The sequence below is a fragment of the Tenrec ecaudatus genome, chromosome 3 (assembly GCF_050624435.1).
Source record: "Tenrec ecaudatus isolate mTenEca1 chromosome 3, mTenEca1.hap1, whole genome shotgun sequence".
NCBI lineage: Eukaryota > Metazoa > Chordata > Mammalia > Afrosoricida > Tenrecidae > Tenrec > Tenrec ecaudatus.
Window position 1 is genome coordinate 89,840,322 of NC_134532.1, and position 72,089 is coordinate 89,912,410.

At 41.0% G+C, this 72,089-nt stretch overlaps 1 protein-coding gene and 2 pseudogenes across 1 annotated transcript; all 3 read left to right on the forward strand.

Annotated features, from left to right (window-relative positions):
• Positions 1–9,930: 9,930 nt before the first annotated feature.
• LOC142443465 (thymosin beta-4-like) lies at positions 9,931–10,198 on the forward strand. The gene has a single exon (XM_075544821.1). It carries the CDS (start codon positions 9,931–9,933, stop codon positions 10,060–10,062), a length of 132 nt encoding a protein of 43 aa, XP_075400936.1. The 3' UTR covers positions 10,063–10,198.
• A 6,127-nt stretch (positions 10,199–16,325) lies between these two features.
• On the forward strand, positions 16,326–37,862 carry LOC142442302 (small ribosomal subunit protein eS1-like; annotated as a pseudogene).
• A 10,718-nt stretch (positions 37,863–48,580) lies between these two features.
• On the forward strand, positions 48,581–55,128 carry LOC142442303 (60 kDa heat shock protein, mitochondrial-like; annotated as a pseudogene).
• Positions 55,129–72,089: the final 16,961 nt, after the last annotated feature.

Here is a 72,089-nt window from a genome sequence, read left to right on the forward strand (position 1 = left end):
TGAAGCTGATAATCAAATTATCCAGTTTTGCAGGTCAGTGGCAGGCTCAGAGGGGTTATCAGTACATTGCCCATGGTCACACAGATGGGAAGAGTTGAAACCATGGACTTTTCCTCCCCCCTCACGTCCATGGACTTTAGTCATAAAAGAAATGTCTGCCCACATTAACTGTGGTTAAAGAGCTCCCAAATGTATTAAAGCTGCCAGACTTACACATTTAACAAGTGAAGATGCTATAATACTCTGTAGCCAAATGTCTAAAATATGCAAAATATACACGAGAGGCTTTGGGATGTTAAATGAGGGAGGGAGGATGGTGGCCTATGGGCTCTGAGGACGTTTTCCTGGAGTATGTGGGGTTTTTACTGAGCCTTGGGGGAGAGGGGTCAGGGCCAGTCAGAGACAAGTGATAAGAAGTAGCTCGGGAGGGACAAGTAGCAAATGCAGAGATGTAGACTGTGAACTGTGTTTAGAGAAGAATGAGGAGATGGGTCTGACTAAGGACGAGTTTGATGTTGGAAATGGAGAACATTAGACACAAAGATAAGGACAGGTTACAGAAGAGCCTTGTTAAACTGTCTAAAACACTGAGACACATTTCTAAGGGGCAGCATGGAATGGTGAATTCTTGAAAGGGAGAGTGCACTGTGAAGCTCAGGGAAGGCTGGGGCGAGAGCCTGCCTGAGGCACTCAGGGGCCTCTGTGACCCACCTGATCACAGGGGGAGAGACGAAAGAGCCAGAGCAGAGACTTGATGAGCACAGTATCAGTGGGGCTCAGTGAAGGCTTAACAGAGATGCAGGGGAGTCTGCCACGTCAGATCGGTGCCAATCTCATTCAATGCAGTCTCCCTCTACCTGGCACTCTTACTGACTAGCTGACCAAGATGCTGGAAACATGTTTGTTAAATGAATGAATGAGTCAACGCAATTCCAGCCCAGGACCTTCATTTCATATGTGAGGAAACAGATCCTGAAAAGCTCTGTGAATGAACCAAACTTATGCAAGAGTGAGCAGCCAAATTTAAACAAAGTCACCCAATCCCAACAATTACTCCCAAATTCAACCTGAGGAACTATATAATGTTGGTGATATCAATAACAGCAATTGAAATTTGGAGAGGGATTACTGGGTTTCTTGTTTAATACAACATTCCTTTTAGTAAACACCGGTGTGATGGCAGAACTTCTAGTTAGAAATTGTCCTGTCATTGGGCCTCCACTCAAGTAACCCCTCAATGAAAGAACACTTTGTTCTATTAAACTGGGATTCCATGGTGCTCATCTTCCTGACACAATCACTGAAGACAAAGTGGGTGCATAAGCAAATGTGGTGAAGAAAGTTGATGGAGCCCAGCTATCAAAAGATATAGTGTCTAGGGTCTTAAAACTTGAAGGTAAACAAGCGGCCATCTAGTTTAGAAGCAACAAAACCCAGATGGAAGAAGCACACCAGCCTGTGCGATCACAAGATGTCGAAGGGATCAGGTATCAGGCATGGAAGAACAAAAAAAAAAAAATCATATAATTGTGAATGAGGGGGAGTGAGGAGTGGGGACCTGAATCCCATCTGTAGGTAACTGGACATCCCCTTGCGGAAGGGTCTCAGGGAGGAGACAAGCCAGTCAGGGTGCGATATAGCAATTCTGAAACATACAATTTTCCTCTAGTTCCTAAATGCTTCCTCCCCTCACCACCTCACCACCCCCTGTCCACCAGTATCATGATCTTAATTCTACCCTACAAATCTGGATAGACCAGAGGATGTACACTGGTACAGATAGGAAGTGGAAACACAGGGAATCCAGAGTGAATGATCCCTTCAGGACCAGTTGAGAGTGGTGAGACTGGGAGGGCGGAGGGAGGGTGGGTTGGAAAGAGGGAACCAATTACAGGGATCTACATATCACCTCCTCCCAGGGGGACGGACAACAGAAAAGTGTGTGAAGAGAGACGTTGGCCAGTGTATTATATGAAAAAATAATAATTTATAAATTATCAAGGGTCCATGGGGGAGCGGGGAGGGAGGGGAAAATGAGGAGCTGATGCCAGGGCTTAAGTGGGGAGCAAATGTTTTAAGAGTGATGTGGACAATGAATGTACAAATGTGCTTTACACAATTGATGTATGTAAGGATTGTGATAAGAGTTGTATGAGCCCCCAATAAAATGATTTTTTAAAAAGAAATCGTCCTGTAAGAGTTTTGAGACTGGAGAGGAAATTAATAACTAGAGATGGATAGATGTGAGAATCATTTGCATAGAGCTATTAATTGAAGGTATGAGAGAGATTTTTGTAATACTATGAACAGAAAGATTTTTAGTTTCCTGTGGCTTTAGTGAAGATATTTTTAAATCTACTGAAGCATTGTTGAATGAGCAATGCAGTGGCCTGCAATCAGAGTGTTACTATCACTGGAATCACTTTATTTGTCTCGGTCACTCTTTATCACACAGGCTAGCTGGGGGGCACTCTGCATGGGCCAGGCTATCTAGGTACACTCTGAAAGCATTACCAAAGACTCCAGGGCATGTTTGTGGATCCTGTTACCATCTTTTCTGAAATGATAGTTAGCTTTTGCCCAACTATCATTTCCAAGAACAAAGCAAGGATTTCAACACTGGCATATGACTATACCATAAATAAAGTAGTAGCCTTGGATAATTGAAGTCATGGTGTTTTCCCCCTTTGGCTTCCTCAATGCAAAAACATCAACTCAAACTAGTAAGTTAAGCTTACCTCTACTAAGTAAAAAACAAACAAACAAAACAAAACCCACTTGGGATGAACAGGGCAGAGTGGAACTGCTTAGTAGGGATGCCAAGGCTATCAAACTTTATGGATTGTTTCATTTCTCTTCCCCAGAGGTGCTATTGGGTTTGAACTTCTGACCTTGCAGTTAGCAGACAAATGCTTAACCCACTGTGCCACTAGGATTCCTCATCGATGACGTTAGACAATGACAAATTAACTAGCTGAAGAAGAAGAAGAACAGAATTTGAGGGGGAGAAAACAGTTGCCTTTCGGTCAATTTGATTCAAACTCAGGGGACTACGGCATGTCACAGCATGTCACAGCAGAAGAGTGCACCACGGGACTTTTAATACCTGAACTTTCAGAAACTGATTGCTGGGCCTTTCTTGCAAAACCCCTCTTTGGGTATTCAAACCTGAAACCTTACAACTAATAGTCATTGTAAATGCTTACAACTAATAGTCAAATAGTTCACAATTTCCTAGGACTCCAATGCCAAATTCCTGCCATTTAAGACACCTGTTTTCTTAGCAAATCGACCTGACGGTGTAATAGTCTGCTCACTGAGCTGCCAACAGTGAGGTCAGTCGGTAGAACCTGCCTGTTTCTCCTCAGGAGAAAGGTAAGGGTACATGCTGCTGTAAAGATTTATAAAGTCTCGGCAATCAAAGAGGCAGTATTAGCCTGTCCTATAAGGTCTCTATGAGTCAGAAACAACTCAATGGCACTGAGTTGGGTTTGGCGTTTTTGGATTTTCTTAGCATAAAATGGAGATTATTCTCACATCAAACCAAAACATAATTACTGAGCCCTCCGTGACTTGCCTATTAAAAGTAAGGATGATTTGAAGCACTTGCTGATGAAGATTAAGGATTGCAGCCTTTAGTATAGATTACAACTCAATGTAAAGAAAACCAAAATCCTCATGACTACACCAGTACGCAGTATCGTGCTAAGTGGAGAAACGACTTCCATTGTAAAGGATTTTGCCTTGTTTGAATCCAATTCTGCTCATGGAAGCAGAGTTGAGAAATCAAATGACACATTGCATTGGGTAAATCTGCTGCATGCGACTTCTTTCGAGCATTGAAGAGGAGGCTGTCACTCTGAGGACTAAGGTGCCCCTGGCCCAGGCCATGGTATTTCTTTTTGTTTGTTTGTTTGTTTGTTTGTTTGTGCCATGGTATTTCAATTGCCTCATATGCATGTTGACCACTTGTCTCTCAGTTTGCTGTCCTAGAAGCTATGTCTCTTGTATTTACAGGATCACTCAAAGTGAACGGGTTTCATTACAGCCAAGAACAAACTATAAGGAAGCAATGGGCTGTCCACTTCAGATGAATTAGTCACTGAAACGCTATGGATGTCATTGAAACAAGGTCAGTTATTGGAAACCTTATGAATAGAAACAGAACATTGTCAGAGATAGTGCCAGAAGATAAGCCCCTCGGGTAACTCAAAATATGACTGAGGAAGCGATGTCGTCTCAGAGTAGTTGATCATAATGACGTGGATGTGGGCAGAAAGGCTTTGGGACCTTCATTTGCTGATGGGCATGACTCAAATAAGAAGAAACAGCTTCAAATATCAATTAAGAACTGAATGTGGACTATACACAGTATTACTCTAGGAAAATTGGAAAACATTAAAAACAAAGTAGAAGGCATAGAGATCAATACTTGAGATGTGAGCTGAAATGGACTGGTTTGGGCCATTTTGAATCAGAAAAAAATTATATAGTTTTCTATACCAGAGGGACATATTCAAAATGAATGGTGTTGCATATATCACCAAAAAGGACATTTCAAGATCTACCTTGAAATAAAATACTGTCTTTGATAGGATATCTATCCACGTGCAAGGAAATCCAATCAATTCAACAATTAGTCAAATATATTAAAAAAACAAAAACTAAAGTTAGTGATGCAGAAATGGAAGAATTCTATGAACATCTTTCTGAAATTGATTAAACATGCAATCAAGATGCACTGATAATTCTTGGCAATTGGAATACAGACGTTGGAAACAATGAGGAAAGAACAGTAGTTGGAAAGCATGGTCTTGGTGGTGGAAGTGAAGATGGAGATCACATGATAAAATTCTGCAAGATTAACATAGCAAAGACTTTTTTTCAGCAACACAAAAGGTGACTATGCACGTGGACTTCTCCAGATGGAATCCACAAAAATCAAATAGACTACATCTGCGGAAAGAGATGATATTGATGTTGTTAAGTGCCATTGAGTCGGTTCCAACCAATGCAGCCCTCTGCACAACAGAAACACTCCTGGCATCCTGTGCCATCACGACAACTATTCCTGTGCTGGAGCCCAATGTTGCAGCCACTGTGTCAACTCATCTCCTTGGGAGCCTTCCTCTTGTTCACCACCCCTCGACTTTACCAAGCATGATGATCTTCACAGGGACCAGTCTCCTGACAACATGTCCAAAATATGTAAGCCCTAGTCTTGCCATCGTTGCTTCTAAGGAACACTCTGGCCATACTTCTTCCAAGACAGACCAGTTCGTCCCTTTAGCAGTCCATGGTACTTCTCCAGCACCACAATTCAAATATAGTGATTCCACTTTCACGCGCATAGAAGGCCATTGAAATTACCATGGCTAGGTCAGGCACATTTTAGTCCTCAAATTAACATCTTTGTGTTTCTATCCATTAAGAGTTTAATCAATTAAGCGATTTTGTGCATCAGACTTACCTAATTGATCTATTGACTGCTGCTTCCATGGGCATTGATTGTGAATGCCATCATGATTAAAACCTTGATCATTTGAAGCTTTTCTCCATTAATCACGATGTCCACTGTGAGGATTTTGGTCTTCTTTACATGAGTTGTAATCCACATTGAAGGCTGTAATCCTTGATCTTCATTAGCAAAGTGCAAGTCCTCTTCACTTTAAGCAAGCAAAGTTGTGTTGTCTTCATATCACAGGTAAAGCCTTTTTCCAATCATGATGCCACATTCTTCTTCATATAATCCAGCTTCTCTGAAGAGACAATGATGAATCTCAATATCAGAAGCTAAAACCAGGCCAGGGAACAACTGTGGAACAGACTGTCGATTCCTTATATGCAAATTCACGTTGAAGAAAATCAAATCGAGGAATGCCAAAATACAAACTTGAGTCTACAGCAACCAAATTTTTAGAACATCTCAAGAACAGATGTGATGCATTAAATATTAATGACAGAAGATTTGAGCTGTGGGATTACATTAAGAACACTAAAAAATAAATCAAAAGGCACCAGCCCCCAAGCTCAGTGTAAACAGAACTCTGTCAATTAAGAAATCAATCTGTACAAAGCAAGTTGGATTGCAGATTGCAGTTGGAGTACACAAGAATAAACTTCTTATATCAACTATATCTTAAATTCTATGACGTATCAATTATTGACATTATAAGTGTAATTGTCTTACACCACATGGGGATAACAATGTTTTTCTCTTTTGTTTCTTTGGGGTATTTTTTTTGTTTTGTTTTTCTGCCTTTTGTTTGTTTGATTGATTTTGGTTGGATGGGTGGAGAGGTTGTTCTTGTTCGTGTTTGCTTTTATCATAATATGGCCGCCAAAGTAAACCAAAGTCATTCAGAACCTGTGGACAAGTAGATGGATTTGGGGTTCCCACATAATTCTATGCCCAATCCAAGAACAGTCAGTTCTTACAGCATGGCCCTGCTCAATACCAGCCCTTATGAAGAGATCACTGAAGATAAGGGTGCTACAGAAAAGTACTGTGAAGAAAGCAGGTGGTGCCAGCTATCAATTGGAATCGTGTCTGGGTCTTAACAGCTACTTAAGTGAGGTGTCAACTAAGTCCACATTAAAGAAGCACAGTAGCCTGTGTGATCCAAGCATGATGGAAACAAAATCCAAATAGGATGAAGATAAAAATATCAGAGCTTAAATTGTGAACACACAATTTGTAGAAACCAAAAAATCTATCTGTAGAGTGTATAGTCAGATTCAGGTTCTGGCAGAATCTCTCTAGACACAGGTGAGGAAGTCGAACAGCTTTACCATAAGACAGAGATCATTATAAACCTGATTATGGTGGATCGAATCATGTATAATATGATATTTGGTCATTTGACCTCCCTCTTGACTCAACCTGAAATTTCTCTAGGGTCAAATAGATCTTGCTTGTTCTACGACAGAAATTTCTAGCTTTTAAATATTGTTGGTGGTCTTTTCTTTCTTCCTCAATTTTTATTTTTATCCTTATATTGTTATTATTACTATTTTCTTCTTTCTGTTTCATTTAGTTTTTCGTTGCTTCTGTTGGGTTTCCCAGTTTGTGAAGCACAGAAGGAGCGGATGGATAGAGACAATAACTGATGCAATGGTTTATCGGGAACCTCGTGGAGAGAGGAGACAAGGGAGGGGCAGGGAGTTTGGGGAGCAAATAATGAATGTGAGAGGGGAAGGAATCATAAAAACCGATTGCTACAATGTATATACAACCCTTTTTTAAAGCGATTTAGCTATGGAAATGTATGACATATGAATACTATATCAAGAAAACTACTTAAAAAAAGAAAGAAAGAAACCAAACTTGACCAATAGTTGCCGTGTGTGTTAGGCCTGTTAACTAGAGAAACAAATCCAGGGACACTCATATATGTGTAAGAAAGAGCTTTATATCAAGAAGTAATTATATACAGAGAAAACATCTCACCCCAATCCAATTCAAGTCCGTAAATCCGATACTAGCTTATAAGTCCCTCTTCAGACTCTTGCAGGCACATGCAATGATGCATAACGCAGGAATACCACGGCCAGGGGGTGCAAAGTCATGTGGATCCAATGGCGGTGACTCAGACAGCAGGAAGGTGAAGCCAGAGAGAGGGGGGGGACGTTCCCAGAACCGTCCTTAAGAGAAAGCCACACCCACAAGAGGCACCATCAGTCTGTGACCTGATTGACAGGTTGAATACCAACCCTAAACTTTTATACATCTTCAAGTTGACATGAAATTATGTAACTACCACATGATGGATAAAGGAGAAAGAGTTTATGCTTAGGGGGCACATTATGTTCATGATAGTGGGAAAATTGGAAAAGGATATCAATAATGGTTGTACAGCACAAAGAATATAATCAATGGCACTGAACTATACATGTAGAACTTGTTGAATTGGAGAATGTTTTGTTTTGTATATTTTGAGCACAATAAAAATCATTACACAAACAACGAGTACAAGCAAGAAAAAAATGTTCTAAAATTGATTGTGGTAATGATTTACACACTTCTTGATATGATTGAACTATTGGACTGTATAATCTGTGGATGAAGTTCTAATAAAACTGTTAATGAAAGAAATCAAAAGATCATTTAAAAGATAGGAGAGAAAGAAACGATCAAAGTGAATGTCAGAAGAGACTCTGAAACTTGCTCTTAATCATAGAGTAGTTGAGGCACATGGAACAAATGAAGTAAAAGAGCTGAAAAAATATTCAAAAGGGCACCTTAAGAAGAAAAAGTGACAGGAGAGGAGAGGAGAGGGGAGGGGAGGGGAGGGGAGGGGAGGGGAGGGGAGGGGAGGGGAAGGGAGGGGAAGGGAGGGGAAGGGAGGGGAAGGGAGGGGAAGGGAGGGGAAGGGAGGGGAAGGGAGGGGAAGGGAGGGGAAGGGAGGGGAAGGGAGGGGAAGGGAGGGGAAGGGAGGGGAAGGGAGGGGAAGGGAGGGGAAGGGAGGGGAAGGGAGGGGAAGGGAGGGGAAGGGAGGGGAAGGGAGGGGAAGGGAGGGGAAGGGAGGGGAAGGGAGGGGAAGGGAGGGGAAGGGAGGGGAAGGGAGGGGAAGGGAGGGGAAGGGAGGGGAAGGGAGGCAAGGAAAGGAAAGGGAAAAAAAGAAAAGTAAAATATAATGAAATGTGCAAAAACCTAGGGATAGAAACCCAGAAAGAAAGAACACGTTCAACATATCTTAAACTGAAAGAACTGATGAATTGCAATATTGAAGATTCTGTTGGCAAAATATTGAATGATGCAGGGAGCACCCAAAAAAGATGGAAAGAACACACAGTACATCAAATAGAACTAGTTGAAATTCAACCATTTCAAGAGGTAGACTCTGAGCAAGACCCAATGATACTGCAGGAAGGAGTCCAAGCTGCATCGGAAACATTAGCCAAAAACAAGGCTCCGAAAATTGATGGAATACCAATTGAAATGTTCCAGGAAGCTGATGAAATGCTAAAAATACTTATTCCTTTATACTAAGAAATTGGGAAGACAGCTAGTTGACCACGTGACTGAAAAAGATCCATAATTGTAACCATCCCAAAGAAAGGCGAGCCAAAAGTATGTGTAAATTATAGAACAATGTCAATGATATCACAGGCAAGTAAAATTTTGCTGGAGATCACTTAACAACAGTCACCATAGCACGTTAACAGGGAGCCACAGAGGCTCAAGCTAGATTCAGAAGAGGATGTGAAATAAGGTATATTCATGCTGACAACAGATGGATTTGGGAAGAAAGCAGAGAAGGCAAGAGATATTCACTTGTGTTTCACTGATTGTGTGGAGGCATCTGTCTGTGTGAATCACAGCAGTTCACTAGGATGGCCTTAAGGAGAATGTGAATTCTAGAACAGTCCGTGCTCATGCAGAACCTGTGCATTAATCGAGAGGCAGTAGGGGAACAGGACAAGGGAATATGGCACAGTTTCAAAACAGGAAGTGTGTGCATCCGGGTTGCATCCTCTCACCATACTTATTCAATCTGTATGCTGAGCAGATCCTCAGAGAAGTTGGAGTATATAAAAAAGAGTGTGCTATCAGGATTGAAGTAAGGCTTATTAACAACCTTCCATATGCAGATGGCGCAGCCTTGCTTGCTGAAAGTGAGGGCTTGATGCACCAGCTGATGAAGATCAGGGATTGCAGTCTCCAGTATGGATTACAACTCAATGTATGGAAGACTAAAATCCTCATAAGTGGGCCAATAGATAACAACATGATAAATAGAGAAAAGGTTAAAATTATTTTCTCACTTGGATCCACAATCAATGTTCATGGAAGCAGCAGTGAGGAGTTCAAAGAAAGCATTTTATCAGATAAATCTGGTGCACAGTGCCCCTTTAGAGTTGACTGGCCAGCAGCCCTAGAGCACGCAGACTTCACTCTCTCGGACCTCTCTTGCTTCCTCCGCGGCCATGTCTGGCAAACCCGATATGGCCGAGATTCAGAAATTCGATAAGTTGAAATTGAAGAAGACAGAAACGCAAGAGAAAAATCCACTGCCTTCAAAAGAAACAATCGAACAGAAGCAAACAGGTAAATCGTAATGAGGCGCCGCCGCCAATATGCACGGTACATTCCACAAGCATTGCTTTCTTATTTTCCTTCTTTTAGCTGTTTAACTTTGTAAGATGCAAAGAGGTCGGATCAAGTTTAAATGACCCTGATGCCCCTTTTCACATTAAAAAAAAAAAAAACTACTGACAACAAAGGCAGCGCGCCTGCTGCTCCTGTGGGCCTGGCTGGCTGGCAGGGACGGAAAAGAACTTGCATGTTGGTGAAGGAAGGAGCTGGGTGGGGCGACAGTGAATAAATATCTAGAATAAAAGCAAAGCTGTTTGTCTGTCTGTCTGTTTGCTTGTTTGGTTTGTCTATTGTCTTTTCCAAAGCAGATCCTCAGGCCTTTCTTCGCACAGAGCCACTGGGTGGGTTTGATCCACCAACCCTTATGTTAGCCAATCAAAAGGGTCCTTACAAGCCACAGGAAACTAATACAGGGTTCATTCAATGAAAGATTTTCATTTCTTTTGGTCACATTAGTACAAAGATCTCAATCTTCAAAATTCAACCTTTCAAAAATTCTACTCTTCCCTCTCAACAGAAAAGGAATTACCTTTAGGGTAGGAGTAAATGAGTTTCTAGTGCAACAGATAACAAATAGATGCTATCTGCATTTTCATATTTATTTTTCTTCCTTGGAAAAGTACAAGATGTTCAGATTATCCCATAGACAGCATGAACCTATTTCTTCTCTTAACTGCCTCATTATTGGCAAATAAAAGGCCTATTATCACCCAATAATAAGCTTGGTTACATTTCTAGAGTTGTCTCAGTCAACAACTTATTGGGATAAATTTGAGATACTGAAACTAAAATCATCACCTGAATGTGGTCATTAAGAGCTAGAGTACCTTATATGCCAATATTCTTTCTGTTCTTATATATAAACACCATGTAAGCCTCTTCTTTGACCGGGACCCCAGTGACTTCCCTCCCCTTTCCAACTCAAGTTAATAGCCAAACCCCAAAGCTTATTTTCATTGTCAATCACCCCTTCCCAAGTTTGTCCCTCTTGAGGGAGAAAAAATGGCCCACATTTCCTCTCACAGAGAAAAATGGTTGCTATTGATTATGAGTTCTTTCCAATTTTTATCCCCAATTCCACCACACTAACTATAATCAACCTACTATATAGCTCAATTAAGAGCAATCTTTTGCTCAACTAGACTACAAAAATTAGATTACTTCTTTTTCTCTGCTCCCAATAAATTACCCCTCCTTCTCTATCTCTCCCCTACCTTCTCTCTCTCTCCCTCCTAAGTATTTTAACTGTTTTCTTTGAAACCTTCATCAATGTTTCAGTTCAATTCCTAGACCATTGCCTCTCAACCATTTTCTTTCTAACTTTAGCATCATTTTTTTCCAAATCCATTCTCCCTGTGGCAACCAGAGGAATTGTTCTAAACTGCAAATCATTTTATCATTTAAATTCCTCATTAACTTCCCAAGCCTAACTACAGCACTGTAGGCTCTCGTTCATCTATGCCAGGACATTTGGAAGAGAGCTACTTGCCAATCGAAAAGAAGAGATTCCTATGTATACTGATTCCAAAGAAAGGTGACCCAACAGAATATGCAACTTATAAAGCAATAGCATTCGGTATCCCATTTAAGTAAAATTTTCTGAATATTGTTCAACACAACTGTTGCATCAGAACATTGACAGGAAGTGCCGGACATTCAGGTCAGATTCAAAAGAACAAGTGCTGTTGCAGATGGATCTTGGAAGAATACCAGAAAGAATACCAGAAAGCAACTGTGTTTTTTTGATTATGTGAAGGTATTCAACTGTGCAGATCATAATGATCGCTCTGAAGAGAACGTGCTCATTGTGCTCACGTAGAACCTGTACACGGATCAAGAGGCAGTTGGCAAACAGAACACGGGACTGCTGCATGGTTTCAGATCAGGAATGGTGTGTGTCAGGGTTGTATCCTCTCACCATACGTATTCAGTCTTTAAGCTGAGCAAATAATCTGAGAAACTGGGCTGTATGAAGAAGAATGCAGCATCAGGATTAAAGGGAGGCTTATTAACAGCCTGCTATATGAAGATGATACAACCTTGCCGGCTGAAAGTAAGGAGGATTTGAAGCATTTGCTGATAAAGATCAAAGATTGCAGCCTTTGGTATGGATTACAACTCAATTTAAGAAAACAAAAATGCAAACAGTTGGAGTCATAAGTAACATCATGATCAACAGAGAAAAGATTTAATTTGTCAAGGATGTCGTCTTGCTTAGATCCACGATCACTGCTCATGCTTAGATCCACAATCAGTGCAGGCCACAGGGCAAGTGCTCTTGTAGTCAATGTCTCTAACTCCCAACAACTAACCTTCCCATGCTTGGGTCTGGTGAGAAGGTCAGGAAAGATACTGATAGGATTCATTTGTGAGTGATTGTGGACAGGATTCCCTGGAATACCATCCTGCTGTGTGTGAAATGAGCCCTCTGAGAAGCAGGACGTGGGATCTCATTACCAGCAGAGCCAGGCCTGGACTGCATCCTCTGGACCCAAGATCCCTGCGCAGTGAACCTGCTGGATCTAGAAGACAGCGATGGCACCAGAGGAGCACAGCAGAACCAGAAACCAGAGCATGGAACAGAGTGATGGACTTCCCACACCCTGAAGCAAGTAAGGCTGCATGCTTTTGGGAAAGAGACTGGTTTGTGGTATCAGGGGCCTTTGGGTACTTGATTGGGGACCCATGGAAATGAAGCTGAGTATCTTCAGGTTGAGGCTGACAGGGGAGTGGTATACCCCTTTGGACATTTATTAGCAGACCTGAAAGAACTATGTAATGTATTCTGTTTAAAAACACAGTATTGAACATTTCTTACTTGCATTACAAACATTTAGCTTCTTTAATTAACGCTTTCATCATGAATTTTGTCTGTGAGTTCTGTGTAGCCATTTCAATGGGCACTAGAATCCACAGAGGTAAAATACAGAACATTATTTAAGATGACACACAGAAATCAAATGACGCAATGCAGTGGGTAAATCTGCTGCACAAAACTTCAATACCAAAAGTATTGAAAAGCAAGAATGTTACATTGAGGATTGAGTTGTACCTAGAAAGCTAAAGTCTCGGAAACCCACGGGATCTGTTCTACCCTGTCCTATAGGGTCACTAAGAGTCAAAAATGACATGATGGCAGTGAGTTAGGTTTGGGCTGACCCCAAGCCCTGGTATTTTCAATAGCTTCATTTGCTTGTGAAAGTTGGACCTTAATTAAGGAAGACGGAGGAAGAATGAATGCATTTGGTGTTGGCGATGGTGAAAGGAACCGAAAGTGCCACATGAACTACTCAAAGAACAAACCAAATCTGTCTGGGTAGAAGGACAAGAGTACTTACTCCTTAGCAGCAAGGGTGGCGAGACTTTGTCCCACATCATTGGACGTGTTATCAGAAGACTGCGGTCCCTGGAGAAGCACATCATGCTTGGTAACCTAGAAGGACAGCAATAAAAGAAGAGGACCACCTGAAACAAAATGGATTGATGCAGTAACTGCAGCAATGGGCTCAAACATAACAAGGATTGTGAGGGTGGTGAGGGACTGATTGGCTCTATTAATTCCACCTGAAGCTTAATTCTCCTTTGCCTGATAACCTAATATAGTCACAGGCTTCAAGGATTTGAAAGCGGAAACTTTGAAAGACTCTTTTTCTATAATGCATAGGAAGCCTCTGTCCAGATCTTAAACCATCAATACCAATACGAGAGCATTATCAACCCATTGTTGTTGAGGCACTGCCAGCTCATGACTCCCCAGGTGTGGCAAAGCAGAGGTGTGCTCCATAGAGTTCTCATTGACCGCTTTTTCTCAAGTAGATCATGCAGTCTTCCTTCTAAGGTGCCTCTGGGTAGACTTGACCCTCCTAATTTTCCATTAGCCACCAAAGAGATTCACCATTGGCACCACCCAAGGACTCCAATGAAAGCATACTTTCTGTCACCAAGTTGAATCTTATATCGGGTTAACCCTAGATAGGGTTCTCAAGGCCATCAGTCTCTACAGGAGCAGATCACTGCTACTGACTCAATTCTGACTCTCAGTGAGCCTATCGGGCAGGGTGGCACTGCCCCTCTGAGCTTTTGAGACTGTAACATTTTACCAGAATAGAAAGGCTTATCTTTCTCTGTTGGAGAGAATGGTGGATTTGAACTGCTGACCTTGCAGTTAGTTACCCAATGCATAACAGTATTAGGCAGGGTTCTCTAGAGAAACAAAACCACGACAATTATGATTTTCTATATATATGATTTTATATATATATTATATATATATTATATAATATATATATATGGACAGACTTACACAGACAGAAGGAATATAACAGCTAAAAATAGTCCACACAGCAGTACAGAGGATTCAGTTCAACTCACCTCCATGGAACAGTTAATATACTGGCAGTCCTTCAACTCAAGTGGGCTGCCAGGTCCAAGGTCAAGGAAGCAGGCAGCAGAGTCCTCCCTGAGGCAAGGCAAGCAGAGTCTGCCTACAGGCAGCAAGCAGCAGGGCGGGTCACCAACTTGGGATATCGAACACAATCAAAGCAAGGCCACGGAATCCACCAGCCTCAAGCTCAGGTGATGCAATGTGCCAAAGCAGGTCTTAAAGGAGCCTCAAGCTCTAGTCACGTGATCCACAGATTGGCCTCAGGTAGTGTAGCTCACAGGTTGAGGCAGAAAACTAGCTACAGCCGCACCACACATGCTCCAGCACACTCTGATCACCAGAGAAAAAGAGAAAGGGGGATGGGCCTTGCAGAGCCACTTATCTCTTTGTCCTCTAATCAAAGTGTGACCTGATTAATCCCACATGTTCCTATTGACCAGGTTGGCAGAATGAACCTACCTATCACAATAACCCACTCTACCACTAGGGCTCCCCAGGAGCAGATAACCTTATCTTTCTCCCTTGGGAGGGCTAGTGAGTTTGAACTACCAACCTTGAGGTTAGCAGTGCGATGCTTACCCAACAGCACTGCCTATGCTCCTAAGGAAAGTATGCTATTGGGTGCCCTCACATCGGTTCCAATTCATCGTGACCATATGTGCAACAGAACTAAGTATTGTTTCTAAATGGCGTGTTTACTCTTGTGGCCATCCATGATACTTTTTTTTTAATTTGCCTTTATAAATACAAAATAAAAATGTTTTCTCAATAGCAGATTATAGATTGCATATTTCAGTTACACACACCTACACAGATAACAAGACCCCGGAGAATTCTTCCCTGTGTATGGTGCAAGTCCTTCGAAATGGGCCAGTTATGGGATGGGAGCCTACGTGCATCATATTTTTATATGCACAATATTTTGAATGATTTTAATTTATTAAATGAGATTTGAGTTTCTATGAATCTGGTAGGGGAAGGGCGTAGTCATTCCCAAGACACTAACAGGACTCTGTGACCCATTTGCTTTTGCATAACACTAGTTAATAATGACGATACCGTGAATCTTTCTAGCACTCAAAGAGCTTCATGAAATGTATTCTTTTATCTTTCAAAAAGATCCCTCTGAGGTTACCAGCTGCCTTGTTATTATTTGAGATTGAAATAAGAAAGAATTTCCCAACATCAGTGAAAGGCACAGGAAATTTGTAAATAGAGTGATCTGACTGAAAAAATAGTCACTCTGTTTGTTTTCATATGTGAGAATTGGGAATTTCAAAATGCTTTTGTGAAACTTTCTAAAGTTGACTGTTGTATGTTTAAAGTACAGATGGCTACTTGCAAATTCATTCACTCTTCCCACCGGGTACTTTTCTAGGTACAGGAATTCAGTAAAACTGAACTGAAGGCACAGCCTTAAGGAGCTCACTATTAGAAGAAGATAGTAAATTACCTTTTGGGTAGTGATACGTATCCTGAAGAAACAGCACAGGGTTTGGTTGCTTGGGTTTGCTTCTTTTACGTTGGGGTGGGGAAGATAGTGAAGAAATGTTATTTTATTTAGGGTGGACAGGAAAGGCCTGCGCAGGTAGGTGAATTTGAAGCGAGCCACACAAAGAAAAGGAGGAGCTTATTGATTCGCTTCAATAGAACAAACACTAACTGTGCGTCTATGATGTACCAGGCCCGGTCTCTGATTAACTGCTTGCTACTAACCAAAAGTCTGGCCATTTGGATCCACCCCAAGACCTCAGGAGAAAGGGCTGTCCATCAGCTTTTGAAGGGTCACCATGAGTCAGAGGCAACTCAAGGGCTGTTGGTTTGGTTCTGGTTTTAGGCCAGATGAACTTCCCGGGTGGCACAAAAGGTCCACACTCCGCGCTGCTCACCAAAAGGCTGCACTTAGTGAGCACACTACTAACTAAAAAAGTTGCAAGTTCCAATCCACCAGCGGGGCCTCAGGGGGTAAAAGAGAAAAAAACCAGCTCCTGAAGACCCTGCGGGGCACAGTTCTACCTGAATTACATGGAGTTGCCCGAAGTCAGAATCAGCCTGACAGTCACTGGTTTGAGGCTCGGGTTCGAATGTGCCTGGCATTGTTTGGGGTGCTAGGGAGAGAGCAAGTGCAAAGACTGGCCCTGGCTGAGGCAGGACAAGCTTCCTGAGATCAGGAAACATTGACTAATGACTAGCATCAATAAATGTTTTTCAAAACACACTTAATGGTAATTATTTGGCAAATGAAACAATTATCAAAAGCACAAACTCTGGATCAGCAGCAATTGTGTTGTTCGCACCACTCGAGAACTTTGGGGGACGTCATATGCTTCCCCCTGAAAGGCCTATTATTTTTCCCTCAATAGCCCCCTACTACCATTTTGTGTCGCTGTTTATTTCTCAGTTTGGATTATTGTACCATGGTTGTCATGTCGGATGTGAACACGAGAGGAAGCTGCGGAGTTCTCAGTACTATTTCTGTGAGTCTTCTGTCAGTCTAAAAGTACTTCAAGCTAAAAAGGGAGAGGAAGAAAGAAACCCCATCATCGTCACCGCCACTTTCAGGTCCGGAGACTCCCCTCTGAAGTCACTCCCCTTAATCAGGCCTCGCTGATTTGTGCCTCTATAGAAGAAACCTTCAGAAACAAGGGAGCGCCTTTGTGATTAGCTTATTCTGGTTTTAAGTCTTCGCAATACCAGGGAATTCTTTCTTACGGTTGTTTAAAATCGTCATACTCCGAGATAAGCCTGTTTTTACAAGATTTGCCAACTAGAGAGAATTAAACTGTCTTCTGCAAGGTAGCACATTGTGAGATATTTACAGACCACCTAAATTTGATCAGTTTTCTTTGCTATAAGGTAAATAATAGCAGTCCTTCATTTGTCCCCTCCATAGGTCTTTGTCCCCTGCACTTGAATCCTTCATGAAACCTTTAAATTCTATATGACCACGTTAAATGAGAATATCCCTAGCTTATTCCAGAATTTAATAAATAATATAATTAAACACAGTCCAGCCAGTACTGAGTACCTTGGGTGAGAGATAGATATTTCACTCAAGCTTTACCAGTATTCCTACTTGGATATGATGGCCATAACAACCTCTCGGCATTACCATCTTTTAATTTCTTCTTACACATTTTTTCCTCCACATTGTTCATGACAGTCGTGCAGCCAAGTGCCCTAGGCATTTGCTCTTAACCAGTGAGCAGCTAGATTGAAAACTTCGAGTCTTCCAGCATGTCAGAAACCGCCAAAAACACTCTCCTACCCAGAGACATCTTCCCTTCGCTCTATAAAGAAGCCATGTGTTCTGTTGTTGCTTCACCTGCAATCACCAAGCAATGCAGAAAGGGACAGAGGCTGTGACCCTGGCTTGTGACAAACCTTCCCCTGCTTTCATTTGCAGCCTGGCTAAAAGAGGATAAGAGCATTTACCAGCTTGGCAGGGGTGTGGCAAGAGCTGCATAATGCTAAGGCCCCTGGGTGGGGAAAGGCTGGGGGGCTGTGCCAACCAAGCCATCACAGCCTGTGAAAGGCCCAGTTCCCTGGAGGCTCAGCACCAAGAGGAGGCGCCTTGCGGGGTAACTGGTGTGTGACCGACTGTACTTCTCGACAGGCATGCGGAGCGCCAGCCAGGCTAGCACCCAAAGCTGAAAGGCAGTTTTCCCCGGGCTGCAGGCGCATGTGCAAGGCACGAAAATAGCACCAGAAATACTATCCCCATATTGCTTTATCCTAGACATCTGACACTTGTAAAGCTGATGCCAAATTTCTTGTCACATATGTGTCTGGGAGCCTTCATGCTGAGAGGCATTTCTTATCTGCTGACATTTCAGAGAGCTGCATGGAGCGAGAACAGCAGAGGCCCTTTCAAAAAGGCACGAGGCAGAAGCGAGCGTGCGCGCCTCGCAGGTGACCTCCGCGCTGGGGGAGATCCAAGACGCTCGTGGGCGCATCTGTGATCCTCAGGATGTTTCAAATGTTTGCGTGTGCATCTTCCGGCTCGGAACAGCTGTCTCGCCCTGCCTCGCCAAGGTCATCTTGGAACTCTGTGTCCATCAGCCAAATGAGGAAATACTCCTACACTCCCGGAGAAGATCAGACTTCCTCCGGGGCAACAGACCACCCTTCTCTAAGAATACGGCTTCAGAGTGCCTCTCATGACTCCTGCGACTGACTCCCCGTCACACAAACAAAACGAAGATGCTTTTTAACGTGACACATAGTGGCTAACATTAAGTGATTCCCTTCCCTTCTAACCTCGCCTGGCAATTTAGGTACCATAGAGACCCGTGTCACAGAGGAGCTAATCCGAGAGCGCCCTACAGCAATATGTTTCAGAACTAACTTGGCTTTACATGCAAATACCTGGGCCCTACTTCCCACTTTCCCTCTGGAAAATGAGACCCAGGAATTCACATGTTAAACAAATTCCCCAAATGAGCTTTTGAACTTTTTTATTTTCCCAGTTCGTTGGTCATACTGTGGTGGCTTGCATGTTGCTGTGGGGCCAGAAGGTGTATTTCCAGTATTTGAAATTCCACCTGGGAGACAGGCGAGGAAGAAAAGCCTATGTCCTTTTTTTTTTTCCCATTAGCCAATGCAAATCCTATGACTCCCAAGAGAAGCTTGTCCAACATAACACTGGAAGATGAGTCCCTTAGCCTGGAAGACACTCAATGAATGCAGCAATGACAGTGGAGATGAGGCAGGACAAGGCAACGCCTCATTTTTACCATGAGTCAGAACTGACTCAGCAGTAACAAACAACAACAAGCTTTTGGACAACCTGATGGAATCTTCCTGTAAATTAATAGCCAAGCAAACTTCCGCTTGTTGGGAGAATCCCTGGCCAGGGGCCTATACTTAGTGGACATCAAGTCATCTACTCTAAACTTACCCCCAAGGTCACTGCCACTGTGCTCAAGCAGAAGGAATACGTTTCATGCTTTGAGGCTCTGATTCTTCTTTCTCTGAGCCTCACTGTTTACGCCTCTCTTCCGGAGTCAGCACTGACAGAGGATGCTGCTGGCATCAGTGACCTTCTATCACTGAACTTCTGTATAAGTTTCTGATGTACTACAGGCACATCTGGAAGTGATTGTGGATTCAGGCCCACAGGCGCTGCAAACAAGTGAGTGTAGCAATGAAGCGAGTCACTGGAATCTGTTGGTTTCTCAGGACGATTGAAAGTTATGTTTGCACTAGGCTGTAATCTGTAAAGCAGGCCTGGTAGAGCTGTTACATCAGTGGTTCCAACCCTGTGGGTTGCGACCCCTTTCGCAGGGGTTGCCCAATTCTTAACAGTAGCAAAATTATAGTTATGAAATAGCAACAAAAACAAATTTATGGTTGGGGTCACCACAACATGAGGAACTGTATGAAAGTGCCACAGCATTAGGAAAGTTGAGAACCACTGTGTTAGATAAATATTGGACTGCTAGCCACACAGTTGGTGGCTCAAATCCACTAGTCATTCCTTAGGACAATGTTGAGGCTGCCTATTTTCACAAGGATTTTCAGCCTACGAAACCCTATATGAAATCACTATGGGTCAGAATCAACTCAATGGCAGTGGGTGAGTAGTCTATTAATTGTGCAATAACATTATTTTAAAATTTGAAATTTTGTGAGAATTGCCAAAATGTACCATGGAGACACAAAGTGGGGCCAAAATTCCACTTCCAAGTGAAAAATCGCACTATTGAACTTGCTTGAAACAGCTACTAGGGCTCCTGTAATGCAGATATAGTTGGATGAAATTCAAGCATCTTGTCATTTGTCTTCTCTTTTGACCCATTTTTAACTTGTTCTAGCTTTATTACTTTCGGCTTTCTTTTGGATTGAGGCTTTCTGTATTTTATCTTGTTATTGTTGTTGGAGGGGATAGTTTATATGATTTTTTATAATGAAACCCAAGATGAGTAAATTTCTAGCGACAATAGCTACAATAACAGTTTCTTAAGACAATAACGGATAGGGTTGCAGGGGAATGGGAAACTATTAACTGTGAATACAAAAATGAACAAGATGCTCTAACATTGATTGTGGTCATGATTACACGACACTTTTTAAATATATTCAAATGATTGAACTGTATTATACATATCAACAAAAGTGGTTTTTACATGACTTATAATAAAGGTTCACTTGAAAACTTCATTCCTTGATGTGAAATGTAAGTCTTACGTGCTTTTGTTGGACCTGCTCAGAAAGAAGAAAAGAAAACATGTACAATAGAGAGGAGCATTCTGGCTTACCATGAGCAGTCTGCACGTGTCTCTCAGATGGGTAATGTTCGTCTGCAGGAACTGACCTCTCCTGAAAAACATTACACTCTGTACTTTAGGAGGGCAAGCGTCAGCAAGGCTCCTCCTTTCTGAAGCCTCTAAGAGAGAATTCCTTGCCTGCCTTTCCAGCTTCTAGAAGAATTCCTTACCTTGTCTTTCCTCATTCCTTGACTTGTGACATTCTTCTTCGGTGCTCAAAGTCAACAATGTTTCATCTCTCTGACTTTTCCTCACAACTCCTTCTGCCTCTCATTTCCAGCTTCCTTTCCCTTCAAAACCCCTTTGAGATTACACTGAGACCACCTGGATAATCCAGAATCATCTCCTGATGCAAGGTTCTTAATATGTGGCTACATTTGCAAAGCCACCTTTGCCACATAAGGTAACATAGTCATAGGCTCGGGGGTTTAATACATGGACAGCTTTGAAGCGCCATCATTCCAACTAGCGTACTTTTCATCTACAATACAAAGCACGTCTTCGTTTGGGTTCCCCAAAAGCAGATTCTGAGAATAAAATTTGAGTACTACTCCCAAGAAGTCAGGTAGGAAGGAAAGAAAGCAAGTAACAAATAGGTAATGAGCAGGTTACGACTACAGGCAGCTAATTGGATTCCTTCAAGGGTCCTCTAAGAAACTATATAGTACACACCTCAGAATAGTCCCACATATACCCAGCAGTGCCACCAAGGCTCCTTAAGAATCAAAGGAAAGAGTATTGATCTACCATTTCCCATAATTCATTTTCAAGAGTCGAATTCATTCCCCACTACTCCCAGGCTCCCTCTTTGCAGGAAAGGCAAGCTCCACAGCAAGAACATGTCCGTGAACAGAAACACACAGAAGCCATGATATGCTTGTTGCATCTGAGGGGGCCCCTGGGTGGGCCTACAGGATACAGACAGGGCATTAGCTGCATCCTACAGCAACCCTATCAAGGGGAGTATGGACTTTTGAGGGAAGTGTGGTCCTGTGATCAAAAGCTTGCATGCATACAGCCTTTGACTGAGCAATTCCATTGCTAAGAAATCTTTATGTCTGTTGTAAGGAGATAATTGGGCACACATACAATGATGGCTTATAATAAAGAACTAGAGATAATTTTCATTCTATTAATAAGAGAATTGTTAAGTAAATTACAGTGGTACAATTGAATGTTGTTATTAGTTGCCACAGTCAGTTCTTACTCCTGGCTCTCAGATGTACAACACAGCAAAGCATTACCTGGTCCTCAGCCCTCTTGAACGTTTGAGTCCATCATTGTGGACACTGTATTTTGAATACCTTCAGACCTCGAGGGGTCATCAGAAAACCGTCTTTTGTGTTCCAGAAACTTCTCAGTGGCTACTTTTTGAAAGTAGATCACCAGGCCTTTCTTCGCTAATCTATCTCAAAGAGAACAGTTTCCAAAGTGGGTGATACTGGCCCTAGGAGGTGCTGGAACAATCCAACGGGGCTGCAAAAGCAGATACCTCCACTTTATCCTCCACGATGGGCTGTAGCACAAGAGGTTTTAGTTGTCGAGAAGCAAGGGTGCTGAGCAGGGTGTGTGTGTGTGTGTGTGTGTGTGTGTGTGTGTGTGTATGTGTGTGTGTGGTTTTTTGTTTGTTTTTCAGGTTTTTGTTTTGTTTTGTTTTGTTTTGAGAAAACGGGGCAGTAGACCAAATAGGTTTGGGAACCTATGGCGAGGCGTGCCACTGAACCCGGTCTATGTAAACCACACCAGTAATATAGCTTGGAACATCAGAGCAATGCACAAGCCAGTGCAGGAAAACAAACTGCCAGACCAGTGGTACACAACTGAATACTTTGCTACTGTGAAATATACTGATATCAACCTACATTCATTGATAAGGAAACCAGCTCGTGACATAACTGGTGAATGGAAAAAAGCGGGTTACACAATAATAAGTATATTCTGACTCCATTACACGTGCATACATTATGTATGTATAACACGTGAGTATGCATAACAAGATGTCTAACACTAGCTATTGCTAGTGTGTTAGACCAGGTTGATTAAAGAACAAACCCCAGGACATTCATATATGTGTAAGAGAATTTTATATCCAAGAGCAATGTATATGGAGAAAACATCCCATCCTAGTTCAGATCAAGTCCATACATCCTATTTTAGCCCATATGTTCAATAGTAGTCCATAAATTCCTCTTCAGACTCACATTGCCACTCACAATGATGCCGAATGCAGGAAGATCACAGGTTGGTGGGTGAAATATCTTGTGGATCCAGTGGCCGCGGAAGCACCTCATCACTAGTGAGGGTCTCCACATGGTTATTTCATCTCAACATCAGGAAAGTGAAGCGGCGAGAAAATGTGGCCCTCCTCCAGGAAAAAAGAGAGGAAGTTCCCAGAATCCTCATGAGAAGGGCATGCCCACAAAGAAGCACCATCAGACTGTGACTTGATTGACAGGCTAGATTTCACCCCTGGACTCTTAATATCCTCAAGTTGACACAAGATTATGTAACTACCACAGCTTAGAAACAAAATTTTTTAGCCTTCATATACGTTTTTCCTCATTCTTCACTATATTATTTTAAAAATTACACTAAACAATGTACTTTTTTAAAAAAACCAACTTAGGAGCCTTGGAAATGTGGTGGACTAAGCAATGAGCTGCTAACCACAAGGTCAGCAGTTCAAATCCAGCAGGTGCTCCATAGGAGATGAAGCTATCCGTACCCATAAAGATTTATAGTCTTGGAGCCCCATGGGACAGTTCTACTCTGTCCTACAGAGCTACTAAGTCAGAATCAACTCAGTGAGAATGAATTTGGTTTGATTTGAGGTTATTATAAAAAATATTTTCAATTAAAAAATTCAATTTTGTCCTAAGAGATAAGCTCCGTTTATGACTAATATGCGCATATATGTTCTTCACCATTTTAAAACTTCTTGAAACCAGAACTCATGTGTTACACAAAATCAAAAGGCATCTTTTTCTAAATACTTATTCTTTCATTGATTTTCATCAGTGTAAAATAGTACACTGAACAAAGTGGGGTATGGTGAAATTTTTACTTTATGGCAATGATTTATTGGTGAGCCAAGAGTCTGGTGTGGCTTATCAGGCAGGTGCCTGTCTTAGCAGGTAACGGCAGGCTATTCACTATGTGGATACACTCACCGCATCCCAGAGATGCTATCAAGGGCCTAATTCTCCTTAGGTCAAGGTGGAAATCCTTAGGTCAAGGTGGAATTCTCCTTAGGTCAAGGCTTTGCAGTTTGCAACACAAGCCAAGCAAGTGGAATCTGTGTCAATCTCTTCAGAATGAAGTCAAGCTGATCTCCAAAAGTCTAGATCTTCCTCAGAAGCAACACTGTGTGTCTAGTTATGCACAATGGCAGTGCTGACTGGAGCTGCAAGAGGAAGACCAACCGGAAGAACAGGTCGCGGTGTGCCATAGTGCAACAAGAATAAAAATAACCAAGCATGAGACTTCACAGTCTTCCCCAACACAGGCCCATCTGTTATGTCCAAAGGGAGAATTTTCTCAGCTTTATAAATTGCCCTTGGGCTCTCTGCAATTACACAGAATCGGAGTAATGGGTAAACAGAAAGAAAACAGAAAAGCAGGCAGTCCCAGTGGATCCATCTATTACGAAGCTGAGAGAAGTGTCTGGAGAGAGAAAGGAGAGAGAGAGAGAGAGAGAGAGAGAGAGAGAGAGAGAGAGAGAGAGAGAGAGAGAGAGAGAGAGAGAGAATGGTTACAAGGGAGAATTGATGGAATTGCAGGGGCTCATTGGCAATTCAGAGTTCTCAGGAGCACTTGATGTCCATGTGAAAGATTATGCAGTCAACAGTGAACCGAAGAGTAGTTAATTTATTTTTCTGTATTAAGAATGCATTCCCATACTAAACACCACTGAATTTTACACTATACATGGAAGCATAGAAACCACATCTTGATAAAGCTTTTAAAAATAACAAATAGGTAGCTGATAGAAAGATGACTAGAAAGATCTCCGCCTACTGCCATCAAGTACATTCCAACTCATCAAGACTCTATATGCCTCAGGATTTCCACAACTATAAGTCTTTGGGGAACAGATAATGTCCTCTTGCTCCCAGGGAGCAGCTGGTGGTTTCACACTGCCAATCTTGAATTTGTCAGCCCAATGCTTAACCCACTGCTCCGCCAGGGTACCTATACAACTTGATAGCCACTTTCAAGTCAACTCTGGCTCATGATAACCATTATGTCCCACAAATGCCCCATCACCAGCATGTTTGAGTCCATCGCTGCAGCTATTGGGGCAATCATTTGACAAAGGATCTCCCTCAATTTCACTGCTTCCTGCTTCACCAAACATCGTGGCTTCTTTCAGCGACCGATCTCTCCTGATGATGTATCCAAAGCAAACAAGTCAGACAATAGTCTGCTGTGATCCACAGGTTTTTGTTGGAAATTTTCAGAAGTAGAAACCAAGTTTTTCTTCCTATTCTGTCTTAATGTAGAAACCTGACTACCATGAATGACCTTTCTGGTATGTGCAATACCAGAGGCATCTCTTCCAGCATCGAAGCCACGTACTACCTGCCACACTGTAGATAGCTGAATTGTTTTAAATTAATTTATTTTTTACCATTTTATTGGGGCTCGTACAACTCTTACCCCAATCCATCCATCCATCCATTGTGTCAAGCACATCTGTACATTTGTTGCCCTCATCAAGCTGAATTGTTTTTTAAAAGAAAGAAAAAAAACAGCAACTTCCCCACCAAATAAGAAGAATGTACAACCCACTTTTGGTAGTCTATGGAGAGCATAAAAAATATTTTATTTTGATGATGGCAACATATGTACAAATGTGCTTGACACAGTGGATGTACGGATGGATTGGGATAAGAGTTGTAAAGTGATTAAATATGTCTTTTATTTGATTACTTTTTGCATACTACTTTCAATTCATTCTTATACAGAGACTACATTTTGCGGGACTTCAGCTATGTTTGGGCTACAGTAAATTAGAGAAAGGACCCTTAAAGATTCGTTAGTCCAATGCTCTTGCTAGAAAGGGGAAGAATCCCCCGTGGGGAGGTCACATTTGCATTGTTACACAGTGGTAAAGCTAGGAACTGCGGAGGTCTGGTCTCAGGGCTTTTTAAAACCACCTCTCCACCCCCATTCTAAGCTCTTCCTGCTATTGTTTATGGAAAGAAATAATCTGAAGATAAACATGATTAGAACTCGAAGTCATTATGCCCATGGCTCAGTACATTTTTCCTGACCTTTAGAAAAATTCAACTGGCACCCATCCAAGCAGTTGGACATCAACTGCCAAGCTAACAGCCAAAGCCATGGAGACCTTTCTGGCATAGGCCTGGAGAACAATTACGTCTTATAATGGCCATGTTGCTCTTACCTCCTATGGAAAAGCAACAGGAAAATCACAATAGCTACCATTTATTGGGCACTTACCCATTCATCAACTTTGGCAAGGCAGTCAGAGCACTGAGATATCGAAATTTAAAGAGCCCACATTATAAATACAAATCTTAAGCTACTAGATATCACTAATGTAAATAACATCCATCTGTGAATCAGAAATTTACCAAGTTAATTATGAGATCACACTTCTGATGCTCACCCAGGATGACTCTGGCACATGCTCCGTGCCAGGCACTGATCTAGACATTTTACATATGGCATCTCTTTTAATCCCCATGGTCCCTCCCTTTCGTGAGTGTTTACCACTCCAAAAAAAACTAAAACCATAATGGGAACAGGAACCAAGCAAGTAAGAAGCAAGTTCCAAGGTCAAAATAATATCCTCCAGGCTCAAGGAGTGTCGTCTTCATGACACAACTTCAGGCTGTGCCACCTGTCTGTCCCGAGAGTCACCCAAGTGTTCGTCATCCTATTATTAGTTTTATTCATTTGTGACTTTAACATTCTCAATAATCACCTACGAAATTGAAAATACCCCTGTGCATTGACCAAGGCAGGTAATGCTATGCTACAGAATAAACTGGAATCTAAGTGGTCTAACACAATAAAAGCACATCTTGATCGTGTAAAGTCTGATGGAGATGCCTGGAATTCTTTAAGGAGAGCAGGAATGAAAGCTGGAAAGGTGGGAAGATTGTGCAGGATATTTTAGATTCATAGCCTAAAGATCATGCTTGCCTGTATATGGAGTGAATCATTTCCACCCGCATTCCATTGGCCAGAATTCAGTCTCATGATTAACCTTATTGCACAGACTTGCAATACTGCTACACTTCCGCCAGGACAATAGTTAACAAGAGTTACTAACAACAACAGCCATAAAGTGGGTCGTTTCTTTAAGGCAGAACCAGAAAGGAAGAAATGGAAAAGAAATAGTGACAGAGACAAACATACACGCTTGACAAGTTTATGGATACTTTCCTTAATTTGATGGCATTGGACAGCACAAATGATTTGTTCTTAGCTACTAATCAAATGGCTGGGAGTTAAACCCAAGTCCACAAAGGCATTGTTCTATTCTATAGCCTACTCAGATTAGCAGGCTCTGGGGACTTACATGTTCATGAGTGGCCATCTAAGATGTAATTATTCAGCTTGTTCTAATAAAGCGCCGTTGTGTGATGCTCACTTTCCTGACACAATTACGAAGATAAAATGGGTGCCTAAGCAAATGTGGTCAAGAAAGCTGATGGTGCCGGCTATTAAAAGACTTAATGTCTGCAGTCTTCCAGGCTTGTAGTTAAACGAGCAGCCATCTAGCAGGGAACAAATAAAACTTACATGAAAGAAGCATGCCAGCCTGTGTGATCATGAGGTATCGACGAGAAGAAGTATCAGAAGTTTAAAAACAAACAACCAAATCCATGTGAAAGTGTGTGGATATAGTTGAAACCCAAAACCCATCTGCAAGATATTTGGACAGTGTCTCCCAGAAGGGCCACATGAAGGGATGATAAATGCAGGATGTGGTATGGCCCTGACCACATAACTGTCATCTAGTTCTTTAATATTCCTCCCTTTACTATTATTTGTTTTTATTCATTTTCCCTCATTAATCATGTTACATTTGCATATGTTTATTTGTATATTTAAGATTGTTTGGTGCAAGATAGATAACAGAAACAGAAAAAGTCACAAGAGTAATGGTTCCCTGAGGGTACAGGAAGACAGAGGGAGGGGGTTGGGGGCATGTGTGGATGGGGAGCTGATAGTACTGGTGACCATTGGTGACTGTGTAAGATCACTCTATGGGATTGAGTGACACAATTATATGTGAATGGATATATTGGATTATGTAAGATATGAAAAAAAAGTTATAGGAATTTTTGAAAGAATATGGGTTCCTGGGGGCTATGGTGATGGAGGAAGGGGACCAAAGGGGGCTGATACCAAGGAGTTCAAGAGAAAGAAAATGTTTTGAAACAGACTGTGGTAGCAATTGTACAATACTGCTTGATATGATTGAACCATGGAATGTTATGATAGCTGTCAGAACTCCCAATAAAATTATTTAAATTTAAAAATGACTTAATTGAGAAGAAAAGAGAAAAAAGGATGCAGCTATTGATCTCTTCCTGTCCTTAGGGAAAAGGCCTGATGAAAATCAAAAGACAAATGAAACAATTAGATGAACAGATTAATAACTCTTAGTCTCCACGACCCTGAGACCAGAAGAACTAACTGGTGCCTGGCCACCACTACCAACCTCTCTAAAGAGGGTCACATCAGAAGGTCCTGGATAAAGTAAGCGAAAATGAGAACCAGAACTCAAAATTATAAAAGAGACCAGGCTTGGTGGTCTCATAGAGATTGGTTGGAGTCCGGTGACTATCATCCTTAATCATTCTTGAGGTCTGTAATTGAATGTACCCCTGTGGCCAATTTTCAGTCAAAACATACCCCAGCCACTGCCGCTAACTCAATTCCAACTCATATAAACTCTACATAGGGTTTCCAAGGTTTTGTAAATGTGCCTGAGGAATCACTAGTGGGTTTGAACTACTGACCTTAAAGTTAGTCATCCAATGCTTACAAGACAGCTCACCAAGGTCTCCTAAACCAAACAACAGACAGATCTACAAGGGGAACAAAACCACTTGTGAAGTATGCACACCTTAGAACAACCAACCATTTGAGATCAAAAAGACAGTGTTTACCCAAAGACAACGATTGGAAAGGCTAGGAAAGAAAAAGAAATGGGAGAACACAGAAAATAAATAGGATAAGGGGTATTATTTTGAAGGACTTGCAATGAAACAATTGTGTATGGATTGTTGAGTGTAAAACCAATGATCTGCTCTGTAAACCTTCACAAAATTTATAATAAAAAGGTGTTTTTTTTAAGTACAGTCAAGAAAGCAAAGTTCTATTCTGTGACAACAGGAGTCACCATGAATCAGAAACAACTTGGTACAAGGGGTTTTATAATTGTGTTTGCCTGACTTTGAAAACAGTCTGCTAAATCTCACTGTATCTCTAACTCAGTGACTGGTGCTTCCAATGAAGTAGACCTTATTTTTATTTTTTTTGTTTTTCAGGGAGTTGGGGCAGGGGGTGGTATTAATTTTGTGTTTGTTTTTTCCTGTTTGGGTTTGGTTTCCATACTTTTAATGATTCAGAGAACTAATGTAAGGTGGGAAGGGTGCTCTCCAGCCCTATGAGAGGGCCCTAAGGCCAGGCCACCCTCAGGCCCAAGTCAAGTGTCTGCATTCTGCAACTGCACAGAAGAACATCATGGAACTAGAGACAACTGCTGAAGGCCCTCTTGTCCCTCTCAGATCTGGGGGATGGAGCATACTACACACACACACACACACACACACACACACACACACACACCCATCACCCTGGAGGACAAGGCCTCCTCTTTGGAATAGGTCAGTGCCTGCTTATTTCTGAAAGCTCCCTTCCCAGTCCTCACTCTGAAGTCAATTTCTTAGATGAAGAAGAAGGGGAGTCTAGCAGGGATCACTGCAAGAGGGACTGGAAAGAGGTCCCAGAGTCCCAGGTCTTGAAGAGCCCCCTCCAAGCCAGCTTGGGAAAATAAATCTTGTATGACTTGCTCAGGGTGGAGAGCAAGGCGGGCCACACCCCAGCTGCCCATGGCCTCACCTGGTATGCAGGTTGACGTAGACCCTTTAATCCGTGAACACAGGCTGCTCTTCTCCCGAGCAGAGCACAAACAAGACATCTCCGAATGGCTTCTGCATCTGACCCCAGGTCTCCCCTTTGGCCAAGCTGCACTCACTGAACTGTGAAGCTAGAGACTCCAAGTCCTCCTCTCTAGACTTGATCTTCTAGTTGTAACCACGAATTGGCTCCAGGGCCTCCTCCTTGCTTCCAGTGAGCTTTTCTTGCTCCCAGGACAAGGGCCCCAGGACCGGCTGTTTGACCAGCAGGGTGAAGAGCAAGTCTCAGCTGCTCAACAAGGGAGACATGAGGCTTTCTACTCCCGTAAAGCGGCCGTCTTGGAAATCACAGGAGCAGTGCTACTTTGTCCTACAGGGTCACTATGAGTTGGAATCAACTTGCTGGCAGTGAGTTTGGTTTTGGTGAGTCCCATTCAAGTTCACACACTATGAGATCCCCTTTCATGAACTATACCTTCTGGGAGTCCTGAAACTTCCGTTTGGAAGAGGACTTTCAAGTGTTCCAGGATGTCTCCAAGAAGCAGTTTATGTGAGATTCACCAAGTTTTAAGTACAGATGATGTAAGAGTGATGCATAAGCCGCCTTACAGAGTAGGCTACTAAGCATATGGTTTTTATTAGAATGATATTGACTGGCTAATAACTATTGACTCAATTTCTATACAGTAGAATTCAAAATATCTTGAAAATAGATATCTGATGGCTATTGATTGTATTGAAGAATAACATTACTGCAAAGTCAAATAACATTGACCCAAAATTCATAACTTTGCTTGGTAATGTAAGACGATCGCAGCCATTTATAGTCAAATACCTAGAAGACACAAACTTTCAAAAGGATGATAAACACTAATGTTCTAGTTTGAAAACCAATAAATTTTCAGCATCTCAAAGAGCTTTGGCCTATATAATCCCAAACATCCACAGGTATCAGGTCAGGTCTGACTCTTGGCAGGCCTGTATAAGGTTTGTGAGGCTGTAAATCTTTACAGAAGAAGAAAAAAATCTGCATCGTTCTCCCAAGGAACACGGAGAGGTTTGAACCTCCACCCCTTGGGATAGCCATCCAATGCACTACAGCCACCAGGACTCCTTGACTTATATCATTCAAACAAACAAAATTCATTGCCATTGAATCGATTTTGACTCAGAAAACCCCTATAGGACAGAATATAATTGCCCCTCTGGCTTTCCCAGTCTGCAAAGCTTTACAGGAATAGAAAGCCTCATCTTTCTCCCACAGATCAGCTAGTGGATTCAAACTGCTGACCTTGCTAACACCCCAACACATAACCTGCCATAAATATGATGATTCAATAAAGTGTATCGTGTGTGCTTATTAAATGCCAATACTATTCTCGGCACTGGAAATATGAATGATCTTAAGATAAGACTCCTGCCCAGAAGAATCTGATGAAGATAACAGAAAACATGTGTGTTTTATAAATTATATTATGATGCATGCCAATAACACCAGCCAGGAAGAGCAGGATGATGAGTAGGACGATTCAGAATCAACAATAGATTCAGGTGATATTTAAAGGAAGACACCAATGTAACCGTGTCATCATGTTGTCATTTGGACGTCATGCTAGATATTTGGATTGGCAATCGCAACCTCCTAAATCCCTAAGCTCCACTGTATTCATGTTCTGTCTCGTTATCCCATCAGAAGAGTGGGTAAATGTCTCTTATTTCAAAACCTTATCACTAAAAATAGAACAGAGGATCCAACTTTACTGGAAAACAGCCTTTCTTTTTGTTGTTTGCCATCTAAGTTGTTACGCCAAATCTTCCTCAAAGCCATTTTAGAGCAATTAAAGAGAAATATAAGTCTAAACCAAATCAAAAACAAACTTTCTGTCATCAAGTCAATTCTGACTCATAGTGACCCTACAGGATAGGGAAGAACTGCCCCTGTGAGTTTCTGAGACTGTAACTCTTTATTATTTTATTTTTTAATTACTTTATTGGGGGTTCTTACCACTCTTATCACAATCCATACAGACATCCATTGTGTCAAGCACATTTGTACATTTGTTGCCATCATCACTCTCAAAATATTTTCTTTCTACTTGAGCCCTTGGTATCAGCTCCTCGATTTTCCTCACTCTCCCACTCTCCCTCCCTCCCATCATGAACCCTTGGTAATTTACAAATCATTATTATTTTTCATGTTTTACACAGCCCAATCACTCTCTTTAGAGGTATAGATGTCCTTTTCCAGGGACTGGTCTCTCCTAATAATGTATCCAAAGAAGGTGAGATAAAGCCTCATTATCCATGCTTCTAAGAAGAATTCTGGCTGCACTTCCTCCAAGATGGATGTTTGTTCTTCTGACAATCTTCGGCATAGTTAATGTTCTTTGCCAAAACCAGCATTCAAGCGCATCAATCATTCTCTGTCTTCCTTATTCAGTGCACATGAAATGACTGGAAATACCACCACTTGGATCAAGTACACCTTAGTTCTCAAAATAACATCCTTTATCTTCATCACGTTAAAGAGGTCTTGTGCAGTGCAGCAGATTTGCCCGATGCAATGTGTTATTTGATTACTTGGCTGCTATTTCCATGAGCATTGAATGTGGATCCTAGCAAAAAGAAATCCTTGAAAACATCAGTATTTTCTCCATTTATCACAATGTCCATCATATTGGTCCAGTTATGAAGATTTGGGTTCTCTGTACTGCACAGAAAATCCTCACAATGGATGCAACCTAGGTGATAGCTTTGTGCTCTCTTGAAATATATAAAGAATCCTAATGGTGATCTATTCCTTAAGATTTGTTGTTGTGACAGACACTTCAGTAGATGTTTTTATATAAAGATTCACAAAAACCCAAACTAGGCTTTCATCCTCATTCTCATTGAATGCTTTCCCAAGATCCCACAACTCAGTGTGATGGGAGAGGTCATTGGATCCAGGTTTCATTTCAAAGACAATTTTTCCACACAATTTTGCGCCATGATGCCACATTCCCACTCTGACCATAGTTCAAAATAATAGTTCTTAACTAGGGGCACTTCTCAGAATTACTTCCCAAGGGTTTTTTTAAATATATATACACACTGAGAGCCACATCTTATATTTATGAACTGGATGCTCTAGTGCTGGGACCTGGACATGTATATTTTGAAAATGCTCTCAGGTAATTTAACACACACTCCTGCTTAAGAACCTCTGCCTTAAAGCATTCCCAAGAGAAAAACATCACTTACATAATTCAAGAAATTTTCTCTGAACTGAAGGGTATGGATTTACAGATTAAATGAATTCACTAAGCATCCAGTCTAGGTGATAAAAATCGATCAATACTGAAGCATCTCACCATGAAATGTCAAGACACAGAAAAGAAGATAAGATCCAACAAAATCTCAAGGGTTTTTTAAAAAAATCATTTTATTGGGGGCTCTTATAATATTCAATACATCGATTGTAACAAGGATATTTCTACATATGTTGTCATCATCATTTCCAAAACATTTTCTACTTGAGCCTTTGGTATAAGCTCCTCTTTTCCCCCCTGTCCCCCCAGCCTCCCACCCCTCCCCAACCACCCCCTACCCTCATGATATCACTACTCCCACTATATTGTTCCTGAGGGATTTATCTGTCCTGAATTCCATGTGTTGAGAGCTTCAAGAGTTTTTAAAATCAATATATGAAGCATGTTGAATTAGTATGGTCTCAGACACCTCAATACAATATTAGAAGCAAGAAGATAAAGATATAATGTCTTAAAAATCAGGAGAATATTATCTTTTCCATAATAGGATTTCATACCTAGTCAAACTGCTAGTCAAATGTGAAAGTAAAATATGTACAGTCTCAAAAACTAGACTTCCCGTGCATTTTTTCTTGTATTCTGTTTACATGTATCCTATCTGTATCCTATTAACATGAGGACGTAGCATCATAAAAAATGGGACAGGAGTCAAATCACCTTCCTTAGTCAACTTGAAGTTGACATTCTTTCACGGAAAATTGGCACAATTATAACAAACAAAAATGAAAGGAACAGTGCTCAGGTCATAATAATAGGAAATATAGAATAGCCAATGCCACCCATCCCACCATCTTCATGTTAATTCATCAAACATGTGATTAAGGTACACTGATATTATTGATTATTAGAATGTGAAGGTTAGGACCAAAGAGGCTACCATACACGTGGACGTCTCCAGATGGAATAAAGAGAAATCAAACTGACTACACCTCTGGGAAGAGCATGAGTCGAAATGAAGCCAGGGACCTACTGTAGAACAGACCATCAATTGCTCATATGCAAATTCAAATTGAAGCTGAAGAGAATTCAAACAAGTCCACAAGTGTCAAAATATGACCTTGAGTAGGTCCCACCTGAATTCTGAGAACAGCTCAGAACAGATTTGGCACATTGAAGACTAATGGCGGCAGATTATGATTGAGGAGTTGTGCGTTGACATGATGAACAGCGTAATGGAGAAAGTGAAGGGTCATTAAAAAGAGGGAAGAATGGAAAGAGCAAAGGTTATGTCACACAAAAAAGACTCTGAAACTTGCTCTTGAATGTGGAGTAGATAAAGTGAATAGAAGATATAAAGTAAAAGAGCTGAAATGAGAGTTTCAAAAGGAAACACAAGAAGACAAAATAAAGCATTATAATGAAATGCGCAAACCTTGAGTTTGAAAACCTAAAGGGAAAAAATACTTATCATGTCTCTATCTGAAGAAAAATTTAAGCCTTCAGTTTCAAATACTATGGTAAAATATTGGATGATACAGGAAAATATTGGATGGTGGGCAAAATATAGAATGGTGAACAAAACATTGGATGATGTAGGAAGCATTAAGGGAGACTGAAGAAATACACAGAATCACTGTACCAAAAGAAATTGGAAGGACAGCTACCAACTGGCCAACTGACTGGAAGAGATTCATATTTGTGCCCATTCCAAAGGAAGGTGACCCAACAGAATGCAGACACTATCTTAAAAAATCATTAATATCACATGCATGTAACACTTTACTGAAAATAATTGAAAAACAGTTTTAGCAGGATGTCAATAGGGATCTGCCAGAAATTCATTCAAGTGAGACTCAGAAGATATGGTTGGAGGGATATCATTGAAGATGTCAGATGAATCTTGGCTGAAAGTAGAGAATACCAGAAAGGTGTCTGCTTGTGTTTTATTGACAGTGCAAAGGCATTTGACGGTAGGGATCATAATAAACACAGTACAGCCTTGAGAAGAATGGGAATTCCACAACACTCAATTGTGCTCATGCAGAACCTGTACAGAGACCAAGATGCGTGGGTTAGAACAGAACAAGAGGCTACTGCGTGGTTTAAAATCAGAAAAGGTGTGCATCCGGGTTGTATTCTTTCACCATACTTTTTCTATCAGTATGTGGAGCAAATCATCTGAGAAACAGAATTGTATGAAGAAAAACAGGGCACCAGGACTAGAGAAAGACTCATGAACACTCTGATATGAGATGATATAACCTTGCTTGCTGAAAAGGAAGAGAATTTGAAGCACTTACTGATATAAACCAAAGACTGTAGCCTTCAATATGCATTGATGATTATTGGCAATTAGAATGCAAAAGTTAGAAACAAAGAGGAAGGAACCGTATGTTGGAAAATATGGTCTTGGTGGTAACAAAAAAGCTGGAATTTGAATGATAAAATTTGGTAAGACCAACAATTTGCTCATAGTACATACCTTTTTTCAGCAATACAAAGAGCAACTATCCACAGGAACCTCTTCAGATGAAATACACAGAAATCAAATTGACTACATACGTAGGAAGAGATGATGGAGAAGCTCAATATCAGCAGTTAAAACCAGGCCAGGAGCCGACTGTAGAACAGATCAGGAATTGCTCATATGTAATTTCAGGTTGAAGCCAAAGCAATTAAAACCAGTATCAATGGGTAAATGGATTCTCCTTAAGAAACAAGCTGTGAAATTGAAAGTCTTGATTAGTCTCTGATTTGAATGAATGATTCATTAACAACAGAGTCCCCACTGGAGCTCAATAAACACCCTGATGAAATAGCTACTGATTCCAGACAGTGGAATCTGAAGAAGCTGAAGCAATAATAAAGGAGTAATATTTCCTTTTGGATACTTGGTGCCTCTAAACAACAGGTTCTATTCTCTACTTAGAAGACAGTTCCTTTTGTTTATTTACTTATTTATGAATTCAATACTACTGCATTTATTAACAAGAGGTCCTACATCTCTGTTCTAGCTTCACCTGTAATTTGTAACCAGTACTGCATTATCAGTTTAACCTCACATTCTCCTTGTGAAACATCAGCCCGCTCCAAAGGTAATATAAGCACATAGGAATTAGAGCTCAATATGCTTTCACATATTATCTCAGCGAGGAGAAAACAATGTGCGCAACCTCTCGTAAGTAGAACAGACAGTGGTCTGGAAGGAAACACGAATATGAAAGAGAACCCAGACCTTGGATGCTCTTTAACTTGTTTGATAGGATTGTATGTCTGTGGGGCAATAGGTCAGAAAAATGATTCCAGAGAGTGGACTGGCCTGGAAAGGCTAACGGCAAGCACGAAGTCTAAGGAGAATGCCGTGGCACCGCGGAAGAAAAGGAAGAGCGTGACTATATAGATTATAGGCACTAGCTCAGGCTGGCAGTCTGATTGGTGGCAATATTCATTGGGCAGCTCCCTACAAATTGCTGTGTACCTTTTACAACCTCAGCAAGTGAGATGACGTTACAGCTGTGCTGTCTGACTTAACTAGAGTAAGTTATTAAGTCTTAACGAGATGAGGAGGAGGAGCAGCCATGATAACAAGCTCTGGAATGCCGACTGTTGATATGGGTTTAAGTAAGCACATGCTGGAAGGAACATGGAGCACAGGGTGACTACTGAGATAGAAGCTGAACAGAAGCCATGCTGCAGAATAGGCAATATTTTCATCATGCATTTAAGGTCAGTAAAAGATTTATAGACTTCAAGGCTGGCAAGAAGCTTAGAAATTTCTAACCCAAGTGTGTTAGGCTGGATTGTGTAGAGAAACAAATCCAGTAACACAAGAAAGAACTTTATATCAAGAAGCAACTACATTAAGAAGACCCTCCAGCCCAGTGCAACTCAAGTCCACAGGGCCAATGACAGCCTCTTCAGACTCACGTAACTAACGTCAAAAAGTGAAATGCCGTTTGGTTCTCTGAGCAGCACCACAGTGCCTTACATAAGGAGGCCAAAAAGGAGCTGAGAAGAAAGTGGTCTAAGAAAGATTGATATGATGTGAAAACACCAGCTATATTCAATATAAGAAATATTGGGAAAACACTTGTCACCAGGACACAAGGAACCAAAATGGCATCTGATGGCCTCAAGGGTGACGTTTTTATAGTGAGTCTTGCTGATCGGCAGAACGATGAAGTTGCACTTAGAAAGCTCAAGCTAATTACTGAGGCCATTCAAGGCAAAAACTGCCTGACCAACTTCCATGCTGTGAATCCTACAGGGGACAAAATGTGCTCCAAGGTCAAACAATGGCAGACCATGATTAAAGCTCATGTTGCTGGGGAGACTCCTGATGACTATCTGCTTCATCTGGTCTGTGTTGGTTTTACCAGAAACACAACAGCCAGATGGAAGAACCCTAAGCTCAGCACCAACAGCTATGCCAAATCAAACAAAAATGAAAATCATGAACGAGAGGTGCAGACAAATGACTTGAAAGAGGTGCCCACTTAGCGGATTCAAGACAACATTGGGAAAGATGGAGAAAGGGCCTGCCAGTCTACTTATCCTCTCCATGAGGTGGTCATCAGAAAAGTGAAAATGCTGACGAAGCCCAAGTTTGAAATGGGAGGACTCATGGAGACTCATGGTGAAGGTGTTAGTTCTGGAGAAAGTCCTGGACATGAGACAGGTGCTAAAGTGCAATGAGCTGATGGCTTTGAGCCACCAGTTCAAGAATCCGTTTAAAATTCAGACTTTTAATGGTGACAAATAAAAGATCTTATTTGTAAAAAAAAAATTTTTTTTTTTTAAATAAAGTGAAGTGTGAAACAGCAAGATCACAAGCCAGTGAGTGCAGAGTGCTGTGGTAAGGTCAGGGGGACAAGGCAGGGCACCACAGCAGCCAGGGCTGGGCGGTCCACAGGGGCTACCCCTGCAGGCAGACATGGAGTGTCCGTGAGGTCCCAGAACGAAGTCCCAAGGACAAGGTGACCAGATTTTAACATTGCTAAAGGGAGACACCATCGATAAACATCATATGCTGGCAAAGTAGCCACATGGCAGCCGAAAACCGTATACCCTAGCTTGTCGTGCATTCTTTCCAAAACTCGGGACTATTTTAAAACGCCGCGGGACATGGGAAAAATTGTAAAAATTCAGGACTGTCCTGCCAAAAGCGGGACTTCAAGGCGGAAGGTGAAGTTGCAGAAGAGAGCGGTTCCCAGAGTCTCTCACTCTTATACAAATCGTTATGACATCGAGGAGGTTTAATCAGACTTTGACTTGATTGACACGTTTGACTCCACCCTAGCCTGGAATGTCTAGTTGACATAATCCCTAACTACCATGCCAAGTCTCTCTTTTTAACACATGAAGAAAATGAGAGCCAGCAAACTCCTTACTTGCCCTGTGTCACACCAGTTTTCTTTGTCTCCTGTTTAGATCATTTCCATCAAACTATTTTGGCCTGTCCGCTTGAGCAGGGGCAGGGATTTTAGCCATCTAAACAGTCTGTATTCCATAAATTTCAAGACTTTCATAAAAGCTTGTATAATGAGAATGTCATGGGTATAAACTCTAGCCCCTTAGGCTTCCTCCCTGTTAGTCAATCATTCCTCCCAGTTCCCATAAACCACACAAAACAAGCAAATATTAATAAAAATACATCACTCTTCATGGCTTTATGGAAGAAGTAAATGGGTATATGTTAGCCTGGTCTACCAGTAAATTATTTTGTTGCTTTAAAGGTAAGGGGAAAGTCTTAAAAGCATCTTCCTTTGAGGAAGCTAAAATTCATTGCTAGTGAAAGATAAAAGGCTAACACATGAAACACACCATAAAACAAACCCATCTGCTAATGGGAAAGAAAACCCACATTATATGTTTGATTCTTGCTCTGATTTTGAAGCACAAGAGCAAAAGAAAGATCGATTTACAAAAGTTGCCTGGGTAACGTCACATTCGGGTAATACAAATGTACTTCATTCTCTCTGCAAATACTTAGTACACACCTGCCAAGCACTGCGTGAAGCATTGAGGATATCGCAGTGGGAAGCCAAGTCACTGCGCTTCAGCACTCAAACTCAAAATCACTCTCCTTCTGGCTACTTCTTCCCAGTTCCACCATGATCCGGTATCTCATGTTCCTTCATATTACTTTGATAACTCATTTCTCTTTACACGTGCATCTCAGCCAAGGACCCGCCATCTCATGCTTAAACCTGTTTCCACTTGATCTCCGATTCTTCTTCCAGTCTCAAATGTACACAGTGGAACCCCGGTACTCAACCGCACCAGTACTCGACTTCATCGGATTTCGACGCGAACTGTTGAGAAAATTTTGCATCGGAGCTCAAACAAAACATCGGAATCTAATCCGACGTCCGTGCTTTTGGTAAACAAAAGTAGTTCATGTTTTGGTCACTCGGCGTTAGTTGGCGTTGGTACGCGTTGTTTAAACCTTTTGCAGTTGTGTTCCAAGCGTTTTTGCTCCAATTTTTTTTTTAGTTTTAGTGGCTTTTTGTACTTTTTCAGATAAAAAGCATGTGTCCTAAAACAAGTTTTTTTGAAAAGAATCATCATGATAAGAAACTGGTTAACCGTTTTACCGATATTGTTGATGATAATTTAGTTAACCCATTCAGGAAAGAGTTAAGGAAACACCAACAGCAGACCACATTAGGCAGATTTTTTATTTTTTTTTAGAGAAAGACAGCCAAGTCCTACCAAAAAAAAGGCAAAAGAAGGGATTCCCCTTCCAAACAATGACTCTCTCTCCATAACTCCTCTCCACATCCGTGTCCACAGATCCAGACCCTCATCAGTCTCAAGGTTGGGCCATACTGTAGTGGTTAAAAAAAATTTTAATGTTGTGTTTCTTATTTAAATTATATTATTTAACTCTGAACTTATTTGCTTTGAAATTTCTGTGTAAGGTATATAAAAAGGCAAGGTTAGGGTAAAAACTTGGTGGTCGAGAATGGATTCATCGTTTTAAGTTATTTCTTATGGGAAAAATGGATTCGGAACCCGACCACATTGCATCTGAATGCTCCTTCTAGAACAGATTAGCATCGAGGTCTGGGGTTCTACTGTACAATGATGTGGCAGTTGCATAATCTGTCAATTTGTGAAGGGGTGGATCCTAGTCTGTCAACCAGGTCATAGCCAATGAGGCCTCTGTGTGGGCATGGCCTTCTTCTGAGGATTCTGGGAACTCTTGTCTTCCCCCCTCCCCCCCACTGCCCCCCGGAGGGGGATGCACACTCTCTCTGTGAGATATTCCTGATGACAAGCCAGATGGAACTATACTGGTGGGGCCAGAGCCCTGGAGCTGGAGGAGCCACTTGGGTCCCACGCAAGCACTGAGATGTTTCCACCGCCACTAGATTCCCAAGATGTTCCACCCACTGGCCTGTGATCTTCCTGCACTCGGCATCATTGCATGTGTTGTGTGAGTCTGATGAAGGATTTATAGACTGGTATGGGCTAATATCGGACTTACAGACTTGATCCGGACTGGGTTGTTTTTTCAATATACGATTGCTCTTTTATATAAAGCTCCTTCTTATACACATATGAGTCTCCCTAGATTTGTTTCTCTAGTCCACCCAGAACTAACACAGATGACCAGATCATAAATTCAAATATCCTGATATATTCTGATTTGTTTAATTCTCAAAAAGTTTCAAATGGGTCCACATAGCCTGGTTTAAACTATCTGGATTGGTAAGACCTGGCCTCCAAGTTCTGGCCCCATCTCCTCTATCCAAACTTAAATCAGCAAGGAACACTATTTAGAAGAAATATTAAACTGTATTAATATTTTGACTCCGTGTACTATAAGTTTACACAAAGAAATGAGAAAAGAAATTCTTTCATTTTTGTGACATAAGTGCCTGAAAAATTCTTTCAAATCAATGTAAGATAGATGTTCATTATCCCACAAAAGCAATGTTATACGGAGCTTCAATCTCAATTAAAAGGCCCAAATTTTTTGTGTGTTCTTTCTCAACAGTTTTATTTTTACATAATTCATGTATCACACAATTCAATCGTTCATTCATATCAGGAAGAGTTGTACAATCATTACCACAATCAACTTTAGAATCTTTTCTTCTTTCTTGTACTCATTGTTATTAGGGCCCAATCTCACCCAACCTCTCTTGCCATTGCCCCAAGAAACCATTAATCTAGTTGGTGTCTCCATTGATTTACCTCTCCTGAATTTCATACACTGAAAAAATACTCCCAAAAAAGAACATAAAAACTAACAATAATAACAAACTAAAAGAGAGAAAAACCTCAATCAAAAAGGAAGTAGGAAATATTTAAAGTAGAACAAATTTTAAATGGGCCAAAATGGAGATCAAATGATAAGGTGTAAACTTTTAACCTAATTACATCCACAATAATCGACTTCCCAATGCATTCTGCAAGATAGCAAGACTATTGACATCACTGGTATATGGTCAGAGGGGAATCCCTGAGGGCTTAATTCATGTGTATTTATTCTTCATTGTTCCTTTCTCTTTTAAAACTGAAACAACTTTTAAATAGGTCAAAAGGGAGATAAAATAATAAGATACTACATTTTAACCTAATTATATCTACCAAGGGGAGCCCAGTGGTGTAGTGCCTATGCATTCTGCTGCAATCTTCAAGAACAGCAGTTCATAACCACCAGCTTCTCCACAGGAGAAAGGTGAGGCTTTCTACTCCCCTTAAGAGTTATAATCTCACAACAAAGGGACCAATGGTTCCTGGGCGGGGCGGGGGGTGGGGGGAGGGGACAGGGAGACAGAGGTGGTGCGGAAAAGGAAGGAACGAAGCAACAAACCCAGGGACAAGGGAACAACAAGACAAGTAAAATTAATTTGAAAATAATAGTGGGACAGGTGTGAAGTAAAAGGAAATAGAGCAGTGGTTCTCAATCTGTGGGTTGCAACCCCTTTGGGAGTAGAACACCCTTTCACAGGGATTGCCCAATTCATAATAGTAGCAAAATTACAGTTCTGAAGTAGCAACAAAAATAATTTTATGGTTAGGGTTCACCACAACATGACAAACTGTATTAAAGGGTCACAGCATCAGGAAGGTTGAGAACCACTGAAATAGAAGAAAGAACTAAAAGGCAAAAGGTGTTTATAGAGGTATAAACATAGGCATGTACATATGTAAATATATTAATATGTAACTATAAGGATATAGGTCTATGTACATATTAGTTAAGTATTAAGGTAGCAGGCAGACATTGGCCCTCTACTCAAGTCCTCCATCAACACAAGAACATTTTGTTCTAATAATCTGACATTCTGTGATACTCACCTTCCCTATAAAATCCCTGAAGAGAAAATGGGTACATAAGCTTATGTGGTGAAGAAAGCTGATGGTGTCTGGCTATTACAAGATGCAGCATCTGGGATCTTGAAAGCTTGAAGTTAAACAAGCAGCCATCTAACTGGGAAGCAACAAAGCCCACATGGAAGGAGCACACCAACCTGTGTGATCATGAGGTGTAAACAGGATCAGGAGGAACCAATTGCAATTATCAACATACAACCACCACCACCACCACCACCACCACCACCACCACCACACACACACACACACACAAGTGGACAAACAACAGAAACCTGGGTGAAAGGAGACAGCAGATGGTGTAAAATATGAAAATAAAAATAACTTATCAAGGGTAAGGGGAGGCAGGGGTGGGGAAAAAGGAGGAGCTAATACCAAGAGCTCAAGCAGAAAGAAAATGTTTTAGAAACGATGATGGTAACATATATACAAATGTGCTTGACCTAATTGATGTATGGATTGTTATAAGAGCCCCGAATAAAATGATTTCTTAAAATAAAATATTTTTTTAAGAGTTAGAATCTCAGAAACTCATTGGGGCAGATCTACCCTCTCCTAGAGGGTCACTATCAATCAGCATAAACTCAATGCCAATGAGGGGTTATGTCTACCATAATGGACTTTACAATGCTGTCTGATAACAAACCTATTCACAATCCTGGACTAGGGTAAAGAGGGGATTCACCAGAAGCCTAATCTATGTGTGGACCCTGCACATGGATTTTGGCTTCCACTCTCATTCATAGCATTCTGCTAACCAGGTATTCACAATTTAATCTCTGAGACTATTCCCTTCTTCGGGTTTGGATTTTATTATGTACAATCCTTGGATCACATAGGCTGGCATGCTTCTGCCATGGGAACTTAGTTGACAATTGACTTAGATGGCTGCTTGTTGGAAGACAAACCTTAAAACCTGAGACACTATTGTTTCTGATAGCCTTCCATCTTGGTTTCTTCACCATACTTTGCTGTAGCACCCATCTCTTCAGTGATTTCTTCATAAAGGCAAGCATCAAGCAGGCCCAAGTCATCAAAGTGAATTGTTCTTATATTGTACAAAGCCATTCATAGATCTATCGTTTACATATGTCTGGTTCACCTTAGAGACATCATTATCATTTTATGTTAGAGAAAATTATCAGTCATCCCCCTTACACACCACTTCCACGGCCATTGAGTCAATGCTGACTCATAGCAACCCTATGGGACAGGATAAAACTGCCCCTGTGAGGCTCCAAGACTAGATCTTTACAAGAATTGAAAGCCTCATCCTTCTCCCAAGAAGCTTGCTGGTGGTATTAAACTGCTGACCTTTTGGTTAGCAGTCCAGTGCATAACCACTACACATTGATAATGTTTTTAGTTTAGCCAATGCTATAGAATGCTAAACACTCTCAAGACAAAAGAGATAGCATTTGGGGAGACTGGGAAATGATCAGACTTGGAGATAGTCCTGGATACTGAGTAGTCTCTCCACGTCATACATGTGTTGTCTTAGTTATCTAGTGCTGCTATAACAGAAATGCAAGGGAGTAGCTTTAACAAACAAATTTATTTTCTCAGAGAATAGGAGGCTGGAAGTTCGCATTTAACATGTCAGTTCTAGGATAAGGCTTTCTCTGTGTGTCAGCTCTGGGAAGAGGGCCCTGGTCTCGAGTTTCTGTTCCTGAGCAGTCTTTTGTAGCTCACTATCTCTCTTCTCCTGTCTTAGCTTGCTGAAGCTCTGCTGTCGTGATGCATTGAGCTGCAGTCCCACAAGGTCCACAGTTTGAAATCACCAGGACTTTCTACTCTCATAAATAGTTACAGTCCTTAAAACTCACAGGGGTAGTTCATTCTGTCCCACAGGGTCACTATGAGTCAGTATTGACTCAGTGGCAGTTTGACATCTTTGCTTGCTAGCTTTCACTTAATCTCAATATATCTCAAAAGATACATTCTGCACGACTCCTGCCTCATTAATATAACAAAAACAACCTATTTCCAAGTGGAATTATAACCACAGGCATTTACAATATATATTTTTGAGGGACACAACTCAAGCCACAATACGTGTAACATAACTTTTCTCACTCAGGGCCTAGTTCTGTTCTTCTCCCACCCCTGGCTGGCTCCGCACCCAAACGCTGTTCTTTTGAACCGCTGCCTGTACACTAAGGTAAGTTTTCTGCTTCCTCGTAGCTTCTGTTTCTTCATAAATTTCCCATATGAACTCTCTAGCTCTTCCTTTAACACCAAAGATTTAAGTATCAGTTCTCACTGTGAACAATTCCGTCTTAATTTTCCCCCTAAACAAGGTCCTTCCATCATCCAGAATTACTCAAACAGAAGCTTGACCTTTCAGTCTTTTCACATCCTTCATCCAATCGGTCGACACGCCCTGCCATCTCTCCCTTTGATGTATGCATCCTGAATCCTGTCCACTTAGTGCCCTCATCACCTCACCACCCTAGTCCAAGACACCATCATTCTTGGCCGTAGCAGCCTTCTAAACAGTCTCCCCACTTCCACTCTGCTCCCCATCTCAGCGCCCATCTAAACAATCTTTTAAACACAAAAATCAGGTCTTGTTTCCCTGCTCCAAACCTCCCATGGTTTCTCAGGTCACTTAAAATAAAATCCACAACTCTAACTCATGTGGGTCTTGTCTATCTCTCCACCCTGACGCCACCTCTCATTCACTCCCCCCCAGACAAACATGTCAAGCTTATTTCTACTTCTGGGATTTACTCTTGCGGTGACCCTTCTCTGAGACACAGCACCTCCAGTTCTTCTCAAGTCTCAGTTCAAGGTTCGCCACCTCGGAGAAGCCATCCCTGACCGCTCTAGTTAAAGGAGCACTCTCTTCCAATAACATTCTAACAAATCATCCTGTTTCAGTTTTTTTCATAGCACTTTCCACTATCAGAAACATCTTGCTTATAAGCCATGTTTTTCAGCACATTTTTAATGCAGGTTTCTTGGTAAAATTAGGTGCCTCACCTGATAGGCAGGTCAGTTTGTACTCGAGTATATACTGTATTTGCTTGTTGTCCTTCCTTTCAGTGCATTGTTGTGTTGCGCACATATTAGGAACTCAGTAGCCGTAGGAGGGCGGACACGGGTGATGATTCATTGGTAGAATTCTTCCCGTCCATGTGGGAGAACCAGGTGTGATTCCTGGCCACGGTACCCGTGTTAGTCTGGGTTGACTAGAGAAACAAATCCAGAGACACTCATATATGTGCAAGCAAGAGCTTTATAGCTAAGAATAATTGTATATTAAGAGAACATCCCTGCCCAGTCCAGATCAAGACCATAAGTCCAGTATTAGCCCATATATTCAATACCAGTCTATGAGCTCCTCTTCAGACTCACGCAGCACATGCTATGATGCTGAATGCAGGAAGATCACAAGCTGGTGGGTCAAAAATCTTCTGGATCTAGTGGCAATGGGAGCATCTCCACATAGCTCCTCCAGCACCAGAGGGTGTCTCCTCAGCAGGAAGGTGAAGCAGAGAGAAGGTGTGTCCTGCCTCCAGGGAGGAAGAGAAGGCCAAGCCCACAAGGAGGCATCATCAGGCTGTGACCTGACTGACAAGCTAGACTCCACCCCTTCCCTCTTACTATCTTTACGTTGAAACGAGACTACATAGCTACCACAGTACCTCATGTGCAATCATTACTCATCTACGTGCTGCTTTGAGTCTGAGCAGATTTCAACAGAACTTCCAGAATGTGACAAACTACTTCTGAAAATCAGCTGATGAAACTCAGGGATCTCAATAGTTAGATCCAAAACTGATCATGCGGATGGTGCCAGACCAAAGAGCATTGTGTTTCATTGTGCATGGGATTGCCGTGAATCAGGGCCTACAGTAGCTAACAAACAACAGAATTACAGTTGATGAATGTACTGATATTTCTGGTACAGATTCGCAAGAGGAGAAAATGGACAAACTAAGTAATCTTTGTTATTAGAATACCTCGTAGTCACGGGCCAATTTACAGGTCATGAGCCTTTCCTAAGTTATAACAAGTTGAGGACAGATTTTGCAATACAACACCACACGCTCAGCCACTCTCATGCCCTCAGCAGGGACTATGAGCAAAGTGATAGGATTCGAAAGGTCCCACACACCTCTTTTTGGTGCGTAAGCTGGTAGACACAAGACCTCCAGTTTGAGGGAAATGTAAGAGCAATATTCTTCCACTTCACAAAGAACACTAAAAGGAAGTGAAAACACGTAATCTAGAGAAACACTTATTAAAATGTCTTATTCTTGTTCATGATCTTTTGAGATTTTCTTTTTCCAACTCCAAGATACTCTCTTTTCCATATAGTTTTCACATCATCTTTTCCTTCCTTTGATTCCTCCGTTCTTTCTCCCTTAAACAGATGTGTCTCTATTATGAACATCCACTAAAGTGAAGTCTCCCAAAAAGTATAAAATATCTTCTCCTGTTCATTCCTATGTCCTATGTTCACTCTTCTGTTCTTTTAAAGGGTAGCTTGCCCAATTCTTAAACTGTCTGTCCATTTTTCCTTCCTCTCTCTTGTCTGTCTTCATTGAGGGAAGAAGATAAATCAGGTTGGCAGAGGAGGCTGTAGAAATTCAAGGGTTAATTTTGTGTTTGGGTGGGAGGGTGGTAATCCATTATATAAGCTATGCATATATTACCTCCTGTGTCCCAGTATGGTCATACTGGTTGTTTATGGTGACACTGGTCCTCATTGGTAGGCAAATATGCCATATCATTTGTTAGATATTCTTTAAAATCAGCTTGTATATATACATTTGTACATTTATGAGAGGAGAGGAATGGGAGGAAATACTGAAGGAATCATGGGAGATAATAATCTTAATCATAGCCAGCAGAATTCTATAATTGTCAGCACACACGGACATATATTTTATGTACACAGTAGCAACACACACACACAGAACTTCCCTCAGCCCACTGCCAGAAATAACTCTTTCTCCATGTGATCTAAATATAGAAGGTGCTTAAAGAAAGGGAGTCTCTGAATAAACTCTTTATCTCAATTTCCAGGGAGGACGCATGTTTCACTGGAGGTGAGGAGAAAACAGCTCATGAATAGATCTTTCTGTTCCAGCCTCTGTGTGGTGCAAAACAAACAAACAAACAGAAACAATGAATGCACTTGACTACAAACCAAAATGTTGGAGGCATGCATGACTCAGAGGCACCGTAGAAGGAAATCCTGGCAATATACCTCCAAAATTTCAGCGATTGAAACCCCTATGAAGCACAGTTCGCCTATGACACAAATGTGGATCCCAGGGGCAGTGTTGTCGCTGCTGTTGTCCCTGCTGCTGCTGTGGGTGGTGTTCAGTGCTGTCAAGTTGGTTCAGACTCATAGTGACCCCAACACAACAGACCAAAACATTTGCCCAGACCCATGCCAGTCTCACAATCATTCTTATGTTTGGGCCCATTGTTGTTTATTTGTTTTGTTTTAATCATTTTATTGGAGGCTCGTACAACTCTTATCACAATCCATCCACCCATCCATTGTGTCAAGCACATTTGTACAATTGTTGCCATCATCATTCTCAAAACATTTTCTTTCTACTTGAGCCCTTGGTATCAGCTCCTCATTTTCCCCACTTCTTCCCCAAGAACACATGATCTTTTTTTTAATCATTTTATTGGGGGCTCATACAACTGTTATCACAATCCATACATACATCCATTGTGTCAAGAACATATGTATCATCATCATGGCAACCATGTTGCCATGAACACATGATCATTTATCAATTTTTTTTTCATGTCTTACACTGACTGATGTCTCCCTTCACCCACTTTTCTTTGTCTGTCCTCCAGGGAAGGGATTATATGAAATCATTGCAATTGGTTTCCCCACATTTCCCTTACCCTCTTGGTATCGCTACTCTCATTATTGGTCCTGAGGGGTTTATCTGTCCTGGATTCCCTGTGTTTCCAGCTCTGATCTGGACCAGTGTACATGATTTTAGCCCATTGTTGCAGCCATTGTGTCACTGCATCTTGTCCAGGGTCATCTTCTTCTTCGCTGTCCTGCTACTTTACTAAGCATGATGTCCTTCTCCAGGGAACTAGTGTCTTCTGATAACATGTTCAGCATTGGCCAAGAAAAGGTCTCACCATCCCTCACCTGCTTCGAAGGTGGATTCTGCCTGTACTTTTCCAAGACAGGTTTGATTGTCCTTTTTGAAGTTCATGGTACTTTTCACTATTCTTCCCCAACACCATAATACAAGTGCATCAATTTTTCTTTGGTCTTCCTTATTCGATGTCGAACTTCCACATGCATGTGAGGCAACTGAAAATACCAAATACCATCATTTGTGTCAGGTGCACCTTAGTCCTAAAAGTGACATTGTTGCTTTTCAACATTTTAAAAAGGTCTTCTGCAGCAGATTTACCTAATACAAGGCTTTTTTTGTTTTGTTTTTTAATCTCTTGACTGCTACTTCCATCAGCATTGATTGTGGATCCAAGAAAGACAAAATCCTCGCGAACGTCAATCTTTCCTCTGCTTATTATGATGTTACCTACTGGCCCAGGTGTAAAGATTTTGGTTCTCTTCACACTGAATGGCAATTCATAATGACGGCTTCAAGCTTGAATTTCATTCGTAAGTGCTTTGCTTTCAGGTTCTCTTCACTTTCATTGGAGAAGGCTGTGTCATCTGCAATCGCAGGTTGTTAATAAGCCTTCCTCCAGTCCAGAAACCCCATTCTTTTTTATTTAATGACGCTTCTTTGATTATTTTTTCAGCACACCGATTAAATAAGGGTAGTGAGAGTATACAACCCTGATGCACACATTCCATGATTTCAAGTCATGCGGTATTCCCTATTTGTGTTTACACAACTGCCTCTTGATCTGCGTACAGGTTACACATAAGCACAATGAAGTATTCTGAGATCCCCATTCTTCTCAAGGGAATCTGTGTGTTATGATCCATACTGTTAAATGCTTTTGTCAATAAAACACAAGTAAACATCTTTCTGGTATTCTTTGCTTTCTGCCAATATTCATCTGATGTCAGCAACGAAATCATTTGTTACACTTAGTTTTCTGAATCTGACCTGAATGTCAAGCAGCTTCCAATCAATGTATGGATGCAACATTGTATGTTGTATGATCTTCAGCAAAATTTTACTTGTATGTTATATCACTTATATTGTTCTATAATTTGCAGATTCTGTTGGGTTGCCTTTTTTGGAATGAGTACAAATATGAATCTCTTCTAATCAGTTGGCTAAGTAGCTGTCTTCTAAATTTCCTGGCATAATTGAATGAGTGGTTCCAGTGCTTGTTGAAACATGTCAATTGGCATTCCATCAATTCCAGAGCCTTGCTTTTGGCTAATGCTTTCAGTGCAGCTTGAACTACTTCCTTCAGCACCACTGGTACTTGCCCATATGCTACCTCTCGAAATTATGGAATATAGACTTGTTCTCTTGGATATCATAACTGTATTCTTTCCATCTTCTTTTGATCCATGAATGATGCTACATCATTAAATATTTCACCCATAGAATCTTTCAATATTGCAATTTGAGGCTTGAACTCTTGGTTTAGTTCTTTCAGCTTAAGATATGCTGAAATGGAGGGTTTAACAGGAAAGAAATCAATTCAATAAAAAATTGCTCCATTTAAAAAAAATTACGCCCTTCAGATTCCTTACCCCTGAGATCAAATATTGGTCCGAGTGGCTAAAAGTGGAGAAAAAGTAAAACTGAAGTGGACTTAGAGGCTTCAGTGACATACATGTTCATTCAAACAAACAAACAAAAATAAGATATGCTGAGCTTGTTCTTCCGGTTTGGTTTTCTAGTTCTAGGTCTTCGCCAATTTCATTATCATATTTTTGTCTTCTCAAGCTTCCCTTTGAAAGTTGTTTTTCGGCTCTTTGCCTTCATCATTCCTTCCATTGCCTTAACTACTCTATGACTACGAGCAAGTTTCAGAGTCTCTTCTGACGTCTACTTTTTTCCTTTCCTTTTCTTTGTAAAGGCCTTTGATTAATTCATGAATTATATTATTGATGTCATCCCAAAACTTATCGGGTTTTCTGTCATTAGTGTTAACTGCGTCAAATCCATTCTTGAGCTGTTCTTGAAATTTGGGTATTTTGAGTATTTGAGTATGTTGGCTCTCATGAACTGGTTTTATTCATTTTAGCTTCAACATAAAGTTACATATGAGCAAATAATGGCTTGTTCTACATTCAACACTTGGCCCGGTTTTAACTGCTGATATTGAGTTTCTCCATCATCTCTTCCTACATATACAGTCAGTTTGATTTCTGTGTATTCCATCAAGAGATGTCTCTGTGTATAGCCTCTGTGTTATTGAAAAGGGCATTTTCTACGAACAAGTCATTGGTCTTGTAAAATTCTATCCTGTCATCTCCAGCTTCATTTCTATCACCAAAATCATATTTTCAAAGTACCATTCTTTCCTCATTGTTTCCAAGTTTTGCATTCCAATCACCAATAATTATCAATGCATATTGATTGCATGTTTGATCGATTTCAGACTGAAGACATTGGTTGAATTCTTCAATTTCTTCATTACTAGCTTTATTAATCTCTCCACAATTAAATGTTTTTGGAAGCAGCAGTCTAGAGCTCAAACAACACCACAACAAATTGTAAATCTGCTGCATAAGACCTCTTTAGAATTTTTTAAAGAAACTATGTTACTTTGAGGACTCAGTTTTGCCAGATGCAAGCCATGGTATTTTCAATCTCCCCTTATGCGTGTGTAAGTTGGACATCGAATAGGGAAGACCAAAGAGGAATGGACACATTTGAATTATGGTGTGGGTGAAGAATGATGAACATACCATGGACTGTCGAAAGAACAAATAGACCTGTCTGGGAAGAAATGCAGTTAGAATGCTTCTTGGAGGCAAGGATGGTATGACTTCATCTCATGTACTTTGGACTATTGTCAGGAGAAACTGGTCCCTGGAGAAGGACATCATGCTCAATGAAATGGAGGGTCAAGAAAAAAGAGGAAGACCCAAGAGAAGATGGATTGACACAGTGGCTGTGCTGATGGGCTCAAATATAAGACCACTCGGTGGGGTGGCCAGGACTGGACAGTGTTTCATTTTGGTTTACATACAGCTGCTCTGAACTCGAGGGCACCTAACAAGAACAACAGCTTAAGTGGTTGGTGCATTATTTGAATAATACTTGTATTGATTGGATGTCCTTGGATGTGGATAGATAGTATCCGATCACAGACAGCAGTGTACTTCAAGATAGATCTGGAAATGTCCTTTTTGAGGTTGACTGCAGAACTATTCCTCTTTTTTGTTGTTGTTGTTTTATTTTTTTAAAACATTTTATTAGGGGCTCATACAACTCTTATCACAATCCATACATACATCAATTGTATAAAGCACATCTGTACATTCTTTGCCCTAATCATTTTCAAAGCATTTGCTCTCCACTTAAGCCCTTTGCATCAGGTCCTCTTTTTTTCCCCTCCCTCCCTGCTCCCCCTTCCCTCATGAGCACTTGGTAATTTATACATTGTTATTTTGTCATATCTTGCCCTATCCGGAGTCTCCCTTCCCCTGCTTCTCTGCCGTCCGTCTCCCAGGGAGGAGGTCACATTTGGATCCTTATAATCGGTTCCCCCTTTCCAACCCACTCACCCTCCACTCTCCCAGTATCACTCCTCACACCCCTGGTCCTGAGGTATCATCCACCCTGGATTCCCTGTGCCTCCAGCTCCTATATGCACCAGTGTACAACCTTTGCTCTATCCAGTCCTGCAAGGTAGAATTCAGATCATGGTAGTTAGGGGGAGGAAGCATCCAGGATCTGGGGGAAAGCTGTATTCTTCATCGGTACTATATCGCCCCCTGACTAACTCATCTCCTCCCCTAAATCCCTCTATGAGGGGATCTCCAGTGGCCAACAAATGGGCTTTGGGTCTCCACTCTGCACTTCCCCCTTCATTCACTATGGTGTTTTTTTGTTTTGGTTTTTTTTTTTGGATGATGACTTATACCTGGTCCCTTTCGCACCTCGTGATCGCACAGGCTGGTGTGCTTCTTCCATGTGGGCTTTGTTGCTTCTGAGCTAGATGGCCGCTTGTTCACCTTCAAGCCTTTAAGACCCCAGACACTATCTCTTTTGATAGCCGGACACCATCAGCTTTCTTCGCACCCATTTGTCCTCGGTGATTGTATCATGGGGGTGTGCAGCCAATGATATGATTTTTTTGTTCTTTGATGCCTGATAACTGATCCCTTCGGGACAACGTGATCACACAGGTTGGTGTGGAACTATTCCTCTTAAATCTCATTCCCAGCTTAGTAAGCCATATGATTCTCTGATTCAAAATGGCCAATTCCAATCCATTTCAGTTCACCAACACCCAGACGGTTGGTCTTTATGCATTCCATTTAATTTTTTAGAGTTTCCAATTTTCCTAAATTCATACTCTGTACATTTTAAGTTCCAATTGTTAATTGATGTTTGCAGATGTTTCTTCTCATTTTAAGTCATGAGCCATCAGCAATTGAAGGTCCCCAAAGCTTGACTACCCCAGAATTTACTCCATCCACGTGATTATAGTTGACTCTACTTTGAGTAGGCAGCTTTTCGACTCAGTCATATTTTGAGTGCCTTGTCAACTGAATGGCTTATCTTCTGGTACGATCTGGCAATGTTCTGCTTTTATTCTTCAGGTTTTCATTATCTGACAATTTTCTGATGCTCTCCATAAGGTTTTCCGTGGCTCATTCCTCAAAAGCTGACAGCCTATTCCTTCTTCATAGTCTATTCTTAATCTGGAAGCTATGCTGAAACCTGCTCATTTTGGGTGAGCCTGCTGCTATTTGAAATACAAATGACATAGTGTCCAGCATCACAGAAACACACAAGGCACCATGGTATTATAAACTGACAGGAAAATGGTAGATATATAGATATCTCTAGTGTATCAAGACATGTAGGTGCTCAGATACTTACAATTAAATACACAAAACCCAGAAAACATAAATCTCCCATAGCAGCCATAACTATTTAATTAGATGGTGTTCATGAGTGTAAGAAACCTGATGGAGGATACCTGTCTTATTAATTTTTGTGTTTTATAGCACAATAAGGTACCCACAGTAGTGTATATTCTATTGAAGTTTCAATTACTTCAATTGACTTAAAGGATCAATACAAGAATATTGGGGCCCAACTTGTCCAAGATGTTGCCAATAGCACAAATGAAGAGGCCGGGGGTGGTACCACCATAGCCACGGTACTGGCACACTCTATTGCCAAGGAAGGCTTTGAGAGATGAACAAAGGTGCTAATCCAGTGGAACTCAGAGGAGGTGTGATGTTAGCTGGTGATGCTGTAATTGCTGAGCTTAAGAAGCAATCTAAACCTGTGACAACTCCTGAAGAAATTGCTCAGGTCACTACAATTTCTGCAAACAGAGACAAAGAAATTGGCACCATCATTTCCGATGGAATGAAAAGGGTTGGAAGAAAGGGTGTCATCACAGTAAAGGATGGAAAAACATTGAATGATGAATTATTGAAGGAATGAAGTTTGACCCAGGTTATATTTCTCCATATTTTATCAATACAGTCAAAGATCAAAAATGTGAATTCCAGGATTCCTATGTTCTACTGAGTGAAAAGAAAATTTCTAGCATCCAGGCCATTGTATCTGCTCTTGAAATTGCCAATGCTTGCTGTTAGCCTTTGGTCTTAATTGCTGAAGATGTTGATGGAGAAGCTCTAAGCACCTCGTTTTGAATAGGCTAAAAGTTGGTCTTCAGGTTGTAGCAGTCAAAGCTCCAGGTTTTGGTGATAATAAAGAACCAGTTTAAGGACATGGCAATTGCTACTGGTGGTACAGTATATGGAGAAGAGGGATTGACCTTGAATCTTGAAGACGTTCAGCCTCACGACTTAGGAAAAGCTGGAGAGGTCATTGTGACCAAAGATGATGCCATGCTCTTGAAAGGAAAAGGTGACAAGGCTCAAATTGAAAAGCATATTCAAGAAATCATTGAGCAGTTGGATGTCACAACTAGTGACGACAAAAAGGAAAAATGAATGAACGGCTCGCAAAATTTTCAGATGGAGTAGCTGTGCTACAGGTTGGTGGGACAAGTGATGTGGAAGTGAATGAGAAGAAAGACAGAGTGACTGATGCCATCAGTGCAACGAGAGCTGCTGTTGAAGAAGGCATTGTTCTTGGAGGCGGCTGTGCTCTGCTTCGGTGCATGCCAGCCTTGAACTCATTAACTCCAGCAAATGAAGATCAAAAAATTGGTATTGAGATTATTAAAAGAACACTCAAAATCCCTTCAATGACCATTGCTAAGAATGCAGGTGTTGAAGGATCATTGATAGTTGAAAGTTACGCAGAGTTCCTCAGAAATTGGTTACGATGCTATGACTGGAGATTTTGTGAATATGGTACAAAAAGGAATCATTGACCCAACCAAGGTGGTAAGAACTGCATTGTTGGACACTGCTGGAGTAGCCTCTCTGCTGACCACAGCGGAAGCTGTAGCCATAGAAATTCCTAAAGAAGAGAAGGGCCCTGGCATGGGTGGGATGGGTGGCATGGGTGGGGGCATGGGGGCATGGGAGGTGGCATGTTCTAATTCTTAGAATAGTGCTTTGCTATTTCTTGAGGAACTGTGACAAGGAAGCTCCAGGCAGTGTTCCTCACCCAAATCTTCAGAGAAGTCAGTTCAAGAGAAGAAAATGAAGAAAAGATTGGCTGTTGTTTTGAGAAAATCCCTATCGCCATCAGTTACCGGTTTCAGTTGATAAGACATAATGGTTTACTGCTGTCATGGCCATGCCTATAGATAATTTATTTTTGTACTTTTGAATAAAAGACATTTGTACATTCCTGGGGGAAAATAGAACTATAAACATTTTACTATAGAGTGAATACAAATAGTTACAGACCACCAGCTACAAATGACGTTTGTATGTTAAATTTCCAATTCCAAAATCCATTGAGAATTCAAGTTATTTAAAAGAAAAAAATTATTACTGTTACTACCAAAATATGGCTAGTTTGTCCAGGTTTCCCTTTTTGTGTGTGTTGCCCTGCCAATATTTGACCTTCTTCGTCCTAGGTAATGGGTCGGAGGTTGCTCCATTGCCTCGCAGTCCTTACTCTTCCCATTGCAAGCAGTGGCAGTCTCCAAATTCACTTTAAACACCAAGTCATTATTAATAATGTTCCTAAAGAGCTCTCCTCATGCCTCCCTAGTACTTCGGGACATTTTTAGCTCTATGGTTCTTCCCAATTTAAAAACGAAATGAATTTCACAAACAGAATTTAAATGTGAAATTTCACTACCATCTGGATTTAAAGACTGTAAGAGAAACTCGGTTCGGGTTATTTTATTTTTGTAGTCAAAGTAAACGTCATGCAGCACATTTGTTATCAGACCATTTATCCTGCATTTCACTCCAGGGGAATAAGGTATTCAAGTGAAAACAAGGAAACTATCCAGAAGACTCTAAAAGAAAGGCTATAAAATTTAGTAGTTACATTTGAGTTGAGGGAAGAAAAATCTTCCATCTCCTCTTTGTCAACATCATGAGGATCAACCTGATCTGCTCTCTGCATCATCTTTAGAACAAGGAATGTGAATTAGCAATTTGACTCTGATCCTCTGGGAGCTTACAATCTGATGCATGTACAAACATAAAGGATGTATGAGCTTTGTGGTCCACCCACGTAAAGTACAATGCAGCACCAGGGCCTCCAGAATCAAAGAAAGAACAGTAGTAGCCGAAAGTCTTCAGGGGATCCAATGCTAGAAGTGAGTGTGTGTTTCCTGGTATGGACAGCAAAGATGTCACCTCAGAAAAGAGCCCAGGACCATGACACATGGAAAGGCAGCTGAATGAATACTTTTCTTAATATTATTATTAAAAGACCATTTTACTGGGGTCTCTGACAACTCTTGCTACAATCCATAAAGCGCTTGCATCAGGCAAATTCGTACATATGTTGCCTTCATTCTTTTCTTGACATTTACTTTCTATTGAGCTCTTGGTATCAGCTCCTCTTTTATTCCCCCTTCTTCCCCCCTCCCCCTCCCATAACCCCTTGATAGATGATAAATTGTTATTATTTTCATATCTCACACCAACCACTGTCTCCCTTCCCCCATATTTTCCATTGTTCTTCCCCCTAGAGATGGGTATATGGTTATGTGTCGATCGTTACAATCAGTTCCCCCTTTCTTTCTACATCCCCCCACCCCGTACTTCCCTCTACCCTTCTGGTATCACTATTCCCACTCCCATTCCTGGATTCTGTGTGTCATGAGCTGCCATCTCTTATCTATACCTATGTACATGGTCTGGTCTGGTCTAGTCTGAATTGAGAAGTAGCACTGGGGTCATGATAGTAGGGGGTGAGGAAGCCTCAAGGAACTAGAGGAATATAGTGTGTATCACTGATGCTTTACTGCACCCTGGTTTACTCATCCCTTCCCTGGGCCCCCTCTGTGGGGGAATGGTTCTAATGTGTACAGATTGGCTTTGGATCTCTGCTCCAACCCCCCTCATTCTCAACAATATGCTTTTGTTAGTTTTTTTATTGTGTGTATTCTGATGCCTATTACCCAGTAACGATAACTCCTCATGATCACACCGGCAGTGTGCTTCTTCCATGTGGGCTTGTTTCTTCTCTGCTGAATGATCACTTGTGTAACTTCAAGCCTTTAAGACCCCAGATGCTATATCTTTTAATAACCAGGCACCATCCACCTTCTTCACAACATTTGCTTATGCACCCATTTTGTTGGGAGGGTGAACATCTCAGACCGCCAATTTGTTAGAACGAAGTGATCTTGTGTTGAGGGAGTGTACGAGCAGAGGCCCGAAGTCCATTCACTGCCTCAGTGTATTGCCATATAAGCCAATACCTCTATTTTTGTGGATTAATGTATTTATAGATGTACACCTCTATGTTTATACCTCTATCCTGAATAAATTCTTACACTGGAAGAGCCTCTACAGAGTTCATCATTTTATTTTCTCAAGAACACAAACAAACAAAAAACCTCACTGCCATCGAGTCAATTCCCATAGTGACCCTAGTCAATGACCCAAGTCATTCTGCAGACTTTAGAGACGAGAAAAGATGCTAAGAGGTTATGATGTGGCCTTGAGGATGTAAATGAAGCAAAATTACAGACTGTGCCACAAAATGTAACACTGATTTCTGCAATTATTCTCTGGATTACAACTAGAAAGTGATTCCAAATGCCCCAGCTTGTCTCTCTGCAGCTTTCCTTGGATGCTCATTCATTCAGCAGGAACAACCAGTCCTACCATGTACAAAGCACTGCTCTGAACCATTGTTTCCCAAAGAGGACTGTAGTATGTCCTTCCCCACTCCCCAGTAGTATAGTGATACCATTCTCTCCTTCGGATTTGGATTATATTATTTACAATCCTTGGATCACACAGGCTAATGTGCTTTTTCCATGTGGACTTAGTTGATGCCTCACTTACATAGCTGTTTGTTTGAAGACAAGCCTTTAAAATGCCAGATGCTATTCTTTCTGATAGCTGGGCACCATCAAGTTCCTTCACCACACTTTGCTATAGCACCCACCTCTTCAGTGATCTCTTCATGAGGGCAAGTACCAAGCAGAGCCATGCCATAAGAATTAATTGTTCTTAGATTGACACTAGAATTAATTGGGAGTCCAAGATCCGTGTGTGTGTGTGTGTGTGTGTGTGTGTGTGTATCAGTGCTTCTCAACCTTCCTAATGCTGTGATCCTCATGTTGTGGTGACCCCCCAACCATAAAATTATTTTTGTTGCTACTTCATAACTGTAATTTTGCTACTGTTATGAATTGGGCTACTCCTGTGAAAGGGTCATTTGATCCCCAAAGAGGTCGCAACCCACAGGTTGAGAACTCTGTGTGTATATATATATTTTGACTTAGCTATATCATTGTCATTTTATGTTAGAGAATATTATTAATTATCTTTCTGGGGCATATTCTATTGATAGTGTCATTAATATAGCCAATGGTTTAGAATTTAAAGCAGAGTTGAGAAAATCAGATTGTACAAGTATAAGCTGAAAACAAACCATAATATATGAATTCTTAGCTTATACACATTAAAGTCTTAAGTGACTAGATACTACTTACAAAAACAATGGCGGTTGGCAATAAGGTAATGCTTTAAAGAATATTCATTGACAGTAGCAGAACCAGGCCTATTAGATTAACATATTTTAATAAAGCAAGAAGGGCATGAAAATAGTAAGTATGTTGTAGTCGCAAACCACCATTGATCAGGCACCCTCAAGGCAAGAGATCCGGGACACGTTCTGACAACTGCAAGTTCTATACCCTTGGTAGATCAGCCATCTGCCTCTTCCCACACTATAAAGTTTCTATCTTAAATTCAAAGGCTGCAGCGAGTTTGCAGCGGAGCCTATTCACTTTATGGGGTTTCCACATTGAGTACTTCTGGTATGGCCCTACAAAGTATGTGTGCCTCAGAAAGCTGGGTCTAAAGTCCCAGTAAGCTATAGCACATGACCTGGGTCACCAAAGGCTACACAGAAACTAGGTCAAAATTGTCCACTTAGCAACATAGTAGCAGGCAAATTCTCCCCTTGGGTTTTAAGCGTCTCCACCCCACACCTTACCCCCCACCGCCCGCCCCACAGGAGGTTGATCCCTATTTTACTTCCAATAGAAATGCATTTGCCTTCTCTAAGAAATGCAAGCTCCCTTCCCCCCATCTTGATTTGAATTTCCAGTAAGGATCCCCATCTCACTCTTTTAGGAATGTCTGTTGATTTGGGATGAACTTAGCACAATTTTATACATCTCCCTCTCCCTCGATCTGGAAAATGCTGCCCCCAACTGAAGTGAGGTCTCCTCTCTCAAAGTGGTGTTGAAGGTGTACATGCAGAGTGGGAGATGTCTACTGCACGGGCGCTAGGAGGCCCTCTCTGGAGGTGCTTGGCAGACTCGTTAACAGATTGCATGACCTGAGAGCAGAAGTTTTTCTTCATCTTGGTGTTCATCCTCATCACAGTGGACACATACAATGTTTGTCCTTTTGTGATCGACTTACTTCACTCAGCATAATGGTTTCTAGGTCCCTCGTGTCATGAAGTGTTTCGTGGTTCCATCACTGGTTTTTAGGGATATTCCATTATGTATGCACCAGAGGTTTGTTTTGTGTTTACCAGGTTTTTTAATCCATTCTACTGATGGGCATTTGGACTGTTTCCAGCTTCTTGCTATTGTGAACTGTGCTGTAGTGAACATACATCAATGTCTACTGGTGTTCTCTCTCCTGTTTCTTTGGGGTAGATACCCAGCAAAGGTGTCACTGGGTCATATGGTATTTCTAGCATCAGTTGTTTTAGTTATGACCATATCACTTTCCAAACTGATTGTATGTTCCAATTTCTATCATCTTCTTCCTCTTGGATTGGGATTTTTCTGTGTTTTATTTTGTTGTCATTGTTGGGATTTTTGGTATGATTTTCTTTATATGAAATCCAAGATAGGTAAATCTATAGATCCAGTAACTAGATTAATAGTTCTTTAGGGTTATGGCAGGAAATGTTGGGGAGCTAATAATAATGGGTACAAGAATGAAGAACATGTTCTAAAATAGATTGTGATGAAACTGTAGTTCTTTTTAAATACATTTAAGCCATTGAATTATACAATATGTGATTTACATGTCACTAAAACTGTTAACAAATAAAACCTACAGGAAAAAAATGTTTAACTCAGTTGTAATAATGATGCGTACAAGATGAAGAAAATGTTCTAAAGCTAATCGTGGTGATGATTGTGCAACTCTTCTTGATGTGATTGAATTATTGAGTTGTATGATATGTTGAAACTGTCAATGAAACTGTTGAAAAACAACTCAGGTAGGATATTATGTTATAATCTTTTAGCAGAATTCCTTCTGCAAGAAACCTCAGATTTTTGCTCAAAAAATGTTCAAATGATTGAGTAGGTGAAATTATTATAAATGTCGGTCACATCTACGAAAATGCCTTCACAGAAACATCTAGGCTAGTGATTTTTCCAAGTAACTGAGCACAATAATCTAGCCAAACTAACACATATAATTAAACATGACAAACAGCAAACAGACAAGTCTCTGCCCTTGGATACATTCAGCTCTGCTCCCACCAGCTTGTGGTCTTCCTGCTTCATCTTCCTGCTTCCTGTCCATCAGCCCCTGCAGCTGCACAAGTCAGGAGGCCCTAACTTACATGTAGCCCACAAACTCAACCCAGACTGCACTCACCCACTTCTATAACTGTGTGAGACATTTCTTGATGTAAATCTCTTTCTACATACATAAACATACAAGCGTCACTGGTTTCGATTTTCTAAAGAGCCTGACCTAACATACTGGCCGCAATCACTGGGACATGAAGTCTATTGGGAGCAGTCCTATAAGACAAGAGGATTGTGAGTTATCCAGAGTATTGAGCTGTAAGTCATGAGGTCATTATTCAACCCTACAGCTCATGGGACTTGGGGCGAAGAGGGCCTCCCTTGGGAAAAGCTCATCATACGCCATCATATGCCGGGGAAGGAATGTCTCAGGAGCCACTGTTGAGAATTTCACACCCTGACCTCTCCTTTCACATGGTGTTGTCACAGCCTGGGCACCAGTGGACTTCATTCACATGCTCATTCCCCTACACGGGAGTTGTGGATAAAGGAGCCACAATATCTCAGTTCTAACCTGAGTTTAAGAGAGGCTAAAATATGAGGTTGGGTGAAGAGTTGGAAGCTACTAGTCTCTCATTCTCCTAGAAAAGAGGAAATGTTTTTTTTCTGGTCATCTGAAATTCTGGCCACAGTTTTAGCCAATAAACCAAAACCAAACTCACTGCCACAGTGACCTTACAGGACAGGGTAGACCTGTTCCTGTGTGTTTCTGAGGCTGTAACTTTTTATGTGAGTAGAAAACCTCATCTTTCTCCCATGGGGTTCGATTATTTCACGTGGTTCCAATATCCTGCATTATAACTCTTCACTGTACAGCCTTCCTAGAACAGTTTATACAAAGTCCAAGGATATGTGAGACTTCATACAATTATTATTCCCTTCTCGCCCCTTCTCCCCATTCTATCAAAGCAAATTAGACCAAAAAATGGTGGGCAAAGATGCATAATACCTAGATAGGTATATAGACAGGCACACCAAGGTAAACTCTCTGCCATTGACTCAATTTTGACTCATAGTGACCGTATAGGACAGAGTAGAACTGCCCCCTGTGGAGTTTCTCAGGCTATACATCTTCAAGGGAGCAGAACTTTATCTTTCTCCCTCAGAGCAGCTGGTAGACTTGAACACCAACCTTGTGATTAACATCCCAATCTGATCTGTAGCTCACTAAACCACCAGGGCTGCTAGGCAGAACCTAGATAGATGATAGATAGATAGATAGATAGATAGATAGATAGATAGATAGATAGATAGATAGATAGATAGATAGATGATAGAGCAAGCTAAATGAGAGATGTGGAGGAAAGGTAAGATTTGGGAGAAATCTTCAATGTTTGACAAAATGTATATTTTTTGAAATTATAAACTATAGTCTCGTTATGACAACCTTATTTAGAAACCTAATGAGGGAAATTAAGGTAAATTTCCATACTCCCCAACTTCTACATAAAAAAAAATATATCAGTACCTTGGTCATACAAAGGTGGAGTTGAAGTAGGGAAGCTCTAACTGAGAAATTAGGCATATGCTCTGCACCTATTTTTCTAACATCTGAATCAGGAAGATCTTAAGCCCTTGAAGTTAACCAATCAGTTCAAAGGCAAAGCCAGAGCTCTAGTCCAATAACCTTTTTAAAATATATATTTTATTGGGGATTCTTACAGCTCTTACAACATTCCATACATCAATTATTTCAAGCATATTTGTGCATATGTTGCCATCAAAAATAACCTTTTAAAATAAAAATGGAACTCTGTCTTACCAGAAAAATGGAGCTCTTGATTCAGGGTCAATCTCAATATAAACCAGAAGAAGTGACATTGTCTTCCAAGAAGCATCTTGGATTGTAGTTGGTCAAGAAGGGATTCGGGATCAATTTATAAAATAACTATTGTGAGTTTACCACCTTTCCTTTTACATACACATGGTGATTTTATTCTTCATGGTAGATGACATTCCAGAGACCCAGCAGAGAAAGCAGATATAGCTGAGACCAAACTTTCATATACAAACGAGTTCTCCAGAAAGTAGAAGTATCATAAATGTACATTCCCAGGACTCTAAGGCGATGTTTAAAATGCTGTATTTTATCTCACTTAATCTTCACACGAGATCTCTGGGGAAAGATGCCGCTTTCATCTCCATTTTGCATATGAGAAAGGGAAGCTGTAGAAGGTAACTTAGCCAAGTTGTTAATAAGTGATAACGTTGGTCTCATGTGCAGTGTATCTGTTGTCAGATCCTGTGTTAAATTGATTCCCTGTCCACTTATAAGCAGAGAAGGGTTTTGCAATTCAGGAGGCAGTGGGGAGAAATGAGTTACTTTAAAATATGAATTATTTTAGAAGCATTTTTCCCCAAACCTAAATTGCTTTCTTGCTAAAAACCACACACACACACACACACACACACACACAAATATTTTGTACTTTTTAAGTTGGCAGTTATCCAAGCAAAATGGGAACACATTTTTAAAACACTTTACAGCATTTCAAAGAAAGTTAAATTACCAAGAAGATGTAAGATTGATTTTTTCATGGCACAGAATTCTATCTATAATGACCACAATTTTTTAAAAGATGTTGATGTTTAATTATATTTGTTCCATTCACTTAAAAAAAAAGTATGGGAGGAAAAAAGGAAAACTCTCTGGACTTTTTCAGGTTCGCTGTTCCTTGATGAGTCAATCCCCAAAAAGCATTCCAGGCATCATTGTACAAGGGCTCCATTCTGTATTCCAAAATATTTATATGGCGTGACACATTTGAGCTACATTTATTTATGCTAATTGGTTTGAGAATGTCTTTAGAACACATACACACTGGTAATCTGGCCATTTTTCCATTTTGAATATTTCAGAATTCTCCATCCCCTCCTGCTTCCTCTCACATCTCTGTTTCTATAATCCAGCTCCTCTCCTGTATACCTGTCCCAGAATTTTCATCCCTATGGAAATGTGTTTCAGCAACTGACCACCTTATTTCACTCTTCCCTAGTGTGCCCTCTAGGTCTCCCTTCTTTTTAGAATTTATTTTATTTTTTTGCATTTTATTTTTTATTAAATACTTTTATTGGAGGTTCTTACATCTCTTATCACAACCCATACCTTCATCCATTGTGTCAAGCACATTTGCACATATGATGCCATCATCATTTTCAAAGCATTTTCTTTCTACTTGAACCCTTAGTATCAGCTCCTCATTTTCCCCCCTCCTTCCCCTCCCTCATAGACCCTTGATAAGTTATAGATTATTATTTTCATATCTTACATCGTCTTCTGTCACCCTTCACCCACTTTTCCATTGTTCCTCCCCCTGGAAGGGGGTCCTAGGTTGATCCTTGTGATTGATTCCCCCCTTTCTCCCTCCACCTTGCCCTAATCCTTCTGGTGTCTCTATTCTCATTGTTGGTCCTGAGGGGTTTATCTATCCTGGATTCCCTGTGTGGTGGGCTCTTATCTGTAGCAGTGTGCATGCTCTGGTCAAATCTGATTTTTAAGGTAGAACTGAGGTCATGATAGTGGGGGGAAGGAAGCACCAAAGAACTAGAGGAAAGTTGTGTGTTTCATCGGTGCTACACTGCACCCTGACTGGCTCATCTCTTCCTTGTGAACCTTCCATGAGGGGATATCCAATTGTCTACAGATGGGCTTTGGGTCTCCACTCCATGCACATACACACCCCGTTCACATTGGGGATGATTTTGTTCTGGGTCTTAGATGCCTGATACCTGATCCCATTGACACCGCATGCTGACACAGGCTTTTGTGCTTCTTCCATGTGGGCTTTGTTACCTCTCAGCTAGATGGCTGCTTGTTTATCTTCAAGCCTTTAAGACTCCAGACACTATATCTTTTGATAGTAAGGCACCATCAGCTTTCTTCACCACATTTGCTTATACACCCACTTTGTCTTCAGCAATTGTGTTGGGAAGGTGAGTATCACAGAGTGCCAGGTTAGTAGAACAAAGTGTTCTTGCATTGAGGGAATACTTGCGTCAAGGACCAATGTCCATCTACAACCTTAATTCTTAACATATAGATAAAATGCATAGATCTATTCCCCTCTCATTATATATAAATATATTTACATATGTACATGCTTACATTTAGACCTCTAAAAATATTTTGCCTCCTGCTTCCTTCCTCTATTTCCTTTTACTTTCCTCTTGTCCCACCCTCATATTTGGCCTTCATTTGGGTTTAATAATTCCTTGCTGCTACATTGCCCTTGATTAAGCCCCACTAGGTATCCTACATCCTTCTTTCCATTGATTTTAGTTCACTTGCTGTTCACTTATCCCTGGGTTAGTTCTCCCCACCCCCTTCCTTTCTACCACCTCCCCTTCTCCTGTGTCCTCCCGGAACCATTGGTCCCATTCTTTTCATCTCCAAATTGTTCATACCGCCTATCTTATCTAGATAGACATGCAGAGACATTAATAAACGCAAAAACCAGGCAAAGCTAAACAAAACAACAAAGGAAGTCAAAACGAACAAAACAATAGCAACAATGTAAAAAAACCCAAAACAAAATAATAACAACAAAAGAGAGTCACTGACAAAAATGGAAAAGCCTATAAATAATTCAAGGTCTGTTTGTTGGCCTTTACGGGTGTTTTCCAGTCGAGTCTGATGGGGTGCCACACTCTGTCTCCAAAGTCTATTTTTTATATTCCCCGGGTATTTCATCACTTTGCTCCTCTTGCCACTCTGTTGCATGCCCTTAGTGTTTTGCCCCAGTGTGATAGGGTCCAATTGGGCACAATTCCTGCACGGTGTCTCCAGTATTGTCCCCCATAGCGCTATGTTTCTGTGGAAGGCACCATGTCTCATGGTGGGGCCGGCCCTGTTGTCCTCACTGTGCATTGTCTGCTCTGAGCAGGAATATCATCCTCGGGGCTTGGTGGGCCAGGATGTGCTCTCCTCCCTCTCCATTACTTTCATTTCTCTTCATGATCTAATCAGACTCACCCCTCTCCCCAAGCTGTCACTTCAGTGCTGTGCTCTGAAGTATATTCTTCTGGAATGGGGGAGGGTGCCCACATAGTTGGGATTGGGGCCGGCCCGCAGTAGGTCTCCCTTCTAATGTGAGGAACTTTCTGTACATTTCCCTCAAACACCTCTTGCCTGCTCACACTGACTCTAAAACCTTTTTAAAATAATCTCTCCCTATAACCAGTGAGGGAGCCAGGGTGGTGTTGTGTGTTACACATTGGACCATTAATCACAAGGTCAGCAATTTGAAACTACCAGCCGTTCTACAGGAGAAAGATGAAGATTTCTATTCCTATAAAGAGTTACACTCTTGGAAACTCACTGTCTTATAGGGTAGCAATGAGTCACATTGGACTCGATGGCAGTTAGTTTATAGCTGGTGAAGTCTGTCTGTCATCCCCTTCATGGTTGCTCATACACTTGAAGGATACCTTCTCATCTTCTTCAATTGCTCTAGACCCAGGCACCCTGTCTTCCGCCAACAATATCCTTGGTCCTTTCTCTTCATGCAGTCCCCCTCTATCATCTTTAAGAACATTTGTACTTAATGATTTGTCTCAAGTACTTTGGATATGTTGTCAGTGCCTGAGAAAGGACACTATGCTTCTATAAAGTGGAAGGTTAGTGGGGGGGGGGGGGAAGACCCTCCATGAAGTGGATTGACACAGTGGTGGCAACAATGGACTCCAACATCACAAGTGTCAGGACGGCACAGGGCTGAGTGCTTCCTTTTGTTGTATATAAACTCACTATGATTCAGAACTGACTCGACAGCACCTAACAACAACAATGGACCTGTCAATGACTGTCATCAGGATGGCGTTCCTCCTCTTTAAATTCCAGAGAAATCCATCTTCATGTTGTCAATATAATCTAACTTTACTTCTTCTCAGCAGCCATAGTTCCCCATTTCTAAGATCCCAAAATGGAATTCCTTTAAGGCTGTGATCTTCCAGCTTCCCAGTTTCCCATTCTTTCACTCTTTCTGCCCTGACCTTCATAACCATAGGCTCTTCATCTCTCGGAGTTCAGTTTTATTTTCCTCCCTATCTCCAGCCCCTTCCACCTCTTCTTCAACTCATACTTATGGATGAAATGATTTATTTAAAGAAAAATAACTATTCCATTTTCTTTCCGAAGAAGATAAGAAAATAGTTTTCCTTCTAAATAGCCTAGTGTATGAGAGAAAAAGAATGTTGGTTCAGAAACAGTGATGATAGGAATAATTTATCAAGGCTTTAGAATGTTTTGTAAAAACCCACCCTGTGAGTGTCTGAGACAGTAACTGCTCATGGGAGTAGAGAGCCCTGTCTTTTTACCACAGAGTCATTGATGGTTTTGAATTGCTGACCATGCAGATCGCAGCCCAGCCTGTAACCACTGCACCACCAGGCTCCTATTGATTGAAAAGGAAGGATCAAAACTGGATGGAGGGAATACACAAAGTTACTATATCAAAAATAACTGGGCAACATTCAAGCTTTTCAAGAAATCGCATATGATCAAGAACCCAGGGCACTGAAGAAAGAAGTTAAAGCTGCACTAAAGACATTGATGAACAATACATCTCCAAAAATTGACATAATACCAGTGCAAATGTTTCAACAAACTGATGAAGCACTGGAAGCACTCATTCATCTATGTCAGTTGAACCTGGCCAACTGACAGGAAGAGATCCATATTTGTACCTACTCAAAAGAAAGGTGACCCCACAGAATTGGAAGTTTCCAAACAATATAATTAATATCTCATGCAAGTGAAATTTTGCTGCAGATCATTCAACAGTTGCAGCAGTATATCAACAATGAGCTGCCAGAAATCCAAGGCAGATTCTGAAAAGCAGGGAACACTAGAAAAATGCTTATTTGTGTTTTATTGATTATGCAAGATGGCATTTGACTGTGTGGAGCATAAAAAACTATGGATAGTTTTCAAAAGAATGGGAATTCCAGACACTTCATAGAGCTCATGAAAAACTTATACACAGATCAGGAGGCAGTTGGGCAAACAGAATGAGGGAATGTGGGATGCTTTAAAATCAGGAAGGGTGTGTTCCAGGGTTCTGTTCTGTCACCATCCTCATTTAATCTGCATACTGAGCATATAATAACCAGAGAACTGGATTATATGAAGAAGAATGTGACACCGGAATTGGATGAAGACCTATTAACAACTTGAGACATGCAGATGACACAACCTTGCTTGCTGAAAGTGAAGAGGGCTTGAAGCACTTGCTGGTGAAGATCAAGGATGGCAACTTTCTATATGGATTAGAAATCAATGTAAAGAAAATAAAAATCCTCACAACTGGACCAATAGGTAATATCATAACAAATGGAGAAAAGATTGACGTTGGCAAGATTCATTTTACTTAGGTTCACCATCAATGCACACGGAGGCAACAGTCAAGAAATCAAATGATGGGTTGCATCATAAATCTGTAGCATGAGATCGCTTTACAATGCTGAGATCTCTTTACAGCATTGAAGAGCAAGGATGTCACTCTGAGGACCCAAATACGGTGTTTTCAATCGTCTCATCTGCGTGTGAATTTGGGCATAGAATAAGGAAGACTGGAGAAGCATCCATGCATTTGAATTGTAGTGCTGGTGAAGAATTTTGAAAGAACCATGTATTACCAAAAAAAACCCAAAAAAACAGGCAGATATATACTTGGAAGAAGTGAGGATAGCTAGACCTTGTCTATGTACTTTGGACATGTTATCAGGAGAGATGAGTGCTTGGAGAAGGCAATAGACTTAGTGAAGTGGAGGGACTCCCCAGAAGAGTGAAGGCTTTGACGGGATCGATGGCTACAAAGCTACCAAAATGGGCTCAGACGTAACAACTGAGAGAATGGCTGTGTTTCATTCTTTTTTTTTCATAGTGTTGCTATGAGTCAGACCAATTTGACAACACCAAACGTAACAGCCTACGTTTAAAAAAAATTTTTTTTTAACATACGTTCTTCAGGCCCTGGAGAAATTCTATGAAAGAACCAACATGCAGAGGGACATGAAGCTGAAGCCAAGAATCTGGATACTCTGATTACATTTTTTAAAACCTGGATCCAACCCTATGTCTGAAATCTATGCACCCCTAGATTTCCCAGTTAAATAAGTCATTAAATTTCCTTTTTAGCTAAAGTAGCTTTACTTGGGTTTTTATCCTATACAACCAAAGGAGATCTAAATAAATGATGGCGAGCGTGGTAAACTCATCTGATGCTGTCACCGAAAATTCTACAGCTCCAGAAACTCCTGAGTCCCAGTAAACGCCCTGCTTGCTAAGCCCATCCATGGCAGAGACAACAGCTGCTGTCAAAGACTGCTTTCCATCTCTCCAAACCTCTCACTTTCGCTTCCAAACCTCATTATCTTAGCATTAAAAAATAATGTACCACAGAAAAACAACAAGTGTTGTCAAGGAGGTGGAGAAATTAAAACCTTCATTCAGGGCAGCTGCTTTGGAAAATAGTTTGACAGCTTCTCAAAAAGTTAAACATAGAACTACCATATGATTCAGCAACTTCACGCCTAGGTATATACACGAAGGACTTGAAGACAGGGCCTCAAAGAGATACGCGTCCACTAATGCCCATTCCAGCATTACCCACGAGAGCTAGATGTAGAAACAAGCCGGATACTCATCAACATATAGATAAAATGGAGTGTTATCCAAGCATAAAAGAGAGCAGCATTTCTAAGGTATGCTGTGACATGAATGAGCCTTCAAAACATTATGCTTAGTGAGAGCAGTCATTCACAAAGGGACAGGTATTGTGTGATTTTACTTACCGTATGTGAAACATCCAAAATAAGGAAATGTTAAAGACCTAAGTTTATTAATAGTTATAGGTTGGGGACACAGTGAGGAGATGTAAGGGGTACTGAGTTTCTGTTCAAGATCATTAAAAAACTGAAAATAAATAGTTGCATAACATAGTGAATATAATTAATGCCATTGAATTATACACACCAGGGTCGAAATAGCCGATGCTTTGTCAAATAAATGTTAAAGTATTACTATTAGGATTCTAAGCCATAGATGTACTGGTTTATTCTAAACAGAATGTTTTCAGACATTTCTCTACAATCAGTGGATGATGGCAGTAGACAAGATCAGTAAAGCACTTGTCTTTGTCTCGTTTGGGTGCCTCCAAATGCAGGTCCACTGAAAACAGTGGCTTCCGAAGGGATATGCGAGGTCAGATAAATCCAAGCAAGAAAGGCCAGCTCCAGAGGTTTCGGTGACAGTTACAGATAATCTTGAGAGATTTTCTAAATGGACACAGGATGGCCACATGGACTTATTTTATGGAAGTTATAAGAAAATTGAAAATCACATTGTTGAGGAAAAGGCCAAGCAAGTTCCCTCAAGGAATGTTGTTTTTTTTCAATCACAAAAATAGACATGCTCATTCTGCTGGGACAGCATGGCCTCCTACAAGAATGTCTTTGGCAAGCCATATCTGTCCAACCTATAGCCCTAAGAATGCCCTTTTGGACTTCTTTCGGACCAACACTCAAAGAGCACAATCTGAGTTCCCTGAAGGTGCCCAAACTGCTGTTGTGACGTGGTGCAAATCAAAAAATGCAGAATTCTTTGGGGGAAGGGTTGGAGAGATGGAAGCATTGCTTTCAGAAGTGTATAGACTAAAAAAGTGTATGGGCTAAATAAGGCTATTTTGAGGAAAAAACAGCTTCACGTTTTGGTGTTTTGGGTAAATAATGGTTTCTATGATTTTATACTTTTTAAATTTGCCCTCATACATATATTTCACTACAATTCAAAAATCATGTTCTCCAATAAAATAAACCAGAGCTTCTTGGAAAACTGGCAGTTCTAAGACATCTAATAGTACCAAAAAGCAAGGGAAAGCTTTAAGGAAAAAAAGAAAATGATTAGGGCAAAGAATGTACAGATGTGCTTTATACAATTGATGTATGTATATGTATGGATTGTGATAAGAGTTGTATGAGCCCCTAATAAAATGTTTTTTTAAAAAAGGCCCAATGACAAAGCTCCAATAACCAAAGTTGTACTAAAATAAGCAATAAGATAAATAGGAATGAATTATTGCCTAAAATACAAAGCAAATATCCTTGAGTATATGCTGATCTAAATAAATTATTTTCCCTTACAGAAAATATAAAAAGTTATACGGAGACACTCTCTAATCCAGGAGGGGACACTTACTCTCGCTCCCTTTGAGAGTGGCTATGCACAGTGGCTGGCTTCCAAGGATTAGAGAATGGAAAAGGGTGGGAAAAAATAGCTTTATAGTGGAGAGAAACCTGATAGCTTCAACAGCAATGAGTCATGATGACAGAATGTAACTTGGATGTGATAAGAATGGCATTTCACATCTGTAGTCTTTCTCCAAGAATACCCAACCTGTAGAGAACCATGAGGAACACATGAAAGAAACACAAATCGAGAGAATACACAGAATATTCTGAAAAATATAAAAAGACTAGTTCTCTCAACTGTCAGAATTATTAAGGATAAAGGAAGTTGGACAACTATCATAGACCAGGAGGGGAGGGAGATGCGCTGACTAAATGAAACGTGGTATCCTGGGGACTCAAAACACTAAGCAGTCAATTCAGCAGTTCGAACCCAGAGATGCCTCAGAAAAAAGTCCTGCAGACTTCGTGACCATAATATAAAAAATATAATGTACCACAGAAAACAAGCGTTTGGCAAGGATGTGAAGAATTTAGAACCCTAATGCATTGCTGGTAGAATTGTAATCCGTTGCTGGTGGAACTATTAAAGGTACAACTGCTATTGGGGGTGGGGAAGGCAACTTCTCAAAAAGTTAAACATAGAACTACCAGAAAACACAAAATTTTCACCTCTAGGTATGTGCCCCCAGAGAACTAAAAACAGGAACTTCAACATATACTTGTACACTAATGTTCATTGCAACATTATTCACAGTAATCAACAGAAACACACACACACACACACAGAACACCCGTCAACAGTTCTACTCCAAGTGCCTGGGGTCACTACGAATCAACTCAAGAGCAGCTAGCTTCAGTTTGGTTTGATTTGTTTGTTCTTTTGTGTTGTTTTGCTTTGCTTTGTTTTGTTTCATTTTGATTCATGCTAGATGGGACCCTGGAACAGAAAAGGACACTGAGGGAATGTCGGTGAAATAGGAATGACGTCTGTTCTGCTGCTGCTGCTGCTGCTGTCAGGTGCTGTGGAGCCTGTTCGTCGTCACAGCGGCCCTGCGTCCTGCACCATACTCACAATTGTCCTGGTCTTTGAGCTCATCGTTGCAGCATCGGTTGATCCATCTCATTTGGGACCTTCCTCTTTTGCACTTCCGCTCCACTTACCAA

Coding starts and splice junctions, on each gene's coding strand:
- LOC142443465 (XM_075544821.1), top strand. CDS start 9,931: ATGTCTGGCAAACCCGATATGGCCGAGATTCAGAAATTCGATAAGTTG.